General features: G+C 43.0%; 2 protein-coding genes across 2 annotated transcripts; both read right to left on the bottom strand.

Annotated features, from left to right (window-relative positions):
• Nucleotides 1-40,189: 40,189 nt before the first annotated feature.
• LOC128709547 (5-hydroxytryptamine receptor 1-like) lies at nucleotides 40,190-41,821 on the bottom strand. Its single transcript, XM_053804553.1, has one exon. The coding sequence runs from the start codon at nucleotides 41,819-41,821 to the stop codon at nucleotides 40,190-40,192; it is 1,632 nt and encodes a 543-aa protein (XP_053660528.1).
• Nucleotides 41,822-45,296: 3,475 nt separating this feature from the next.
• On the bottom strand, nucleotides 45,297-47,000 carry LOC128708168 (uncharacterized). The gene is made up of 2 exons (XM_053803129.1): nucleotides 45,760-47,000; nucleotides 45,297-45,690 (listed from the first exon to the last, which is right to left on the bottom strand). The coding sequence occupies exons 1-2, from the start codon at nucleotides 46,998-47,000 to the stop codon at nucleotides 45,297-45,299; spliced, it is 1,635 nt and encodes a 544-aa protein (XP_053659104.1).
• Between the last annotated feature and the right edge of the window lie 25,089 nt (nucleotides 47,001-72,089).

The following is a 72,089-nucleotide window of genomic DNA, read 5'->3' as shown; positions in this document are numbered from 1 at the left end:
CACGTCTCATTCATATCCGAAACGTGACATAAGAATGAGATTGAAACGCATGGTCATATTTCGATGAGCCAGTTTCATCGCCAACTTGTTCTCTGTTAACTTCGTGCTTTATCCACTTCTGTCTTCTCAAAGCACCTAAAACTTCCCATTCCGAAGCTTGCCGGCTCCTAATGAGCCATATAATCAGCGCCACTTCGTGGGAAACTACATTCCGGGCTCCGGCTTCTTCCATCCATCCTAATCCACCCATTAAGATCAGATAAAATTTTGCAACAGATAGGCACTCGTTTAGCCCAACCTTCTGCCCGATACGATACGATTGGTGTTCCAGTACCCGGGTCCACGGGCACTACGTGACACGGTCAGATAACCGTGCTGGAAGGACGTGTCAAGTCTCGCTGGTGATCTCCAACCCTGAAAAAAAGGGTAATATTATCGTTGCTTCGGGGTTTCATTTTTTTTTGTTGTTGAACCGGCCAATGTAAATATGCCCTAAAACGGTCACCGTCACCGCCACCGCCTGTTGACCAGTCACTTCGGTGCCTGTCCCGTACCGGGCGCCTTATCTCGTGCCTGTAGTTTTGATGTTAATTAGATTTTTGGGGTTGTTCAGGGGCGTTTTTTTTTGTTGGTGCTGGAGCCGATGTATTTTTTTTTCTTTCGCCCAGAAATACTGGATTCAACCGAATGATTTTGGCCATCTTTCCTCTTGAGACACACAAACACGCTGGCAACTGGCTGTTTGTAGTGCGGAGTGTCATATCTGACATTACAATTGTTCCACCGTGTATCGCCGTTGCGTTACGAGCACATACACAGCGGGTACGTGCGTGTGAACCCGTGGACAAGATAAAAGTGTGTACTATTGGGACAGATTGTAGCGGGAGATGAAGTACATATTGGCAACATTGCTTATCTAGGCAAACATTTGCGATCCGGCGTGGGCATCCGGAGGAAATGGGTACAACAGGGTATGATAGCCGATGACACAATCGTGACTGATTAATCATCCTATCATCGTTCAGTCAATATCGTACGCTTGCCTATCGGGCGGTCATCGACAATCACGCGGACTGATGTGCAGGAAGACCGTAACGTCTTTCAATACACGTTGTTTTTTTCGTTGCTCTCATGCGCCCAGCGTCCGATTAGGATTGTGAAGGGTTCGGTGTGTAAAAATCGTGTACCGAAGGAGATTTGTGACTTGACATCAGCTACACGAGTTTGCTGTCAATCTGTACCGCACCGGTAGTACAAGCTGTCACTGTATCTATATCCCTGTCGAAACGTGGTCGGGTGTCGAAAAGAAGGGGTTTAGCCTTCTGTTTCCCATTTCGATGAACGGTGTGTTCCCCGGTTGAAGGAAGATCTGCAGTTTTATCTTATCTTGGCCTCACGTCAAAATAGCACCGATGTGTTTGGGGGTGGGAGGGGGAGTTCGGGAGGGGTTAGTTACTTCCTTTCCAAGTGGATTGAAAGGCGCTTTAAAAAACTGTCAATCACTGGCATTTGCGGTATTTTCCATTCGCTGCATCATCCGTTTCAAGCCATCTTCATTTTAATGCTAGAAGTTCGATGTGAAAGTTTGCAAAAATATCAGCACATAAACCCCTTCAGGAAGATCTCCGTCTAGACGAATGCCACCGTTCGTAATTTTGTCAACTCATTGCAGTCTGACTCTTAAGGTCAGTCAGGGAGAACCGAACTTTGGCCAATGCTTGGCTCTGTTGACAATATATCTAACACAACCACAAATGCACTACCACACAGGTCACTTTAACATACTATCGACGAATGGCGTCCGATAATCGCTATCAGCAGCTCTCGGAAGATATCTCGGAACACCACTCGGAAGCAAAGCGGGTACCGTGGTGCAGATAAAGGGTGCGCTCGAAATTTCTCGGGATTCTCTTGAAAGCGTTTTCGGCCCCTAAAGCCGGATCAATCTAGTGGGCCCTTTGTACCGCGTGCTGATTAACCGTGTGGCCCAGTTTGTAGCTAATGGCATTTGGCGGAACGGGAATAGTGGCGTTTTGCGTTTTATTCCCTCACTCTATCTCGTTGCTTCTCGCGCTTTTTAATCGCTCAAAATGAGGCACATGGGTAAGGGCTTATTGTCTTCGGTATAAACTGTGGCAGGTTTATCGGCCCCGTGCAGCTACGAGTACGTCCCGCATACCTCGTGCGATAAGATAGGCCACCGGAATCGGGTGGACCACAGAACGGTTGGTACGGTACGGTCACACCACAAACCGGAGCGGTAACACAAGACGCTCAAGTGGCGTCCAATCGGATCAGCTTTAGAAATAACTTGTTGCTGAAGGAAGGATGTGTGACAGGTTGTGATGGTGTCCAAGACCGGTGCAATACCCGTTCCAACACTTTAAACGATCCAAAATGACACAAAAAGGTTAAATTAGTTTTGTTCCCGCCTCTTGTTTGCATCAAAGTAAATATCTTGAAGCGTGCTCAAGCAAGCATAAGTTTTCCTGTCCAGAACGAAAACGGCATGACAAGTAAACATTTGACTTCAAAGAAAATTTAATCTGCACAAATGTAACGAGATTTTCCGCCTTAGCCAAGCTTAAATACTCCCCGCGTCCTGGCAACATCACGACGTTTGCACCGAATTGCCCAGCGAGCTGGAAATTAAATTTACTTTTAATGCCTCTGCTAATGCTTTAACGCCGAACGGACGGGCAGTTGTTGCTTCCTTAGCATGAATCAACGAACTCGTCCCGAGTGGCCAAATGGCCAAGAGAAAACCTCCCACCGGCAAGCCGAGATGCATGGGTAATGTTGGAAATGGTGGAACCCACTCGGAGAGTGGCGAATAACTTACGTAAACAGCTAATTACGTCCACATTGCGCCATTCTACGGTCCTTGCCGTACACCACACCGGTACCATCGTACCGGTGCAGCTAATTTGAATGCCGTGTGCGCCCGTGCCCGGAGAAGTACGTTCTTTTGATTTTTCGGATCAAACCGAATCGACCAGCTATAATTAGATTGAACCGTTCAAGTACTTCACCGAGATACATCGTCTCATCGGCTGAAATACACTTTTAACCATGTGTGTGGCGTGTACCGGGGTTGCGTTCAGGTTTGTTTTTGCCCTGCTTGTCTGGGTTCACTGGTTACAGGTCCCCGTTCCATGTACCTGCCGGCAATGTGTTTGCAAGATACGGTCCAAGACCCGCGACGCAGAACCACCTCATCTGCACCCTTTTTCAACTAGATGGCGCATGATGGCGATGGTTGCGGTGTATGTTTGCCGGTACTTAACACGGTGTTTTTACACCGTAAGCCAAACCGTCGCATCGTCGGACACCTTTAGCTTAATCTTTGCCCTGCTCTGCCCCTGCCTTAAGAGCCCTACCGCCCTCAACAATCCCTCGTCACGCAAGGTGAAGTGTGCGGTGATCGCTTCCGCAGGCGTTCGTGCGATTAGACTGATGAGCTGTAGGCAAACAGTACTCTCAACGCCCAAGTATCACCAGCGGCGGTTCTGAGGTGGTGTTCGTCAAGAAGAAAAAAACAACGAAAAATTGAGGGAATTTGATTCGTTCGAGGGATAGTGCCAACAATCGACAAACTTGTTGGCAATTCGTGTACAAATTTGCAAATCACTACACAGTGTATGCAGAGAACTGATCACTTTTTTCCCCCAACATTTAACGGTTTACCGCCTGTGGAAGATCTATCTCTATCTAATTTTTACTGAAGTTGATTACCTTTTCAATACGGTTTTTGCCCCAGCTTTTGCAGTACGTGTGTGTGTGTGTGTGCAGGGTTGAAACGATGATCATAACCGAACCGCTACATTGACCACCGGCAAAGCGTACGGACGATCTCAAGATGACCTTCGACCATTACCGCCCTAAGTCTGGCGTGCTGGTAATTAAGGGGCTACATTACGAGCTGTCATCGATGGCAGTGGATAAATGTTTCTTTTTTGCTCGATCCACCGTACGCACAACTTGGGGCTAGAACAAGCGATCTGGAGATAGCGAAGATCTCCTGTCCGTTCCATATGGAATGTGTTTCGGAACCGTTTCGGCTGGCAATTGTTACTTCTCTCGCACGGCAGTCAGCTCGGTTGTACTACCAGCACACCCAACGAATGCCTAAGAAATGTACACCACTCTACTAACTTAGCCACGAAACGAATGGAATTCTCCACCTTCGCTTAGCAAATCGGTGCATCTGAGATGCTTTTTTTTAGTGTAGTGCTCAACTAATTGACGTGCTAATGACTTTGCGAGTGTACTGGCCCCACACCGGACCGGCTGCTAATTCTCGATTGGTGGCGAGTGTGCAGGGCCCGTTGGCGAAGTCGTCTCCCTGCCTGCCATGAAGGTGGGATCCGAGGGTGGAAGAGCTTTGTTTTTGCCGAATCGTACCGAGCGCGCTGCTCCCTCTGACAGCCGTACATGGTAAATCATGTGTCGTAAATCAATACTCCCCGGTGCCGCTTCCGCCTTTATCGTGCACCGTCCCGGTGTGCAGTACGGTACGACTGTTTTACTTACGCCTGATTTATTTGACCCACCACAACACTGGTCGACTTTACCGTTGGGCAGTAGCTGGTTTGGAACTTAATTATGACCGGAACATTAGCTGCGAAATGTGGAATATCTGTACCGATCCTGGCCGCGGCCATCTTCACGCACGATCCCATCCCCAGGCCGTTTGGCGATCAATGGTTCGCAGGTAGCGGTGCTACTGTACGTGTGTGTGTGTGTGTGTGTGCTTGGGTCCAAAGCGGCAGTACTTTTTATGGCTTTTAGGTTTCCTTGCTACCCAACAAGCTTGTATTCCGCGTTGTTCACGCAGTTTGCCCTTTTGGTTAACGGTAAGTGCGCGACTCGAGCGAAATAGATGATATGCCATTTTTTCGCTGGCACACTCAGCGGGTAATGAATCAATGTGGCCGTTTCAAACCATTTGCTGCCAAAATCGATCGTCTCCAGTGGTGGATGGGGAAGAAGGGGTTGTAGAACAGGGTTGGTAGGAGGATAAGAGGAGGCTTGTTTGGGAGAACAAAAAAAAAGACAGAACGATCCCTTCGCTGTGATGGCAAACATGTACACTCATGGTGTGTCAGACGTTCGACGCGAGAAAAGATTGACGAATTAACTTTTTGACGGTTTGTTTTTGTTTACACTCGAACGAATTTAATGGGAACGTATAAAAAGCAGAGTCATTTGCGAGTGTGGTTGCGGATAGAGCTCCTTTTTTTTCGTAACACACACATACATAAGATGGAGCTGTAACAAGGAAACACAAGTGCCCAAAAGCTGATCAATTTAATTTCATGGGTTGTGAAATTTCTTAATAAACCAAAACAGTCAAGCAAATTTGCAGTTGGTACTTTTGCTGTAGCTTGTAAACACTTTGTTGCAGCATCTTCTGAAGATGATCAGAAAAAATATTAAATTTTGATTCATTTTCCATACCACTCTGGTTATCATTAACTCATAGCATTACAGCGTTTGAATGTTAAAAAAATTGTACTTTACACAAATACATATTGTTTTAAATTGCGTTAAAAAGATTAAAGACAACTGACAACAATCACACACATTAAAATTTGGTTGTTAATAATTTTACCACGATTGAAGCAAAACTTTTACACACCTAGTCCAAGGCAGAAACCCCAACAAATAAACAATAAAACATTTTCCAATTTGTTGGTATTATTTATAAAGTAAGTACCAATAAAAGAAGCGCTTAATCCTCGCGGTAGTTCTAGTGTTAAATAATTACACTGCTTTTTAAGATTCCGAACGCTTTATTGATATCAACTATAATTGAAAGGGTTTGCATGTATAACCCGTACTGCAAACGACCTCTTGCATTAAACACTTCCGCAAATCAACCCACCGTAGCTACCAGTTCCTGGTAACGTATTGTTTGTGACACAGCGATTCCGGAACGATATCAAACGTTGATACCGGATAAGCATAACGACTGTTCCTGGGAATGGCTTATAAAACCTTGATTCATCTTTCCATCGATGCTGCTATCGCATTTTATGTGCCGCACACATCGCTGATTGGTAAAGTTTTGCACCCCGGGTCACATTTCCGAGACCATTAGCAATGAATAATGGATAGGAAAGTTTATCGGCCAAAAAGCGGATGTGTCGCATGTCGCACTGGCTGGGAGATAAATTCCAATTAACCTCCTCGAACAACAACAACCCGCGATGAATATTTCAAGCACCAAATTTGCACTACCAGACACATCCAGCAAATCACGCAGCGGCGTTTGGGAAAACAGCAAAACTGTAAACTTTATATGTACCTAATTTATGGGAACTTTCGCAAATGGGAACGGGCTTGAAAGGGATTTTTGCTTAATTTTTTGTTTTATTTGGTAGGAAGGCATTCGCACTATTTTTAGCCACTCGTCAAATACCGCAGTACGATAAAGAGGGTAAGTACAATTAACGCATTTATCACTACCTGCCGAAATGGGAAGCGTGTTGATGGTGAACCGCGTTGATAAGAACCTTCTGCTCTGGTACGATGATTCCTCTGCAGTGTCATCCAGTGTCGTGCCGAAAACGTTGCGATGTGTTTGTTGTTGTTTTTGTGTTTATTAGTTGTTGTTTTTTAATTAATTTCAACTCACTACACTTTTATGAACACGAACACTCATTTGAACATGGTAGGACGAAAAGCTTCCCTGGGTACTGCTTTGGAGGGATGGTTTTTTTTTTATTATTAATCACCGTATCTCACTATCACAAAACCACAGACAGCTTCACGTTTTCACTATCAAACAATGCTCAAACGGAGCTTCCTTCCCGTGTTGCGAAGCAATTTCAATCGTACACATTCACTTGTGTTTCAATAGGAAATTGCTAATCTTCACTGATTCACTCGTAAGCTACCCTGTGTCACGAAGCCTGCGAAACATTTCTGTGATGTGGACCGCACAACGGAACAAAAGAGAAAAATATTTGAAGAGAAAAAAAAAAAACAGATATGTTGATAAAAACAAACACACGGCGCACACACACCCACACACTCACACACAAACACTTATGCAAACACCCACAATGTCGCTCGAGCGTGGATCTGGTGACAAGCGTGATACGATTACGGGCTACCGGAGAGCCAAGCACTGGCCTTAACTGGCCGTGAAAGTAGCTGATTTACATAAACTTATCCGTTCGCCGCTATCTATCACACATCACCATCATTTGCCTGCATGCAATCAGCACAGCGAATGCATATCGCCGCACACCACCGCAAAACCATCGTTAGACGATCACGATCTTACCACTCACTCATAATCAGCACCTCTCTACAACATTATTATTACCATGCTCAGCGTCACAGCATCGTTCTCATCACTATTATTTGCTACCCCGTTGCCGCTTCCTACTTGCATGGTGGGTTATTGTCATCGGCCGGAACGGATCGGCAAAACTCGACGACAATCACGCTAGCAGCAGGAAGCAAAGTTGAAATGGGGTACGATTGTGGGAGTAGTGCAGATGAAAGAGCAACAACATAAAGAAAAATCCACAACAACAACACGCACAAATTCTCAAACAGACCCGGCCCGGCATTGCAAGCTACTGTCCACACGGCGGTAAAATCGGAATTTTGCCTTGGTTGTTTGTATTTCATAACTCCTGCTCTAGCTCCCATATCGTCCGGTGCAGCTGTTCGGCTTTCCGTTGCGTATTCTCCGGGTACACCTCCACCGACCCGAGTCGAGCAGTTAGAGTGAGGGTGTAAATTGCTCGTGTAAACCACTTGAACCGTTTGCAACAACAATCGATGATGGTGACGACGATGACGACGACGAGTACGACGATGAAACGCGACTATCACACGGAATAGTTGCACCGTTCACTATCAAAACCAGATGCCGCTGGCTTCCGCTAGCCGAGCGTCGATGTGCGTGTTTGAACAATCCTTAAAGCCCACCGGTCTTCCGGGCATGGCCGCTTGCTTGCTGCTAGCACGTGATTGTTGATTAAAAACCCCGAGAACTGCAAAAACACACCGACCGACTGCAGGCACTTTGCGGCACTTTTCAATTTCAACCACCATCCGGTCACTTCAAACTTGCACCTAGCTGGAGCGTTTGCAGACGGAACCGGTGGAGAGAAACCGGGACGAAAAGTTTTGCTGGTCACCGCACACCGAACTATTCACACCAATACCGTGAGTGTGTGTGTGTGTATGTGTGTGTGTACAAATAAGAAAAACAACAGCCTGGCAGGGGTTTGAAAGTTTATGAAAGGCATTGGGTGACAAAACCGACTTCTCGGCTCGGTCTGCCTGGCAAATCCTACCAAAGCGCTCCAAAACAGCCAGCCGGAGTGCGCCCGGAAGTGGCTCAACTTTTGCACGATATTTCATTAATCTTCGGCAGGCGAATTCGGCCGTGGCTAGCGCGCGACCGTATCCTGCTGGCATCGGGCCGCCGGAAGTGGAGTTTCGCATTCTCGCCACCGTCTGCTTCGGCGCCGGAGCGGGGAGAAGATACGAGCGTGAAAATACTAACTAATCCCACATACAGAGATATAATACACATAAAAATCAGCACGATTGCAGCTGATTGATGATAGTGCTTTTCGGGGTTGTATTATTGTTTTGTATATATTGGTTTGAGGAGAGAAGTATTGAAATTGTTTCACATTTGCAAGCATAATGCAGCATCATAAGGTGAATGAAAAAAAACTTTATATAATTTGCTACTATACTTTTTAATTTCGTAAAACTAAATGTTTTACTAAACGTTTAGATACTAAACAAATTTTCACTCTTCACATATTCCTTATTTCACTTCATGAACGATCAATCTAACAAAGAAAAGCTCTGTAAAGCAAAATTTCAATTTCAACCATTTTTTATTATCTTCATCCTGCTCAAGTAACATCTTCCATTCTCTACTTGGAAGGGTTTTGTGTGATGAAAATGATTAAATATTTATCACAGACAGTCTTTCCCTCGTTTTGCGCACATCAGTACCCTTTCGAGCGAACAAAGAAAGGAAGCAGGTGCATGGCGCACAGCGCTCAACACACGTCCAGCGCGGGCATCCGAGTTCCGAACGATAACCAAAAGCCCGGAAATACGACCAATCTTCTGAGAGGGGGGACCGCTTTATGTTCGTGATGAAAATTGGGTCAAGTCTGCCGAAAACACGTGAACCAGTGCAACAGCGAAGCTTGGACGAATTTGGGTAGGTCTTCCGTTTTCCACGAAAATGCCCGAAATTAAGTATCGATCACATCAAACTGTATGCCTTTTTCCAAACCGCACAGCGTAGACGCCTTATTTGATAGTAATTCGTCCAGCTCCCAACTTTTGACTGTAAGACTATTGATTATTCGATCTACAAACTTGTTAATAAACTCCACTGCACGAAAATTGCTCACTTGCACTTTAGTGCCACACACTGGTTAGAGCACTGCACCACTAAAGGTTTTGTTCATAACTGTCCGTGCCAACCCCGTACCTCCACGCTGAAGCACCGTGGCCACATTATCAGTAAAATTGAAATAATTACCCCGAGAAACAAAACACTACGTCGAGATGAATTTCACGACCGAATCTCAAGTGCGTCGTGACACCGTGTACACCGCAGTGCCGGTGACCAAGGTGAAGAATAAATCCGTGCGACGACGGCTAGCGGCAAATACGTGACGAACGCGCGCGCGACCAATCTGTCGCCGATGGTCCATCTGTCCGTTTTCCGTGAACATATCTTTCCATACTGAGGACGGTACGTTCCGATACGGTGCGCATTCGGCACCAGCCACCTTCGGCTTTCGGGCGTTCTGCTGAGCGCCGGTGAACACAAGCCGCACGAAGCAATCTGAGTGTACAGCCGAACGCACGAGTTCATATTCCACCTGTTTCAACGTTCCTACCACTAGTTCTACACCCTGGTTCCCACCCTGCCCAAGCATTTGTCGTACTTTGAGCTCACGATACACAGTAGGGGGGTTTGTTTCAGTACTGTTTTGTAGCGATAATAAAATGCGTTCTGTTTCCCGAGACGTAAGCGAACAGTGAGAATAGCTCAAAACTCTTCCACCCCTATCGTTGAGTGCTTTGTAGGGTTGCTGCGGTATAAACACTCACGTTACTTAGCACAGCACTCTCGCGTGATAAAACACCCTTCGGTGAGGAGAAGTGAGATGAGAGCATATACGTTGAATGAGCATGAGTTAAACATTTCTCATCAGCAAAGAGAACGAGAGAACTACAGAGAGTACGCATTAATGAGCTTTCAAATAGCGGTGAGACGTTTTTTTATCGTGATGCGAGTTCTGTTGAAAGTTTTTGGTATGTTTTTTCGAAACCTTTGACTAGTTCTAAACTGATTCATTTATTATGGTACAGAATATTGTGGTTAGGTTTATTTTTATTATTTTCATATTATTTTATTTTTCATTTGTCACTATTATGAAAATAGACCAAAGTTGCAATGATGGCATGTATTGACGTTTTCGTCTTGAAAAGATCTAATTCCATTAGTAGTGTGATAAAAATTAAATCAATAAGTCACAATGTTCACAATACGAAAGTCGCACAAGTCAAGAAGTTGAAGATGTGCTTTGTATTCCAATAATAAATCCATTATTTCACTAAATTTGTTATCCATATTTATTGTAATATAAAACTACGATTTAATAGCAGCAATCTAAAGCTTATATGATAGACTAAGTAAAGCTATTACGATGTTTAATACCTTTAGGATCAATTCACCCTGCAACCTTAAATGTGGTTGAAATATACTATCAAACTTCAAAAGTAAATAAGCATTACATTAATCTACTAGTTTTGTACTTTTTATGTTAGACCGCTACAAACAAACTCGTCAAATCGATGGGTTGCCTCCTAAAGTATATTACTCTGCTCGGAACTAGCTGCTCTTGTTGGTCAACCACAAAACGGTCCGTCAACGCATGGTGGCAACGGAAGAAACAAAAACAACGAAGCGGCCATACTTGCAGGTTCGTACACTGAAACTAATCCAACGCAAACGAACCTGTTTTCAAACCATTAAGCTACCGGAGAGCACCATACCGTGATTGATAGAGCAGCACCACTCTGCCTTGTAGCAGTTCATTTCATCGCAACATAATCCTTTTGATAGTTCAATCCGTTCGTTCAGTGTTTGGCTTTTGCTTGGCTTTAGCAGCAAAAACCATTCGGCACCGTGTAAAGGGAAGCAAAAACCTTACCCGTAGCCCCGATACATGAGCATGGCCACGAGGTTATCAATCACTTCCGCTCGAACTGCGTGTAGCCATTATAAATATAGAATGCAAGGGACAAAACAAAAAATAAACTACTCGGAAGGTCAACTAGTGCGATTGATTGTATGTGCTTGTGTATGTGTGAGTCTGTGTGCACTGGCGTGTGCTTTCGCGGTCGTGAACTGTAGGCTAGCGAAAGGATTGATTGATGTCCTGGAAAAATAAACCATTGTAAAAATATCTAAAGTCACACGAAAAAAAAACTCGATCAACAAAAGTTTGTACGAGGTGGTAAAAAATCATGCATACGGCACTGTAACGCCAATATCCCATTGCGCCCGGATGAAGAGTGTGAAACTGGAATGAAATACCATTCGCAATCATACATCGGGCTGCTGCGTATTGCATTTGAGCATTAGCTTAGCTACTCATCACAGCGATTTCGTTTTTGTGGCGAATGTTTGAAAACCATATATATCTGCCAAACCAATAACCGCACACATGAATGGAGGCGCCTGGTGACTGCTATTCACGTTGCACAACATTTCAATTGCATCAGGAACAAAACAATATTATTGACGTTAATAACAATCCTGGGAACCATTTTCGTTACCTCGTTTTTTTTCGTCTATTAAAATATTGTAGTTACTAATTGCTAACAGACAGTAAATATTGTAACAAATTCTAATGGTTTTTATTGCCCATTCTCTGTCTGTAAATTATGACAACATTCTAAAACTGGTAAAACAAGAACTAAATAAAATAATTTACGTTGCTATGCAAAGCCAAAAAACAGAAAAACGATCTTAATACTTCAATGTTGAATACAGTTGTTTTAAACTTCTCCGTTTTTCTACTTCAAAAAGTTCAAATTATTTTAATAGATGAACACAGCTTCCAATCATATTTTTTTTTCATTTCGCAGAATTAATGTAATCAACAATAGCTTATTGCACTAGAAGAAAACATAATCCAAAACGCTCGCTATCGTAGACGATAATTCTACTTCCGAACAGAACCAACGGCAGGACAATGGTTTTTACCTGTTCCACAGAAAAACAGCTGAATTCGCAACAGCTACATCGAAACAAGTACATGACACTCAACTAACGATGAAACAGAGGTGGAACAAGCGCAAAACTTCGACCAAAGACTAAATGCGCGGCCGGTTGGTGGGCGCGCTAGGAGCAGGGAAAAGTTTTGCATAGCAAATTTGTTTTCCCACCGGAGGGACGTATTGCTTGTCCTTTTTTCTATGTTTCTTTGCATCCGAGAAATCAGTCGTGCACAAACACAGAAGCAGTTGGCCCACTGCCCCTGCAACGAACTGTAGCTATGTTGGTGCTGCTACTGCTGCTGCTGCTGATTGCGAACTTGGTCCCGTGTGGCGCCAGCAGCATTACTTTGAACCAGACCATCGCTCGAAGCCACTTGGCAAAAGTCAAACTATCTCAAGGGGAATCGCCCGGTTGACCCCTACCTCCACAGTCCCGTGTGACGGCATTGTTTCACCGGCTCGCCGGCCATTCGTCTAAGCCTTGTGCGCGCTGCTGTGTTGTTGCTTCTCGTTCCTCACATTTGTTATGCAATCTCATCAAATGTTTCATTTACGAAAGCAAATCTTGCCGAACTTTGAAGATCCGCACGAGTTGAAGAAGCTGGATGCCCTGGTGGCATCGCTCCTTGATCTACCAACCTTGAGGCTTTTTGCGGGATCTTTGCCATTGTTTTAGGGTGGTGGGAAATCGATTGGAAATGAAATGATTGGATCGTTCCTGCACGGTACTTGTGATGTTGTTTTGCTCTCCGGAGACATGTGGTAATACAAGCAATAAAGGGTAAGAGCGTGAAGAGGTAAACGACCGCACGTTGTTGGGGCGGGGGAATGTCGGCAACAGATTGGTTGGTAGCATGAATTTATCATACCCTGCGGATGAAGTTGCAAACCGTATTGTGTGATATCTCGGAGGATAAAAACAAGCACGATTGAATTAAAGATTGGGTTAAACCATTTCATTCGTAGTGGTATAAATGTATTGCCATTCGTCAATCTATCCAACGTCCATCTATATGTTGTTTACAAAAACTACTGTTCGACACTGACACTGACACTGTGCAGCCGAAAACTCCTTGTGAATTCACCTGAAGGATAAATTGATACATTTTGAATATCGTCTATCCTTAATCACATTGATGTAAGCTGCCGTGTGTAATAAATCTTCTCTTAGTTCAAACAATACCTTCTAACCTTCCGCTAACCTTAGTAGCAAATTAACAGTAAAGGTATCAGTAGTACTCGTCCCGTATCACCGAATGAAGTCTTCAGTTTCACGCATTAAAAACACATTACGTAGGATAAGGAACGAAATCTATACCAGAACGCACGAAACGTCGATTAAAGGATATCGTCGACGGGAACGAGTGAATTCCCACAGTGCACGTAACAAAAACTCAACTCCCAGCATACCTCAAAGGGGTTTGCGAACTTTTCCTCCTATGAGCAGAAAGATAACCTACCGTTACTGTTAAGAAAGCACATACATACACATATACACACACCTTACGGGTTCAGTTAGCTGTACGTCTGAAACATTTGCCACGGGGATGAGGAAAAACTTCGCTTCATCCCTTCAGCGTTACGCTCCACAAGGAGCGCGTCCCGAAAACCATCAAAACTTCGCCGAAGAAAACAGAACAACTTCCCGCACTAAGCGTTTGTGAAGGTATTTCCTTTTTCTTTCGGTTGCTGCCCTGAACAAAGCTTCCCAACATTAAAGTTGCGCCCATCTTGCTGTTGCTCTGGACCGACCCATTTTCGCGTCCGAAAGCCGGTAAGGACTCTTCAGGTGAAGGAACCCATCGAAAGTTGTTACCTGCAGTGCACAACACACGGGGTCACCCTACCATCAAACCTCTCTAGTACGGTGTGTGAAGTAATTTACACAGAGCGAAGAATTATGACGAATCCCACGTGTTTCTCGGGGCAGAACTTCTCATGACCGTTCCAACCGTCCCTATCTTCGCTCCCCCAACCCTCAGGCACGCTCGGACCGGTGGGCCAACATAATTCATCGAGATAATTGTATTACTTTTTTCCGCTCCGTGTGTTTACTTGTTCTATTCGCTTCTGGTTCGCATGGGTTCGGTGACTGGGCCACCGGGCCTGGGGTTTACCGTCGCTGAAGCATTTGCATTGTACCCCGGGGGTGACATTTCGAATCGTTACCACTTCTTTGTGCTGCACGCTCCGTGGGACATTTCCGGGTACGCCGGGAAAATGCATCATCATCATTGTTTCGCACCAACCCGCCTCGGAAACTCAGTTGGTGGTGGAAAGTTCGTGTGGTAGCAACAAACAAAAAACAAGCTTCAGATTTTCATCATCACCAACGGCTACAAACACAACGGTGTGTTTGTTGGAATTAAAACAAAAGGTGTATGCAACGCTTTTTTTTCAAGACGGTGCACCTTACATTTTTAGTTACCTTTTTAGCTCTGGTCCATGAAAAATTCTTTCTACTCTACTCCTTGAAACTCGATGCTTGGAACGTGGCATTAAAGTATTACCATCACAAACAGATTTTTTTTTTGGAAAAAAGTGCTGTGTGTAGGGTAACATTTCACCACTCTTGTAATATCCTTTAAGAAGGACAAATAACATGGAACCAGAAATCTTGCATCAAACAGTTTTTTTTTGGTTCACCTCTACGGGACTTAAAAGGTGAGCAGCAGTTTTTCAAAACTCCCGAACATTGAAGCTGCCGACATCTGATGGGTTGCTACCAACAGCTACCAACCGGTGTGCCGGGATTTGCGTTGCTTTCAAACGATGTGTGCATACTGGCTGGCAAATGCTAATTCGTTGTAGCTGCTGCCATGCACAGCACCTGCACATTTCCTTCGTGTTCCGTGGTGTTTCCGTTCCATAAAGGCGGCCAGGTGGCGGAAATGCGCCGGTCACCATTCATCATGGGCGTTTGCAGGAAATGTGCCAAACGTTGGTATTTATGTGCCGTGCTGCCTGGTATGTTGGATGGTTTAAGACTTCTGGTAAACGGTGACCACTTCCAGTGCGCATACGATCTATGGTTTGTGGACAAAAGATAAAGTGTATATCCTTGAGCACTTGCATTATTCCGTTAAGGACAGATCTTTCAATGGGAGTGATTATTACACTTTTATGAATTATTTACGCTTATATTAAGGTACCTCAAATCATGACTGAACAGAAGTAGTTTAATGAATTTAAGTTAGAAAAATGAACTGCAAGAGAGTTTCAAAAGAAAAAATGACACTCTTCAACACTTATACTAAAACGGAACAGTTTAAAATGTAGCAAATAATCTAAAATTAAATGCTACAACAGCTGCAGCATCAGTTTAAACGGAGAAAATTAACACATCATGTGTTGATTAGGACCACGCGTAAGGACGGATTCAATTACTGTCTCGTTCGAATGCATTATTAAAGGCAACCGGGAAAGGCACATAATTGCAATAAGTAATGAAATAAAAAGCGAACGCCATAAAGCAGTGGTGAGTTTATCGGCTGTTAACGCTAACGAAATCAATCACTCGTGCAGTACTTAATTAGTCACAAGCCTCTGCCGGGGTAACCGAGACGACACGCACGCTGTACGTTGCTGGATGAGTGTTTTACCATTTTAAAAGATCCTCCAGTGATGTGTTTGCACTTTAGTGTATCGCTATTTGCGAGATCAATATTTATGTTTTCATTTTATTTACAAAATAGCACCTCAGATTCCAGGAACTATAAATTATTCACACTGATGGTGGCTTAATGTTTCGGTAAGCCCTGCAAGCATTGTCAATCATTTTAATGTTTGCTTTTAAATTGAATTTTCCAAAAATTAAATGCGCTATTTTTGCAAAATTTAAGGGTAATCGAAAACTTAATTAAAATTCTATAATTGATCAATAACATCACTTGCTTCATACTATTTACTGTACTTCAGCAAAATCAGATACTTCCAATAATGCTACTGATCAAAAAGAGCCTACTGATCAACTGCTGATAATAACGATAATTAATTTGCCCACCTCTTTATTCCATTACTGGTGCAGCTCGGCTAATTTGTGTGGAATTTTCCAGCCGGATAAAATAGCGGTTGACTACCTTGCGTGAGAAAGTCAACAAACTACAACCGCCATTTGAAAAGCCCTGTATGGAACCGTACATCTCGAATTGCTGTATCAGATTTCAAACGTACCCCGCCACATGGACATTCCCTTCCAATTTACCCCACGGGTAGTGCCCCGTCATGGGGTTGGACATTGTCCAATAGCCGGTGAAAATCTCATCCCGTGCAGCAGGATGCGGGATTTAGGGAAAGTTTTCTAATTAGCCGCATTCCAGCTAAAGTTTTGTCCCATCGTAATGGTGTCATCGTAGGGTTTGTGGTGCTCCAGCTCGGAAAACGCTCGTCTGCCCTGCTTCAACCATGACTCACGGTGGGCTGTGTGGTGACCATTAACGATAGGAAACAATAGTAGCTCAACTTTCACCTCGTTTGTTCGCAAAACCATCGTTTGCACACACTAGGCACAACCCCGTTGCACAATGCCGAGCATTCAAACTGCCCAAAACTTAATCCCATCCGCCAGAGGAGCCGGTTGGGTATACTATTGCACAATGTTGTGTCCATCTATCGGTATTCGCATCTGAATTAGCCCCATAAATCAGTCTACCTTCGTACGGTAATTGTTACTATTTGCTATGCTGCCATGAATCACGGAAGTAAACCAACATAGGTGAGCATCCGAGCAACTATTTGCCAGATTTGATCCATTTGTCGAAACTTGGTCTCGTTTCCTCGCGTTCATTAATTTCGATCCTCTCTCTCCTTCTCTTCCTATTTGTCATGTTGTACACGTAGCTGAACATTAGAACGAATTGTAACTGTCTCATTTAGTTGCCAGATTTACGGATGAGCTAGATAAGATGGAGTGATTGATTCATTTTCATAAATAATAAATAGTCTCTTACAAAACTCTTAACAAACACTTGCAGTTTTTTATTGTTAAAAATTGTATACTGAGGTAATAAGAGCGAGAAATTATAACTTTAAAAGGTAACTGTCCTATGGAAATGAATGCTAGACATACATATTTCCCAAAGAATTTTCTCACAAAGCTATTTTTGAATTAAGAAAAAACACACACACACAATGACCGAGTAAAGGCCAACCTGTTTTAAAACATTGACGCCAATAATCCGGTAAAACAGAAAAGCAACGGCAAAATATTCAACGCTGTCTGCAGTTTTTCGGCGTATTTCCGATGCCGAATGTAATGAATATTTCATACCAAGGCAAACATTCAACCCAGTATAGCAAGTATTTTATATTTCTCCGCTTTAAAGCTCATCGCCACACGCCGCCAATTCCACCGGCAAAGGTAGTCGAATCTTTGGCATAGCGATTGTGGCTGTTAAAAAATTCATAAGCTTCCCATTTTCCGCCCCGTTGGCATATTTACCGTCGGCAATTGGGTTGACAAATAATTTCGTAGTGATGCGTGCTGACATGAAGGAATAAAAGAAACCGGCAGTGAGTGTAGTGTGGGAAATTTGTAGAAATTACAGCAAAATGGTGACAGGGTACGTGTAGCGCGTGTGTATGTGTGTGTGTTTACGCGCATGAAATCACACCATTCTGTTTGTCAGCATTTGCCCGTTAAACCTTTTCCATGTTCTTAACGGTGTACGGTCGTTTGTTCACCTTTACTGTGCATGTGTTCGGTTACGAGCGGCTTAAAGTCATTCAACTTCCCTTCACGTTTGGTGGTATGTTGCTCCATCAAACATCAAACATCCATTTAAGTCGTTCAATGGAACCATCGTAAAGCTCGCTCTTGCTGGCTTTAATTTCGTGATAAAAAATTAAAATACGAGCATAACGGCACTTAAAGCAAATGAAAGGTTATCGCAAAAGGTGAATACCTTGTTTGATCATAATAATTTTCAATCAACCTAATTGCAACCATTCAGCTACTTACGTTCTAGCTTACTCGTAAATTCTAATTGTTATACAACCTTTGCAGAATCAATCATTCTAAATTACTTTTATTTAAATGTTATTTTATATGTTCTTCACAAAACTGACAGTTTTTTTCCTACAGACGTTTGTTTATTTCGTACATTCCTACTTCTCAAACGGTACGCTATCAGCCGTAAATTCATATTTGAAAAGGGGCGGAAGTAAAACACAGGACGATCGAAGGGCAAAAAGGCACACCAAAACTGCACAAGACATTCTTTACCACACCACAGTGCCCAGATCCTTGATCGATCCTTACGATTGTTGGTTTTCCATTTCGGAAGCTATCATTCCAAGGCATTTCCGCGACAGTGACTGCAAAAGCGTTCGGTGAAAAGAAAGTGAAGCGTACGGAACCGATACCGATGGTATACGTATTGCTACAGATTGGTTAGCTCGTAAATCAAACGATATTGACATTCTCAGTACCGTTTGATGGATTGGAAATTTAACCGGGTCAATCAGCGCATCATTGCCACAGGGATGGGGGGTTGTTTCTTGCTTCGTTTTTTTGTTTCATAATTTTTGCCATTGCTGCCTGCGGTATCTAGTACCATCAATCGTTTTGGTTGATTTTACCACCACAAAATGGTATCTGTGCCACATCAAAGACGAAAAATTCTCATTACGCAGAAAGAATTTCCAATCGTGATGATTAACCACAGTAATGAGTGGTTAGGATGGTACTGATTTGCGAACAAAGGTGTACTAAACACAGGATACACAGCAAAAAATAGGACTTTGGAATTTAAAAATGTGATTATTGTTCGATTAATTTGCTAGTAAACATAGAGATGAAGTGGCCACAACTGAAAAGATAGAAATTAAATTAGTTGGTGAAATAAAATATATGCTTGAACAGTTACACAGTACCAGACTAAACCATAAGTTAACAGTAATTTCAAATAAAAATAATAAGTATTTTGAAATTATATAGCATAATGAGAGGGTGGAGCAGGAAGCAGCCCCAAACTTTCCAAAGGTTAGAGTATTTACTCAAAGCTACAAGTGGCCTAATGCATTTAGGTTACAAACTGTAGATGCAATCAGTACGCATACTTATGACGTTGCCATAATACCTTCCAAATGAACAGCCTTTATGGTTGGGGCAAAAAATATCCGTTTAAAAGCAATCGATTTAGTGAAAGTCGCTGAATCACGCCGGAAAATAGTATTCCCGGTTTGTTCCCAAACGCGCCTTTGTTCGCATTCCTTTTTGCGCTCATGTGTCGGAAAATGCGCTATTTGCAAATGGAACCCATCTTACGCACATTCGTACTAGCAGTTTTCCATTTGTTGTCCAAACGAACGCTAACCGACTTTTCAGCAAACCGTAGCGATGGTGTGTGGCGTGCCTAAAAGGATGACGATTTCGATTTACGCCAGGCCGGTACAATGCCATACACTGAGTTGGCGTTTCCGTTCCCGGCCAGCATCGGATATCGGTGGCGAACCGTGCTGGAAACGGTGAGTCGTACGCAAGTGTTCTCAAAGCATCGGCCCACTGGACGTCGTTTTCCATTTCCCGTCCACCATCGTTAGATTGAACCAATACTTTCCATCCCGGTACGAACGAATCGGTAGCTACCAACGACATTGGGTTTCCTTTTTCATTTCCTTCGGTCGCCTCAACCGGGCAACAAAACATGTCAATGAAAAATGATGTTTCCACTATCCGCACTACGGCTTGGTGATGAACAACACCGACAAAGGCAAAAAAAATATACACCTGGTGTACGGTGAGCTGCCCACGGTGTCCGAAAACAATATCAACACCAAAAGGAAGCTTTCTTGCACAATATTTTAAGCGCCCTGTTCACCGACCCTGGCCCCGTCGGAGATGAAAACAAATTGTGATAATCAAATCGATAGCAAGGATAAATGTGCGAGGCACCAAGCAAGCGACCAGGCGCAAGGTTCAGAGGCTCGTTCATATTTTTATTGAACTTTCCAGATAAATGGGATGGGATCTAAATTGCATTTTTCTTGCTCGTTTGCTAAGTCAGATTCGATCAGGTTTTACGAAAATGACAGCAAGCGCACTTGTTTGATAGATTGTGACGGGCGTGATCGATTTAATGCGTTACTGACTACGTCAGGCGAAGGTTTGCAGAAGTACGTCTTTATGTTGATGTGATGGGTTGTATTTACTGATGATTTAAGAGTGTTTTTTTGTCATAATAAAATTTAAAATTGCATGAAACGAGATCTGCAGATGAGAATCCCATTAAGCTTTCGAATTACTATGGTGGTTCTTTGAAGTAGACGTTCTAGATGTTCTACTATTTATTTGTTTAGTCCTCATTTCTTCTTTATTCAGTTATGTATCATTACCCACCGAACTGTTAATAAATCATATTAGTGCAACGTTTGTAGTATATGTGATGTGCAATCTCTCGTTAAGATGCTCCAGTGCTTTTACCGTTCGCAGATTAAACCTGAAGGCTCAATGCAAGCACCTTTCATATGACTACAAGGAAGAGCAGAGAACACTACACAGCACCGGCCAAGTTTTACTTCACAACTCACCAGCTGCACAAACCGGCGAAAACTTTCAGCGCAACCACAGGAACCACTTGGGGGCATAAGCAAGTAACAATCTAATGCAGTAAAGTGCATCTAATTGAGTTTACCGGCACTAGGCAGCAAGTTTCGAATTGAATTCAATTTGACTCACTTAACCTACCGGTTAGCGTCAAATGTCATGGTCCGTAAAGTTTGACCCCGGTCGGAATCGCAACACCGTTTTATGCACCCGGTACGGTATGACCTGTAACATACGATTACCGGACGCATGCATTCCGGGATATTTGTTGCACTGTAACTTTCTGCCCGACATGTTACTTACGACATACGATAACTGCGTTTTTCTCTATTTCTACGAAGTAACAGGAGCTTACGCAATAGGAAAATAAGAGCACCACATATAATTGAATTTAATCTAGACAGCACCCCAAAACACAATTCAAAGAGGTTTTCGGACGAAGTTTATTTTACCAATGTTAATGCATATCAGCAACGTAATTAAAATCATTACTTTTAAAAACCAATGCAAATTTTTCAATTGAATCCCATAAATTTACCGCGTAGCCGGATAATCAATCCTTGCTACGGGGGATTGATCCGAAAGGGATTTTGTATTGGTCCATTCGTGTGAAGACCGGCGCTGCTACCAATACACCATTGGCCGTCCCTAACAGGATAACTACTGGAAACAAAACAATTCACAAACAGTAAGTATGATAAAATGCTTAAATTAATCGTTTTTTAATGCATACTTCTCTGTCACACAAAAACATGTTCAGAGCACCAAAAAGGTTTCTCCTGTTATGCCACTAACAGAGACAACAGGGCTGTAAAGATGAATTTTAATCATTCATGAAACGTAGTCTTCAAAAGATAGACCTACAACGATTCGAGCTAAAAAAAATGTTTGCCTGCAAATAAGGACCTCAGGCAATATCAATCAATGAATAACAATATTCCCTTAACAATAACATTCATCCACAATGCTCTCCCTCCTTCCAACGTAATATTTGAATTTTTAGTAATAGCATCATCCAATCCCATCATGTTTCAGATGTCATTTTCTTCGTTTCCCCAACGTTGTCGTGCTCACCGTGGCACGTTCTGCTTCGCCCTGTTGGCCTTGCAAACCCTTCGCAACGAATGCCGACCGATGGAACGGCCCGTTCAATGTTATGTTTTCACCAAATGAATATGTTCGAAATTGAATTGAAATCTAATTTTAAAATTTCTACCCTTGTTCTCGACCGAGAGGACATTCGTTGTTGCTTGTGCCGTAACCGGGTTTCAAACCCGCCAGCAATGCGCGAGTAATGAACCCTCTCGATTAGGCCCGAGGGGCACACTTTAAACACACACACACAAAGGAAGAACCGAGCGCTGTGAACGATCTCGGCTAGTGGCACAAACAACGTGATATCGTGATATTTTCTGATCAGCACTGCCAGATCGCACCGCCCAACACTGGGATCGCTGTCGAGACTTTACACAGCGCTGTAACTCAATCGCTTTCCATCTCAAATGGGAATGTGGGCTGATCCGACTGATGTCCCGTAGTCAAACAAAACGACGAATGTCATTCGTCGATGGAACGATGGAATTAGATTGACGGTCGATGCTGTACGGGCACAAAGGAAATGACACTCATATGAAATGGGACGATTGGGATGGGAACGCTTTCCCGAGACCTAGCTTCCCATCTAGCAGCCATGGCAAGTGGGACACGGAGGGTAGTTGTTTCTCAGCTACCGTTGGATGCCCTTTTAAGAGAAGACACCATTTGCGCTTCTGGTAACATGGCCTATAATCTACCTTTTTGGCCCTCCTACACAGGTCGTGAAGCTGATGCTGCTAATGAGAAATGACAAGAGGCTTCTCGAAAATTTCATTCCGTGTTGACAGTTCCGACGATGATGAAGAAACCCAGCCTTGCTGTTCATTTTCCAGCCTGAGGATGCGAAGGACGCCATTGTTGACGTTTATCTTTCTCATTCCTTGGCTGTCGCTTAGCGAAAGGTACCGTTTGTGCTTGGTCTTTCTCACTTTGGCACTCGCACTCGCCGATGTCTTTGTTCGTAGTGTTTTTTTTTTCGTTCTTGTTCTATAACATTCACCCATGTAGCAATGTCTTTTTCGGTTATAACACATCTGTTGCTTTACAGTGTTACTTTACGCTGCGAACACCCCGCTGCTCACACCGCGTTTGGCGCTCTGTCTATCAAAACAATACTGGCGTTACAGAAAACGCACGAAAAATGGATTCATCATGGTGCATGCAGGCGTGAGCGTGCCTGGAAGGTTGCACAAATGTTTTGACAGAAGAAAAGAGATGTGCCACCCTGAATGGTATCCGTCTGGTGGTACCGATGTCTTCCCTGTCAGCAGCGCTGTTGTGATATGTACTGTCTTTGAAATTTTCCGCTCCCAGTGTAATAATGGCTGTAAAAAAGAAGCTTTGCAAATTCAGTGCATTTTTGAGCGATACGCTTAACATTCTCCGCTCTTTTTAGTTACATTTCTTTCCGAAACTTGTTCTCGGCTAACGCGACACCTACCGCAGCGTTCCACGTTGACAGCTGATCTATTGCTTTGCATGACATTTTCTGTTTATGCTTTTTCCAGCGCTGTGTCTCACCATCCGTGTCCGGTGTAGGTAGCCGATCACATCCCAACAAACCTGCACAAGAAAAGGAAATCCCTGAACTTTACGACCTTGACGTGACGCTTTTTTGCCGCTTGGTGCCATTCGCTAAGTAACACAAACCCACCACCTGCCTGTAACACATGAATCCTTTATGTAAATCGTGGTCTCTAGCCAGAGAGGCTGGCGAATAATCCGGTGGAATTTTGTTTCTGCGCTCGATTTAAAAAAATTATCGCGGATTAAGTGGGTTTTAAAAGTTACGTTTTGGTTTGCCCTTTTTACACCCATATACCATTCCCGGTAATCACTGGAAGCTGCTAGGTCAACGGATAAAAAGATTAGGCATTGAAAATTAAAAAATAGCTTTCAAAAATAGCGAACGTGTGATTGTACTGTCGTTCATGAAATATTCACCACGCAAGTACCGTGCGTTACCGCTCAGCAATAATTGATGGCACGAGTATAAACTTTCTTGCAGCTTTGGTTGGATTTTGGAGAGATATGGAGGTTTGATAGCTTAGTTTGAGATTATTGATAGCGAAGACTTCTTATCGGGCAACAAAAATCTGTCATCCCACATGACAAATTACGATGTGGACACGTTTAACTGGTGTCATGATTTGCGATGGAGGCGCATGGTTGTTCGTGAAATTTATTTTTAAGGAAAGTTATAATCCGTAAAGCTGAACTGTTTTGTACATAAGCCTCACAATGAGCTGGATAAATAATGTCCTTTTCCATCATTTTCACACTCATAAGCTCCAATCCATTTTTCATAGTCTACGGAACATACATTATTATTAAAGAGGTTATACCATTTTCCTTCCCACGAAAGATCTTTAACGAAGCAAACAACCAAAGTAATATTAAAAGTTTACTAAAACCGCTTTTTCTCGGTTACCTCTGCATATTGTGTGCTATTGCTTTGCCAAACGAATGGATTAAATCTTACGCTATGGTGCAAAAGAAAAACCTTTGTTCGCAATAAAAGCAAACGACCTCGACAATTCTTCCATGTGATTAATGTGTACAAGAAAAAGCAATGAATTCATTACCGACAAAAACTACGCACGCACAAACACCCTCACAAATCAACAAACCTTCGATACCATTAATATGTCCTACGCTTCGGGAATGTTTTCTGTGCCAATGGGAAATTTCATGTTGCTTTTTTTTCGAAAGCTATTGAAACGAACCGGCACGCTTGGACCGGTGAGGAAATAACGCATGAAAGCGTGCATTGTGCTTTTTGCGCTGAAATTTTCCGTACACTGTCTTGCAAGCGCTTGATCCCCGAAACACACCACAGACAAAATGTGTCGGCTGACGCTTGTAATGCCATAAGTAAATGCGAAAATAATCGATACCGGGCCGGCTTTAAGCACAATACCGTAGCGTTGTTTGCAACCGTTTGCCCACCATTAGTACGCTATTACTTGTAGCCTCACACGCTCAGCTTTTCAACATGCCACGTCTTCTTATCATGGATTTATCTCGTAAAGTTTGGAACGATGCGTTCTTACGGTATGATTTATGGATTTCAATTTTCTTGCATCACCCATACGCGGAACGCCACTCATATCGGCACGTTCGCCGTCATTAGACACGCGTCGAGGTGATTGGAAAGGTGCCAAATTCTGCCCACCTCCCGCAAAACGACCCCTTTTCCACGAACACTGTTACACCCGAACCCACACAGAATGAATTGAATTGGACTTCTTAAAGCTTTCCGCCTTCTCCAAACTTTTGACATTAATCTTTTTCGCCTCCCCCCGGACGGATCCCGACTGGTACCGTGTAACGAGCGTATGCCAAGGCATGGGTTTCCACACGGATTGGCACGATACGAAACTCCAACAACACCAAAAGGGCTGAGCGAAAGGCGTCGTGAGACGTCGGGATGAAAGCGAGTCGTCGGGCGCGGGCAGGACGCACAAAAATACCGAGATTCCGTTCCGAAACTCTAAAAACGACGTGTTGTGATTAATGATCAGTGAACCGGAACGAGTCGTACATAAGTGGAAGTGGCCTTCGGTGGCAATCAACGGTGGGGGAGCTTTCCGCTTTATGGATTTCCTTAGCAAACACCGCCGCATTATGCCACAATCGGATTCGCGTAAGCCCAATGGGGCAGTAAAAATAAAGTTTTCCCCATTTTTCTCGCTGCAAATGTGTCGCCATGTGTCGTAAAAGGCTCGATACATCAAGGGAAATGATGGCGTTATATGACAATAGAGTTTACGAACTGTTGAAATAAGCATGGTACGTACGTGAAGGTATCGCTATTAAATACAAAACATGGAGTTTATTGCTATCCCATTTACACTCGTGGCGCAGTTCATCGGGACATAAACTAAAGTATGAAAAAGGAAAGAAATCATAAGTTGAAAGGTACAAACAAATAAGGTAATTTTATTCAAATTGATTCATAACTTGTAATGTGATATGACATTATTATTAGTACAATCCCCGAATTGAATTTGGATTTGATTATTGATTTTGAAGTTTATTGGCCTTTAATGACCCTATATTCATGTTATAATAAAACACAAAGACTCTGACCTACCACACATAATTCTTTATACATGAACAATTTCTGATGTCCTTATTATACACCTAGCGCGCTTAACCGGCCTGGGTAAAGTCGTAATGAGCACGAATTAATGGCGTTACAATGTATGTACTTACCAATCTATTCATTAAGCCAGCCATAACACTACAAGCAAAGCTTTGTAATTTAAAATTCAAGCATGCGTCGTAGCCATTTAAAACATACTTTTTACAACAAACAAGTTTAAAAAGAACTTAAAAGTTCCTGAAAGAAATACTTCTGCAAAAATGCTTGACTATAATCCCCTTAACACTTCACATCCCGTAAAACCCTTTTTGCTCTTACAGAAAAGTCCTTCCAAGGCCTACCACGAATCATAGAAGTGGAATGATTATTGTGCGGTTGTCATGAGTTCTTCCAGACGACGAATTCTTAAACCACCAACCTTGAACTCTTTGCAACAAAACGTAACCACTCATATTGATGTTTACATGGCCACAGTCAAGTGGTAAAAATTAGCACACGTCTTGTGCCGGTACGGCCGCACACGAAGCGTCTGGCCGTGTGTGTATATCTGGGTCTACCTCGCCGAATGTGTAAGGATAATGTTTACCAGCAAGTCGTAAAACAAACAATCACCATGTCCGAAGCGCAAGCCAAGTGTGCTGTTATTGTTCTTTGTGGCCATTCTTGCCATTGCTGCTGGTATGCTGGCCGACGACGGCTGCAAACCTGCTACACCGGTTTCGTGCTATTTTATGTTTTAACAAGCTTAACAACCTTCGAAGGATCTCTGGGAGTTGGTTTGGGGTGGATTTGAGGACTCGAAAAGGCTCTTGCTGTCTTGCGATACCACCGATGGATGCGCAGGAACGCAGTAAGTCGAAATGTGATGTGTATACAGGATTCGTTTATTTGAATACTATTAAGTGATTTTATCGTATTGTTTGTTTTTTTATCTCTCTGCAGGGTTTTACATGGAGTTAATAGCTGCATACCTTTACATACTACACAAAAGAACACGAACTTCGTTTTTATTACATCGATCGAATCAAACATCTTTTTTCCGTATTGTACGATTCAAATCGACACAAGATTCAATCAGCATAAATCATGAACAAATTTTATGGTTAACATTTAATGCTTTTGAATTTACTTACTTATTCGGCTTTAAGGTTTGGTCTACTGCTAAAGTCCTCAAAATCGCAGGTTACAGCGCGGTCAATATCCAGTCTCTTATGTCATTGTAGCGATAAGAATAACCTACTAGAGATGATACATCATCTAAGCGTAGCTAGAAGTGGGATTTTCTGCAGTGCCGCTGGTAATGTCACCTTTATTTTGGTTCTTATCTCCTCGAACTATCTCGATGATCGATTCCTTCGTAGATCGATCCTCTAGTCGAAGACATGCTGAATCCTCAGAGAATGCTTATTCGCTACGTGTTAGTACCGTAAACCACTGATGTCTATGTCATTAGCCTACGTAAAGGTTAATCTTGAAAATAAAATCGCTCATTTTTACAGCTCCGAATTCCAGTTCCAGAAACGTCTCCAAAAGTTTCCAACTGATCTACGAATGGGATCTGGTTTGCGCCATGCATTGTGAACTAATATACATAACCCAACTCAACTGATTACTAATCAAACTTACCAGGGAAGTGCTCATTATCACTTCTCCACATACGAGAGTAGTAAATAATACACGGATGTGATCTCTTTCCGCCATGTTGGTTGGTCACTTTGTGCTACTCGTCCTACTGAGACCATCGTCAGCATGCAAAGTCTTGAAAATTCATTAGTGTGCAATGCAGCATACTTCCGCCCCCAATAGACAGAATCGACAACCGAACCGCAAACGATCTCGCTTGATAGTAAGGCTGAGATGTGTACATTGGTTACAGTTCGCCCCACACTTGCAAAAGCAAGTGTAACGTTCTTCCTACAAGATACAAACCCACGCGCACACACGTACATACATAATTGCACAAGGACCTTGCCATGAATGTGGCCAGCGTGGCCGATACGGGTGTTAGGAAACGGATACAAAATGGTAACACTTCCGGCCGGCAACGATACTTCCCGCTACGGTGTGGAGGATCTTCTCATCGAGAAGGGCAGATAAATTATTTGTACGTGCGGGGAATTACTATTTGTCAAACCATCATCCTAAAACGTACTAAGCGGTTGAACAGTCGACCAGCATAAGCAATATTTATCCGGGCCAAAATATTCCCTCACTCACACACACACACACCCGTACCATTATTGGCCGGAGGTAGATTAGCGCCCCTATTGTTATTCAGTGCATCCCCGGCAGCATAATGGGAGCCGGGGAAAACCGATATGAAACCTATCATTTTCGCTCTTCCGGTCAGCATCGTTTAGGAGTGGCCAGGCTCCGCAACGGTGAAATGGTTCCCAGGCACAGCAAAATGGCTCTTGATAGCGTTATCAATTTGTAGCGTAGCGAGCACAGCGAACCCCAAACTACACGTCACGCACGATCAACCTTCCGGTGGATGATGGTGTAATATTTAGCTTCCGTTTGGAACGGGTTGGGATACTCTTTCTTTGCACCCCTCCCGTGATGGAATGTAGGAAAAAGAAAACCATGAGGGCAATTATGGTAATGATATGGTGGTGGAGTGATTGCCAACATTCGCTTACAAATACGGCACCCAAACGTTTAGATGGCCCTCGTGTACGTTTAGAGTATCGTAATGAGAGTGGAACAAAACCGTGTACAAATTGATTTTAATCGGTTTTTCAAAATCAATGCAAATCGTGCGCATCATATGCGTTGTGTTTTTTAAAGTGTTTTTAAAGTGTTTGCTATCGATTTATCACCCACACTTTAGCACTTGAACCGGACAGTAAACTTTTAAGATTAAAAAGCCCTTGAAAAGCGAGAATGTCGAGCGCACTTGAAGCTCTGTATCGGATAATTCAACGAGAGCCATCTCACAGAGTCCTTTCAACGAAAATGACCCCATGACAGTACGACCCCTCACCGCCTTCAGTAGCCATGGGGCGCCCGTCTGTCATCGAACTTTTCACTACACCTTCCCATGCTTATCAGCTCGAGCCAACGGATTGTTTTAACATCGATAACGGGTAGGCTAAACCGAGCATGATTCCCCCTGTGAGGAGACATAAACTTCTGCCAGTACAGTTCCCTTATTGGCTTGTTCGTCCTGGAGGCACGCACACACACACACACACAACCCATCCGAGGCTCTTGCTAAGCCACTACAGAATGCAAGACAACGTAATGCTATTGCGGCATTACGGGAAGAGATAGTTGTTTGTGTTGCGTTAAACATACTCGACGGACGGACGGAGTTTTGCAACATAAACCAAGGTGCCTGTACACAGGCCAGGCAGCCACACACACACACGTCGTCTGTTTACACCATCACACTTCGCAAGCCCGGATCGGTACGTGCGCAAGTGCCGGTAAACATTATCAGAAACACTGCAATTAGGTTGTCCATCCTGCGTCAACCCGAACCGGCACGATTATCTACGTACGTAGTTCAAGCAATACAAACACCATCATCACCACGGTTGGTTGCCTGACCTTTTACGGTTGGTCGGTGCCAGTGTCCAAGGTTGGGCTCACGAACCGATGGGATGAGCGTGTAGGGTGAAGTGCTAAGGTAAATTTGAGAAGTGTTGATGGAGTGGAAATTTCGTCCAAAAACCGAACCATCAACCTCTTGTGTGGTGCAACCACGACTACCTACTACGGCTGCTAACTGGTCGACTGCTTTGGTTTTTAGTGGAGAAAACCGAGCGCTTGCCAAAAAGGTGAAGCAAATGGAAGGGAAAGGAATGGAAACGTATTGATTCCACTCTCGAAATGATGAACTCATGATGGCGATGCAGTACATGCTGCTAGCCAAGATACCGTATCGAAAGGTACATCATTGCTGCGAATTGAAGCAATGAACTATTCCTTTGCTTGATGCAAAACTTAAAGCATATTGAGTTAATGAGATAATATTTGAACAAGAAAATCTAATTGTTTAATCATTTAATGTACAACAGGCCTTTCAGATGGGCTTTTTCGCCAAAATTTACAGCTTCCCTGAACCGAGTTAATTTCCATTGTGGATAGCAAACATCGATATTTTCATTGGAATTTCTACGCACAAATAGTTGCTTATAATCTATTGTTCGTTTAACTACAAAATATTGACCATGGTCCTTATTTTTTATGGCTACTCAAGGCTGCGAACATTGAATATTTGAGTAAAAAGATCGTCTTCTGAATATACAATATACTAACAACATGGTCCTATATTTTGATTCCAATTTTTGTTACTAACATGACAAGCTAATTGAGTAGGAAAATTTTGTAGGAAGTACGTAGAAAGGAACGATACAGTTCAAATAATATTACTCTCACCTTATATTTGTTTGGAAACCGCATCATCTACATTGCTGGAAACAAAAATACTGTATCGAAGAAGGAATGTTACAGAAACTCCTTCTTTGTTATTTGTATGCTCTGTGTTTATCCTTGTTCCAAAGTGAATCTCTCACATTTGAACTGATGTTTTACTTTGATGGATTCTGCGGCAGACAAATTGACAAATCTTATTCGCACGCTACATTTACAGCCTCCGCTTTTATTCGATATGTTTGTTTCAATCAAGCGAGCATCATCGTTTCAACCCAAAGCATTTCTACCACCGGTAAACATAAATTCCTATATGCCACCAAATCAAATCTACCTTTCAGCTTTTTATCGCTTCGTGACACACCAATAAATATACCATCGAACGTTACGTACCTGAACGTTACATGGCCACCCCGGCCACCGTGTGACCGTGTTTTCCACAATGAATATTTTATTATTCAGTTCCGCGAACGTAACTCTATCCGAAATATGAACCAGTTTTCCCCGTCCGGGTTGCGTTGTTTGCATGCGAAATATAACGCACACGACTCATAAATAAAACAGCACCTTGATCGACATTGGGCTCAGCGGGTGTTGCTCAGCACGACAGGATGCTTTCAGGAAGCTAAAAGCTTTGATACGTTTTGTAGCGTTGAAACATCCATTGGTACGGGAAGCATTCCAGCTTAAGTCACTATTGGTAAGCGCGTTCATTGTTTTTTTTTTGTCAGAAACACCAAAATTAGATTCCACACAATCACCCCAATCAACCATATTGCTAATTATTTAAATTTTCCCACTAGAACCGATGCACTATGCTTGGCCAAAGTAATCAATGATCGTTTGTTTACCCTACCAAACCGCTCCGGTGCTCGCCGTCCTAAACACAAACAAAAGTTTATACTCCCCGAGCGGCCATCGTTCGTTTGTTGAATTCATAACAATTAGCGAATGGATTAGAGTGGGCATCAAAACCTGCCCCAATTGAACGATTCTACGAAAGCGGACTGATTATTCCCCAACGCTACGCTAACTGTGGCGTATTCAATTTACATACATTGAAGCTGTGTGTGTGTGTTTGATGGCCGCGGGCTCTAGCTCAAAACGCACCATCCAGCGCCGGCAATCGGATACGTGCTGTAATTAGCCATTATATCTGATAATCATTATAATCAATATCAGCTTTCGGCTGGTCGTGTCGGTACTGTTACGAGCTGTTGTTTGTTCGCAAAATCAATCCACTTCCGATGTGCAGAATCAGTTAGCTGACAGGGATCGATAATGGCCACACATCATTAGTGCTTCCCGGTCATTCGAACAATCAATTCAACGTGACACTGGGCTAGAGGTACCATGATGTGATTCCATTAAACTTTACGCAACGTTAGGCTACAGACAGTGGCAAGGGATTTAGTGCATAATTTTATCACGGCTGCATATTCAAATGACTTACCATGGGCTGTCTTGAGCGAGTGGGCATTCTCTTAATTCTAGGAAGGCCAAAACCTAATTGCATGATGCATCGGGTAGCAATTATTACTCTTCAAAATCAAACATATCGCAGGAACTGAATGTACCAAGCATCGATTAATCGATCGAAAGTCTCACGAGATGAGCGGATAGGCTCGGTTTTGCACGAACCACCATGGTTTGCCGTTTCCATTAAAATTCATTTACAAGCATTAGCTTACGCCCATGTCCCTCCGGGATGCAAAGTCCCCACCCCGCATGGCATGGTGGGAATGCATTATAGCATCGCTTGCCGAGAGTGCATCGGTGGGAACATGTTTGTGCAACCACTATTTGCCAGTCACAGCCGGCAGAAGTGTTAGACCAACAAACGACAAATCGAACGTACGATATTTGCTAAACATCCGAACGGAATCGGCTCACCCGTGGCGTACGAAAACGTGGTGCTGTTCCCGTACCGTGGAGATGTTGTTACGATGGGCGATGTTTTATGCATAAGTCGATGTACGGCCCAGCACTTACTGTCAGCCAGGATGCAGGGCAATACTTGTCAAGTGCCTGCGAGTAACGCTGGCTACAATTCGGCTTCACAGCTATCCCGAAACGGTGGCACAGTCAGGAACAGAGTGTGTGTGTGTGTTTGGGAAATAAATGAGTGTTTTCCACTAATTCTCACGTGAGGCATCGCAACTGGCAATGTGATCCGATTATGCCTATTAAGATTACAAACATCGTTATTGCCAGGAAGGCACGTACTTCAGCGTGAATGCAACTACATGCAGGCTAAATGAAAGGGCATAAAACAGAATTAGGCTACTATTAGACCTCCATTTTACGTTTGTTTCTGAACAAGATAATTTGTTTTACCAAGCTTTAATTCGAATATGTTTCACAAATGCTGTGTTGGGCACAAACCTCATTTAAAATCTCCATGTACAACGCCCAACGCAACAAACTTGGTCTGTTTTACGCTTAGCCTGCAGTACAACCCATAAAAAAATTTCCATATATACAATTCGAAAGCAAATTCCTGGTCTTCTGTCTGGATTCTTTCAGTCGAAAATTGCACCTCAAAACCAGCTCGCAGGACCAAATACGAAGTGCTGGTAAACATTTTTAAACTAGGCAACAGGACATAGAACCAGTACGGATTTTTTTTGCTTAATATTCTACAATCTATGCATGCATGCATTGTATAATTGTTTGTAAATTTGTCAATGTTAAGATATATGAAATTTCTTTACCAGCAGGATAACAACTAAACTATGGATAGCAATTTTTTAACATTACTTAAGCTTTGTTTATACTGCGATGGTAATATATAATGCAACAGTTTCAAAATATGTATAAAATAATATAAATATTATGTTGTATATAATGTCTGTAACTTGGAAAACGTGGCATCACTTGGGCTTTAGATAGAGTTTAACATTAAGTCCACAATATAACAACTTTGAAGATATCGAAAAGTTTTATGATCTTTTAGGTATGTACTAAGAAATTGTACTGTATTGTATTGAAATTGAAATTGTACGTATTGTAGAAATTCTATATGTACTAAGAAAATATGTACTATGAAACATAACAATCACGCATAGTTGTATGATAGAATTGTTTATCCTCCAGAATTAGTGACATTTTTAGAAAGCGCAAAGGTAAATTGTATTATCCTTGTTGTACCAGAGCTTAAGGAGGCTATAGTTTTCATTAGTTCACGCAATATTAAAATGTGAATGAATACTACTCTTTATATAGCCATACAAGATGATCGTTGTATCTGGAATCAGTACTCACTATTCTTGCAAACTCATTAAACGAAAAAATCCTAATAGTACAGTAATAGTAATAGTAACTAATAGTATGTAGAGCAATTTAATTTGAATACATTACAAATATAGTTTCAGTTATATTTCAGCCTTGCTTCCTAAGGTGCGCCGACATGAAAATAATACATTTCAACCATATTCAATCAAGTAACCATACCCATTAAATAAAATCCGAAACTGCAAAACCATTTGCTTCAAAAACGGTCCCTCTGATCTTTTCATAGCCGCACATACCATCTCATCTCAGACCCAGTTACAAGACAACTTCGAAAGCGCTACACAATATTTTTCTATTCTATCACCTTTTCCTACTCCCGTCTCATGCTGCAACGAACCACGGTAATCCAATTACAGGCACAAAGAAAATTATCACCAAAGCATTACCGTCTGCTTTAGGGCAACCATCACTTTGAAGCAGGTAGTCTGACTGCATACCCACATCGGAAGGACTGCGGATAAGGTAACTCCGATAACAAAGGGAAAGTATTCTGTTCCCTTCAATATTCTCTCATGGAGCTGCTCCGAAAGGGTAGAAAAACGCGTCACCTTTACGGCGAATATAATTTTCCACAGCGAAACTACGAAGGCTCAAAAATCCATTTAATCCATTTCGTAACGCTTCACTCCAGGTACTACAAATACCGTTGACGATCGATGCCTTTTGTTTGGTGCTGCACCAATCGATAGCTTTCTCCGCTGTCCACTTTAATTGTCCTTGCTTTAACACGTTTGCTTTTACGAGTTTCTGCCAACGTCACAGCATGGCGGATGCGTTGTGTTGTGTATTTATATCGACGATTTGTAGGGTCCCCGTCCCTACGAATGTCCCTTACATTTCTAGAAGCACAAGCGAAACGCCATTAAGCAAACGACCCAAAATTTGACGAAGGCAAAACAATCCATCTATTCATTGGAGCTTTTGTTGCTGCGACTTCATTACTCAAAAAGGTCTCAAAAGGCTGCACACCAGGTACTGCAAAAGGGCACGGTACCCTTTCTGGTACCGGCCTTGTACTGTCATTATGTCACTGCTATGTACCGTGTTATCACCATTGTTGTTGATAATGTTGGCAGTAAGGATGAAATAAACTGACGCGTCTAATCATGCTCATGGACGACCAACGGAACACAACAAAAAATGAGAAACGGTCGCTAAAAACAAACGGATCGTCTCAACTCCAGAGAGAAAGCGAGTCAGTAACGGCGGTAGAAAAAAAGGACAAACTTCTGCCAAAACATCATTAAATATTCGCCCATTTTCATTTTAAAGTCCAACTTTCATTCAAGACCAAGGTGTTTCGAAAGGTTCCCAATTCGCTTTCTTGTTTGTTATGCCGCCGTTATGCCTTTTTGTAATGCTTTTTCGTCATTTTTGCGATGCTGCTAAAATTGTGGTGTCATTCACTATTGTTTCGAATTTTAGTCTTGATAGAAAAATGGTCAGTAAAAAAGAAACAACTCGAACAAAATGTCATCTATTTTTTATACAAAAAAAAACATCGCGTAACGATTAATTATTACAATTCGATTCGATACTCATGTTATTTTGCTCTTTATTTTCATAAAACCTGGCTGCTTTATACAATTTTTTTTTGATAAAATAAAAATCTATCAATTTCTTTTAAGTGAGTACTTACTGCGTTCAAAAGTGTATGCTTTTACCAAGTTTTCCATTCGTTATTTAGCGTCTGAGCTCTGTTTTTCGTAAAAAATGATTATTATTTCCTAGAACTCATCTAATCCATCCCCGCCAACATGATTTGCACATGGACGCATGCAAACAAGCAAGCCTCAAAGGACGTAAATACGCTACAGTTTGTCCCCTATTTTGGCTATACGATGTAATTGCTTACACAAGCTTACGAAGTGGACGTCATCTTCAGGTGTATAATCTTGCCACGGATGAGGATCATACCGGCGTACATTACCGTGAACGAGCACCGGCAGTAGACAGCTTGCGGGTGTAAATCAAGCTCTGCGCATCACCCAAAAACGACACCCAGAAGACCATCAATTCTCCGTCAGCGGTACACGGCAGGATTTCGCCGAAATCCATCATCAGCTCGAGCCTAGTACAGCATAATCTTGATGAGCAGCCCAAGATGACCCTTGAGCGGGGACAAAATTTATGCGTCCCTTACCGGCGTACCGTTGGGCCGGACAGCTCCACTTCCTACTTACGGTTGACGGTTCGCTTCAGTAGAATCTGAATGGTTCTCCATTCATCATAAACGTACGCTTCGGCTAGTTAAAAAGAACGGTGCCGAGTGTTGTACCACCGGTGATTGAGACAGATTAAAAGCATCTGCTTTCGACCTAGGACATTTACTACCCATGCAGTTGATATGAGAGAGAGAAAAAAAAAACAACAATAAATTAGTTTATGAGGTATCATGGGAGATGCATGTGCCGGGCTTATTACCAACAAGAAAGAACTTTTCCTATTACAAAGCAAGCATGGAAATGGTAAGACACATCATGGCATGATTATACTAATTGAGTTTTGGTAGCTATTTTCCAAACCGTTTTTAACATTTAGGAATTGTTTTGTAACAAAGCGTTATTTTTTTAAAAATTGTAAATCTGTAACATTCTATTTTACAAGCTAACACACACTTTAAATGTTATTTATTATAAAGCTCAATACTTAAAGCATTGAATTTATTTTTTTTTAATATAAACCTGCTCATAAACACAATTTTACGATTCTCTAACAAAACACCATGCGCCTCCTTTCACGAACAGGTCACCAGGCGCCTCCTTTCATGAACAAATCACCGGGCATCTCCTTTGTACGAACCATCCACCATGCGTCTCCATCAAATGAACGGAAATTTCTAGAAGGAATCATCTAGGAGAAACTTAGAACGCCCAATGTGTTGTGATAGAAAACAATTGTTTGGTTTTGTAAATGTTTTCATAAAAATAGAATATGCTCTTCTAATTTTAAATGCGATTTTCGATAAGAATTCGATAAGGTATTTTACAAAGTACAGCTAGTAAAGGTCGAACTTTTCTATCATACAACAAACACAAAATACCTAAAAACATAAAATATTGATCGGAAGCCATGTTTATACACCGTTCATTAACTTTAATGTGAACTGGATAATCATGACCGTGATTTATGGTGACTCAGTTGACTTTGCACGATATCCCCCTGCGATTGAACATCCGTAATGGTATAGATCGTCTAACATTATTGTATGCTTCATTCTTTTAACAGCACCACCATCAGCAGGACCAGAAGCATTTCTTTCGGTAGTGATGATTGATTAGTTGGACCGCGCTCCACCTGGTACTTCCCTTCCTTTTGGGGTGGCCAAGAAATAGCACCTGATGCCATTCTCGCATTAAAACACGAACCATGCTTAAACAGTAACGTTAATCGAACCAAACATTCTCTCTCTCTCTCTTTCGATTTTTTTTGTTTTTTTCTCTGTCACTCTCACACTTCACTTCCTTCCTGCCATTAAATGTGCCTACCGATAACGATCACAATCGATGGTTTGGTCGGCTGGTTGGCAAACAGACCGCTTTTTCCCACGCACATACGTCTTCCCACGGTAACACAAACAGCTTTTTTAAACAACTTTCACTTATCGACCAATACCACTCGAGAACTCAAAATGGCCGCCCAGAAGCCAGTATGATATATTAATTTCCATTTAAGCATCCAATTTCATACCGTGCTCAAAGGTCCCCCTGGTAAATGTGTCTGCTGCTCTCACACAATGACAGTGCAGTGTATGAAAAATTCATACCAGTTCATGCAATATGGATTAGTGCTCGGTTTTGTCAGACGGTGTCATCAGACGACGCTACGCTAGCTCCGTCACTGGCAAGGTGATGGAAATGGTGCCGGAAAATGATGAAATGCTAGAAATATCTTACCCATATCGAAACGGTTCATTCTTTCAACGGAGCATACACCAACACACCAAGAATTGAGTTTATTTTTCAGCTACAAATCTGTTTTTATTTATTTTTAGTTTCTCCCATTCATCCCCTTACGGCAGGAGTATTTTAGCGCGTGTGTGAAGAATCCATATCTTTTTCCTACCTTTTATGGATTTGTTTTAAAGGTAACCATTTAAATATTCCTCTAGTTGATATTTATTTACCACTGCGCGTACGTCACCGCTTAGCAATAGGAGCAATTATAGATTTCAGTATAAAATCAACCAGACTTTTGTTTCAAATGTACGCATCTCGGCGACCCGGCGCAACGGATCCGTTACCGAATGGACTTTTAAGTATCCCTTTCAGCTGCCACGTCGTCGCGCACGGTTTGCCCGTACCGCGAGCATGGTTTACATGGTTTACTGTACGCCTTATACCATAACATCGTTCACCCTACTGAAGCATACATCTATCGAGAGAATTGATGATTTCTGAGAATGATTCAGTTTGAGCCTCAGGTCTTTCTTTGTTAAAAATATTTAGTATTCCGGTAACATATTCCAAAAAAGCTCAGTTAAGGTATACGAGTAGCGTTCGAAACGGTTCGCACCACGCATCTTAAGTGTAAGTCTAGGTTCAGATTTTGCTATAAATACGATCTGTAGAAGAGATTCAATCATCAATAGAAAACAATGAAAAACAGTCGAAAAACAACGCAACAACTCATCTGCACATCTGCTTGTAAATAATCGATTGCGTGCATCACACACCCGGGTTTGCCCGCCACGCCTTAAGTGGTAGTATTGGAGAGCAGAATTGTAAATAGTACATGCATCGAATGTGTTTGTTTTTCCTTCCTCTTACATACACAGATGGTGCAGCATTTGACTCTAGCGGTTTTTGCGCCTGTGCCTTGGTTTGCACCTGCTTGTTTGTTCCTGTAGCTTCACGAGTGTGCTCACCATTTTTAACTCTAGTATACACGTCCAAAAGCCGAAAAACATCTACTCGCTCGGAGACGCTTACACCCGTCGACGTGAATCTTCATACTTAATGGCGTCTGCCGCCAAAACATTCATCGCTTTTGATTTAGAGCCTACGGAAAATATATGCCTAGCAGTATAATACTAGACACCTTGCCCACTAACGCCCTTCCCAGCCATGCCACATACAGATACACACTCAGCCCGATCGTATATCACTTACAACACTACGTTTACATGCTAAAAGAGTTCGGTTTTCGTTTTACGAGTAAATTCTTCAAATATACCTCCCATAACCTTCTATTACTGCTTCAGAGCGCTTACGACATAGTAATTGTTCGCATTTAAAGTCTTATGTTCTGTTCACTGGTTGCAATACACTTGTGTCTCTTAATGGAAACCAATACCTAACGTACATTACTCCACTCTATGTGATTAGCTAAGAAGAACAACCTACCCCATGCTTAAGGAAACCCATTGTCGCAACCAATATATCTATCCGAAATGAATCAGTTAAACAGATTCTTAATACCTGAAAGCACTTGTAACGTAAATCCTAGACATCCATTACTAACGAAGAAACAAACACTTCTACTCATTCGATACTTCTGAGATCTAGAACAACTGTCCAGTTGCTTGGACAGCATCAGTACCCGCTCGTTCAGTGGATAGTCGGCCGGTTACACACATTTGCTACCAAACAAAACTAGTCCAATATGTTTTGCTACGTGCTAGTATATGCATACATTCTAAACTAAACATTACCTTGCACTATCTTCAGCGGTGTCCTAAAATGAAACTCACTACCGTTTGCGTGTTTAGGTTTAGGTTTACTTTTTAATGACAAAGCCTCACTACTGCTTGTGCCAAACGGTTATACAAATGGGTTGGATTGTTGTGTTTCCCTTTACCTTCTAATTAGACAGCGTGATTGTATCGGCTTTGTTGTGGGGTTTTTATTTGTTGTGCATTGTGTTATGTTTTGCATTTGTTAAATCATTAGTTCACTGCTTTCGCTGCTTCCATGCTTGCCTTCCGTTAGACGATCTACATATCGTACGGGCGGTGGTGAATAATTATTAATTTAATAATTACTATACAGCTCCACCAATATTTGTCTCATGGAAACCTAACGACGCCTCGACTAACCTGCCGCTGACAGCGGTCATCGGTTCAGCTGTAAAGTAGCATGCTACTTTTACGCTACTGTAGCTTATCTATGTAGATTCGTCGAGTTTACTACCTGCTTTACGTTCATCATCAGCTACAGTTAGTGTTTGAAACATTTAATACTACTATGGCTGCACGAAGCACAGTACTACACCATCGCACAGACCGAGCACAACCGGCTCGGGTATGGCGTAATACAAGGATTAGGACAGACAAAACGGAATATCAAACTACCAACGAGCAAGCTACCCGTACGGCACGGGAAAGCATTTTCAGTTCGTGTGAAAGCACTTTTACGAGGAACAATCCCACGTCCTTCGGTCGGACAACGTTCGTGCCTTTACCCTACGAGCACCCACCTCATTACCTTGCTGCCGGCCTGCCTCGTAGCCACCCGCCACACTGCGCCGAGTTAAAGAAAGCTTTCCCGTGCAGTGTGTTGTCCTTCGTTTTCCAGCACGAACCGCTGCGACCCGGGCTCACCGTACTGGCTGTGGTAGAAGTCCTCCCGCATCAGGATGTTTAGGTTCGAGCAGCGGAAGTACAGGATCTCCTGGAACGGTTTCCGGAAGTCGCGATTCAGCGTCGCATAAATGATGGGATTGAGCAGCGAGTTGGCGTACCCGAGCCACAGGAAGAACGACGACAGCGTCGGATAGTCATCGTCCATGAGCGGTCGCACTAGGGCCAGTATGAAGAACGGCAACCAGCAGATCGTAAACGCCGACATGATGATGCCGAGCGTGGTCGATGCCTTCCGCTCCTTGGCCAGCTGAAAGCGAAGCTTTTTCTGGTGGGGTGATCCACCGCCAGCGCCCAACGCAGTACCGGCACCCATCGCCGGTACGATCGAGTCCGGCGGCTTCAAGCTCATGGCCGTCGTCGTCGTCGCATTCGTGGTGGCGCTCAGCTTATCCACCGCCAGGCTGTTCTCGAGCCGTGTCTGTGCCCGCTTTTCATCCTTCACTATTCGCCGAGCTGCACGAAAGATTTGATAGTACACGAACAACATCACGGCGAGCGGAATGTAGAACGAACCGAGCGTCGCATAGATCTGGTACCCGACATCTTCGCACACCGCACAGAACGGACGCTGTTCCGGCCCATCGCCGATCGTGTGCTTGTTGCCGAGAATGAGCAACGGTGGCAGGGAGATGCATGCGGCCGCTAACCACACCAGCGCCACGCACAGCATCATGCGGCGCGGTGTACGCTTCACACCATACTCGAGCGGTTTCGTGATCGCCCAGTACCGGTCCACCGAGATGGCGCACAGGTTCAGGATGGAAGCGGTACAGGACAGCACATCGAACGACACCCAAATATCACAGAACACGCGCCCGAAGTTCCACTCGCCCAACACCTCGTACATCAGGGCGGGTGGCATCACCAGGCAGGCAACGCACAGGTCCGACACGGCGAGGGACACCAGCAGATAGTTGCAGGGTCGGCGCAGCTTCCGCACTAGACACACGGCCACACACACCAGTATGTTGCCGACGATCGTGCCGAATATCACAGCTAACAGTACGATGCAAATGATCACCTTGCGGATCGTGTCCAGGTCCAGCTCGTGCTCGGACAGTGTGGCGTTCGCCAGCGTGGAGGACACGATCGTGGCTACCGTCGTACCGCCGGTAACGGACACACCGAGCGCACCACCGAACCCGATCGACGCGGCCGGTCCAACGATGGCCTCGCCGCTCCCACTGCCACCCGCTTCCCCGGCATCGGACCCACCACCTCCGGTGAAACCCTGGCCGAAGCCATGGTCACCGGTAGTCTGATTGTGCGCCAGCAACACTGCGAACGGGGTCGGAATGCTGCCCTGACCGAGGCTCGTACCGCCGCTCACCACCGTGGCCCAGATAGTCGAAGGCGTCGAATACGGAGCTCGACTGTTGGTAGAACGTTCGGTCACGGTTGCAGCTGGCAACACTGCAGCGGACGAGAGATCCTGCAGATGCTGTGAGTTGTGTTCTTGCTGTCGCTTTCGCGTTACACCAGTATCGTCCACTAGCATGGAGAGAATTAGCTCATCCATGTACCTACACGAACAGCGTGTCCCAAAGACGCAACCGTCACTTCCAACCGGGGTTCGTTCACTCACACTTTCACCGACAAAGTTGAATTCCAACAAGTAGTAGCACTTCCGCCTGTCGACTTCACGGTACGATGTAAATGTTCATCGTTCATTCGTTTCATCATTTTCATCGGTAACAGTTTTTTGCACGCTCACGTATACCATCGTTGTAACTCACACGTACAAATGACCTTGCATGTTTCCATCCTTCTGCTGCCTTCCTACACGACTCCTGATATGTATGTTGACTTTCGTTTACACTCCGCAATGCTTCTTGTGTTCCCACTCTCACTCTCGCCCTTTCGCTCTCTCTCTCAAAGATGCTTTTCGACTAAATCTCTAAGCTAATTACTGCCCCAGCCACAAACCACCGGCACGGGACGCTACAGAAAAACCACTCCACCGATGACATTCACCGACCAGTGTCACCAGTGTAGCCACAACTTTGACGCAGGTTCTGTCACCGACAGGCATGGCTGGACATTTATTGCCGTCAATCGTTTCAGCTTCAAGTTGTGCCAGTCAACCCGAAACCATACCGTTGTGATGTTGTTTCCTCCATCTACCGGATTTCTTTTCGGGCCAGGAACGGATTTTTTACGACCTCTGTTTTGTAGAACTTGATTACCAAAAAGGGACCATCTCACATCGGATCACACACAAGCACACAGCTGTAATGATTTAATCCGGCACGCTACATACTCGGAACTTCAATCGGCAGGATACGGTGTTTCGGGTCGCAGGTTTTAAAATGATTGATTGCCACATCAGCTGTAGGTACCGCAGTGGAATTGTGTGGGCCGCCGTGGACGATGCGTGACCTGACAACTTCAGATTGAAATGGGTCGTTGCATCCTTCTCGTCCGTGTCCGTCCGACGCCTGTGCTGGGACGTTGCGTCAGATTGATTGGTGCCATCTGAAATGAAATGGTGGAAAAGCACACAGGGAAAAAATTAAACACATGTAAGCGAAAGATTTAGAAAATGCTCACGCCCCGACCTAGACAACGCATTACACTCGAACAAGATTAAACATTACCCAAAACGTTCGACCTAAATCAACCGGAGCTGATGTTAAACTACCGATGAATTAACCATTTTACTGTGCCTTTCAACACATGGCCAACTTTGAGCTGCGGAAAACTCTAAGTACCCTTCAGCGACGATCGAGCATACTTAAACCCCGGGTGGAAAACTTTTACACACCTTCACAGTCGGTGAGCTGTGAACCGGACATACCCGGTTTGCAGCGGTAACATACTTAAAAGCCTCATCGATCCAATAAAGGGTAAACAGAAAACTTGCCCATCGATACATGTAATCCGATTCCCGCTTATCCGTTCCCTTCCCCGGTTGCACTTTCAATCAATCACGGTAACACCGGGTAAAGTGGCTGCGAAGTTGCGTGCAAAGTTCCCTACTTCCAATCAAAACTGCACATGCGGTGGAGTCGCCTAGCACCCGAACCCCCATTAAAGTTTGCGCTTGTTTACCCATTAATGGCTGTACCGTGTGCAGTAAATATCAAGTTCCGATGGGTTCCTATGGGTTCCTAACGTAATGTTTAGAGCGCGAAGCAACAGTTATTGTTTTGGGTGAATTTGGAAACCTTCAAGTGCGAGCCTCTCGACCGCCAAGTAATTGAAACACATTCGATAATGATGCTGAAGTGGAGTTCAAGTTTAAGCAACCCTTACACGGATTGTTTACTGCCTTGTATAACAATCGGTGTGAAGGGCATGAAATCCATCCAGCCTTTCTGTTTCGACATTCTAATAACGAAGAGGGCGCAAAAGGTTCTGTTGGGCGATCAAGCGTACTTAAAATTGTATCGCCAAACGGATTCAGATATCAGCGAATTTTATTCGACCCATTGCTCATCCCTGCCTGACATGGTAATGATCGTAACTGACGCTTTTATCAATATATTTCCACTCGCCTGCCACCGATAGCCATAAATCAGTGATGGTGAACCGTTTTGCGAAAAACAACCCTCATCGCATAAATCATCACCGGAGTGCGGGTATGCGTATAAATTTCGCTCATTACACTAACGCCTCCGCCCGAAGAAACCTTTCACGTGCCGATTGATGAGACACTGGTTCCTGTTCCCGTCGTCTAAGCTGTTAGCACTGTTTTGCAAATCCTATTTCCATAATCGCCAATCAACCGCCCATGAACGGTTGATGCCCATTAAAACCCTCCGGTTCGACAGACCCCGGCATCATAAATCAAAATGTCGTCATTAAAGTACGCTAAACAATAAGGAAAGGTATTTATGGTGAAAAATATCGAAGCAATAATACAGATTCATACAATTATATCGCACAATAGTTTGGAGTGTAGGACAAACGCAACACTGCTACAATTTATGCACAGCTTCCCTGCTGAATAGCTCACATGCCACCACCGGAACTCGGCTACGGAGTTCAAAACATGCCACAAATGGAACAAAATGACCATTGTCTCAAGCGCATAAAGCGCGGTGGGTTTTATTTGTTCCATTTTTGTTTTGTTATTTACTTTAGAAATGCTATGAATTTCCCCCATTTTCACAACAATTCTGCATGTTTCCACCTGCCTAGTCGCTTCTAGGAATAACTCCCTGGTACATACTCATCCTGTGTCCGGAAACCAGGCGGAATCCAAAAAGCCCCTAGACCACCAAGACCGGGAAACCATCATAACTGCTCACCTGGTGCTGGTTGCTTTCCATTTCCTGGGTGGTATGGGTTTTGTGTACAGAATTTAAAATTATTTTTCGCTTACTTCCCTATTTCGTTGCTCCTTTTTCCATTTCCCATTCCCTGTTGCTAATCGCTGAGTTCCTGTTTTTTCGTTGTTTAATTTTCTCACCTTTTCGTAAAACATGGACACAACACTACGCCTCTGTTCGTGCCACCGTATAGCTCTCTGCTCAGGCCGGCAGTAAGCAAAACTTTTACCGTACAAAACTGTGACGCCCGTAACGCGAAACCATGTTTTTTTTTTTCTTCCGCTCACATAGCGCTTATTAACAAATCCTTTTGAATTGATAGCACTCTAGGTAGAAAGAGCAACAGAATTTATTCACCGATACAGCTGAATTTTGTAACTGCAGTGAGAGTCGCGGGAATTGGAGAAATAAAAGTCGAAATTAACTATGATAAATGACCGCTGCTCGAACTATTCCGTAACAGTTCATTTACACCAAGCTAAAGGGTGTAATGCTAGTGTGTTTGTTCAACCTTTTAATGCATTACAACAAGGCGTTGGGGCATTGAAATCAACGAAAGGAATCCGAAAAACCCAACCCCCCCCACCTCTCTCTCTCTCTCTTTCTCTCTCTCTCTCTCTATCTCTCTGTAATGGCAAAGTTTTTGCACCAACCAAAACACCACCGTATACAACCGTATTTCACATGGAACTCCAACCAGCAACGACACAAAAAAGGCTACTAAACCAGCAGCGTACGTTCCAACACGAGCGATTGGCCTTGCTTTTTCATTAGCAAATCCCAGTTGAGCTTCTGCGATACTTCAATGAAAAATGCAATCCGCTCGTCCGGCAGACGGGCCTGCACGGTTTTGGCCGCTGCCCGTAACTGCACGGCCAGCTGCTCGAGATTATGCTGAGCACACAAGGCTTTGGCGATGGTAAGCTGTCCGATGAGTTGCCACAAGTGGCTACCGCAACCGATCGCTTCGTCGATCATCCGATTACCCATCACCTTAACGTCGTCCAGCCAACCGTTCAGCAGATGCTGCATTGCCATCTGGTAGTCGATAAGGCAACGCTCGATCGAAAACTGAACACGCTGATAACGGCGCTCCAGTTCCGCAATCTTGCCCCTGTGGAACGAAAGCATACACCATCAGAATTAACCTCCGTTGGTTGCGCTAGGACTACAAAGCACCTACTTGTAGCGTAAATAATCGTGATCCGGTTCGGTAGGGTCTCGGTAAGTGGAAATGTCACCAAACACGGGCACTATAATCTTCGCTTCCTTGGCCGGCGGCACAGCAAACAGCAGTAGTAAGCGATGTTCCGGTAGCACATCCATTAGACCCGGAGGAATACGCAACCCATCCAACACGGACAATCCAATCAAATTGCACAGTTCGCGCACCACTTTACCCTTCTCGGGCAGTACCCGGACGGTTGTGGTTTTGTAGAATTCGTTCAAAATATCTCCACCGTAGCGAAGCAGTTCGGTTGTCTTGCCCTGCTCGCGTAACGCGTACATACGATCGAACTGATTGTACACGGCACGGTACGCACGGTACCGGAACTTAAGAAGCTCGTCAATTTCACCGAGCTCACGCCGGTGGTTTGATTGTGGTCCAAAACGACCATGCCGCTGGCTGTACATCGGAAAGCAGGCCTGCGAAAGCCGAACCTGCGCCGACACTTTCGTGTAGCATTCGTCCACCAGCTGGTGCATAGCTTGGGAGCTAGGCTTCGCTTGTGGCAATCGAACAACCGACCCGTACCGTCCCGTGGGTAACAACTCCTCGATAAACATCCAATCTTCCCATCCACGTCCCAGGTGGATTTGGCCGAGAATTCGCTTGTTTTTCTTGCGTCGCACTTGTTCCCGTAGCGGTGGCTCCTTACGGACCGTCTCAAGCACACTGATCACATCGCACTCGCCGGCCTCAGCCAGTACCTTCCAGCGGGGTCGATCTACCGACCGTTTGCGCAGTTCCTGCCGCTCAGCGGCAATCTCCGGAAAGCGATGCCGGTACTCGAGCAGTGATGTCCCCGCTCGCTCACCCAACGCACAATCGAATGTGGACAGGCCGAGATCCACTTCGGCCGTAAAGTTTTGCTGACGGTGTCCTCCTGCTGGGCGCTGGCCACGCTGCCCGTTTGCGGACGCGACCAGATGCCCCTCGAGATCGCCAGTGTCGTACAATGCCCGGCAGTGCAGCAAATTTCCGGGATATTTTCGGGCTCTTCGAATCGTTTCCAGTGCTGGGTTGGGTTCGGAGTACGCTAGCTGTGCTTTTGCCTTCAACACCAGCACCGACTCATCGTCTTCACTGAGCCTTGGTGCCGCTTCGGTGAAACTGTCAATGGCACCGCCCACATGACCGAACCGAAACCGGTGCACTCCAATGTCCCGGACCACTTGCCACGACAGTTCCGGAGCGGACATTTTTGATCAAATTTATCCTTCTGCCTACTCTTCTGCCGGCTGGATCGAGTGCACGAGAACACTTGAAACGTGAACGGATGAGTGACATTTCGAAAAGCAAGGCCTACTGCTCAAGCAATCCAGGTTTTATGTCACACGATTGCTTGAGCAAAGCCAACACGGTGCCTGCAATGTCGACAGCAGTAAACTTTTCATGCGTTATACGAACCTTAGGAGTTTCGTTCCACTTTAAATTTCATCAAGCGTGTGCAGCTTTAAATTCCTTCGGAAGATATCTAAAATCCGGACGGCATGCCCCCTAGTATCTGCAGCCAATGAAGGCAGCATTCCTTTCAGCTCTAAAAAAACACGATAAACCCTCAAATTGCATTCTCATTCCATTCTTTAAGCTACCGCTCGCAACCTACGGCACAACGCATTTCTCGACCGGGTTGCCGGCTCGTCAGCCAATGCAGCGCACCATTAATGCTTGCCACAAGAAACCACAAACTTCACTCCCACGATCACAAAGCGTACCGTCATCCGGCTAACGGCAGTGGAAGTTTTACTCGCAGCCATTGGCCACACCTAAAACAAAACTTTACCCCTACGCTTTCCAGCACATTTGAAACAAAGGAATGAAAAATAAAAGATTCTTTCCCTAAACAATGCACGGAGGAAATTCTTTCGGAGCACATTTCAACGTTCCTGCGTTAGGTAGATTGATTGTTTCTGGATGCATTATATCTACTTGCGGTACGCAATCGGATACATGCAGGCCGCAGCGTAAAGCAGCAACGGAAAATTGTACTATCGCGTGTAACGCTCGCTCGGTCGATCATACTCCGGTGCCATTAAAATGCGATTGCCAATGATTCGATGATGATCGAACACGTGCACCGCCATGTGCCATGTCTACTAGGGCTAATGGATTGTTTCGATGGGAAAACCATTCGCATCGATAAATGGTTTCCTGCAAAAATAAAAAAAATGCTATAAATAGCCACCGCACTCGTTCTGAAAAATGCTTAAACGAAAGTCATCTACCCAACAGATGGATACGTTATTAATGATGTTAAAGCTGACTATGATGATGAGGGAAGAATTATCGATTAACTCCAAATTATATCACTACATCGTATCAACAACCACGCGCACTCCCTTCTAAAGCCCACGCACGCTGGGAAGGTTTCAGTGCCATTCGATGCGAAGGGCCCAACAGTTCGTTCCAGCTCAGCGCTGGCACGCACGAGCGTACGCACGCGTTCTTCATTACGCACCGTACACACTGTGTAATTAAAAACGAATTACCTGCGGCTCAAACACACCACGCCCAAAAGGTGTTCTCACCACGATTTTCGCATCGGCTTCAGCTTGGCTGGTACAGTGTATACGACCGAGAAATTAAGTATTTCGATACTATCGCCCACGGTAGATAATGTGATTATCTGCGGTATGGCTACCTTTTGGGATAATGGGATGCCAGGCAAGGGCGCACAAATGCTGCTGGAAGGCCCACGGTCGCCTAGCGCATAATGAGCTGATAATCATTTGCCGAACTGTCGACAATCTTCGCGGAAGCAATCAATTCTTCGAACAGGTGCAGGAAAAAATGAAACATGAGTCTGCCACTCTGGAAGATGGTTCGTGGAAATGCGAACTTATACTCATTCAATTGTGTGTCATTAGATGAACTCGTACGAATGGCATTGTATTTAGATGAACTCTTACCAATTGCTTATGGACTGTTGAACTGTCTGAAACGATCAAGTTGATATGTTTAAATACATCGATAGTATGATAATTTGTTTTTTTATTCCTCCCTTCCAAGATTCCCTTAAAGTTTAAGTTTAACAAAACACGTTAAAATAATGAACAATCCGGTAGATTTATCTCTTTTTCCCTAAGATAAATTATTATCTAGCAAATCTTCAAATTAATTCCAGTTAACCTCATAGATTTATTTAACCTGCCATAAATTCTTTATAGAATTTCACATAGTTTAAAAATCTAAATAAAACAAAACAAAACAACTCATTTCAACGAACAAAATAACGCCTTACGAGCGTTTGGATTCCCGAGACCCTTTTTCTATTCCCAGCCGAAGTGGAAAAATGGAAGAATATTTGGACTAACCGTTAATGAACTTGTGTCGTGACCCAAATTATTCCAGGTTAGGGAACTTTTGAATACAATAACATTCAACAACTGCCAACATTGTGCAATATGAAAAACTCATCAACCAAAGAGTTTATTGTGCAGTTGCCAAAAAAACATCCAAATCAAGTTGTGGTGATCAAGGGAGAAACTTTCTGCAACAGAGGATAAAACAAATCCTCAAACGTCCGAAGGAGTTCTGAAGGATTTGAAAGTATGAGATAATGTTTCCTTGTAGCTTAGTAAACGTCATCCTGACAGTGCTGTGGCTGGAATGATTTACTCATTTTCGGTCTACTAATTGATGAGGAATAACGATCTCTCTCGTAACGATTTTTTCCTATAGCGAAGAGAAAACAGTGATCGATTAAACTTATTACAAGAGGGTTTATTGTGTTTCAGGATATATTTATCGCACATCAAATAACTTGAGCCATGACCGGGCATGATTAGAGTATTCTGGAATAATTTGTTGAAAGGTACCCAATTTTATTTTATTGTCCTGATTGTACAATCAATCGAGTTTTCATAATTCTCTCACATAAGGCACTTGATCATTTCACAGCACGGCATGTTTGTACGTGCAATCAAGGTCGTTGGTCGCTATTCTAGATTTTTTTCACAGCTTGCCACTTTTTTCTAACCTTATTACGCTGTGCTGAAAATAGCGCATGATTAGTTTGGGCGCTGTTTTGTACATTTTTCCAGCTTCTTCATTCGCCATACACGCGAAACACGCTGCACTAGTATAAAACATATCGCATGCGGTGCTGTATGCCTGTCGATGACGGTCGAGACATGAGTTATTTTTCACCAGCACACCGAGATTCCAAAATCCCTTTCCGGCGGGTCAATTTGGAGTTTTTGCTTTCGTTCATTTTCCACCATTGCATTACCTTTCAAAACCCTCGTATCTTCACGGGCATTCTGGACATTGTTTAAGAAGGGTAGAAGCGCAAGTGAAGAGTATAAAAAAAATAATACCAATCGTAAAGTTTTTGGCACGGATTCTGTTTTCCACCATCGGGGCTCACGAAAACCCAAGTGCCTTTCTTCGGTAACGATCGATGCTGGAGTGCAGCGGCAACAGCAAAAAAAAAGGAAAACCTGCAATCTAGGTCAAGAGCTTTAGTGTGCTTTCTTCTGCTGCTTGGCACTGTAGTCAATTCATTTCCCGATGCCTCGAAATGCCAAGGTTCACGGTCCTTGAAAAGTTTTATGATTATTTTCGGCTAAAATAACACCATTTTGACGTTGCACCATTTTCCGCAAGGTCAAATAGCTCACCACGCCGAGGTACGATGAAGTTTATGATTTAATCTCACAGCCCGGTAAGGTACCCACTTACGGATACAGGAACGTACCCGGTGTGATAGTGTGGCGTGATGGTAGAAAAAAGTCACTTAATCAATGATAAATTTCACATTCGTTTTTTTGTTTTACTACTCCATCATCGCCATCACTTCTTAAAACATCTTTTCGAAACATACAAATTACACTACTTTAAATACGTGCGGATAAAAACACAGCAGCAAAATAGTACTGTTTCTCATTACTTGCTGGACCCGATCCATCATTCTGGTGACGGCATTATGCGACGAATCTTTTGCTTCGATTGAGGTCCAAATAAAACAGTCTAGCAAGTAAAAGCTCACTGAAATGGCATTAATTTTGTCCGCATGGCCATCAATTTAAAGCCGAAACGAACGATCGTTAGTTTTTTTCCCACTTTTCCCGGATAGGAATGTCGTTTATCGTTGGTCCAGCTGAAAGAAGGAAACGCTACTTACGCGTCAAGTTTCCCGTGAGTTTTCTTCTCCAAAATAGTAACGCTTTCCTTCTTTTGCCCTAGCTTGGAACGTATGTATGTGGGTTTTTACTTCTCTCCGTCCGCAGTAACCAAAAGAGTAACACACCACGAAGAAACGATTTTACGCCTGGCAGACATTTCCGTTTATTTCTTCCGGATAATCGGTCCCGCTCGGAACCAATTTTTTGCGCTCGTTTTGTCGATTCCATTCCGACGAAAATTTTCCTTTTCCTCCGTTTCGCACGATATGCTACGAACAGGATACCCGGGGAAAGATTTGTTAGTGCGAACGGAAACGGAACATTCGAATAAGTAAATGTTCCACCGAACGGATAGTTCCTCCCTTGCGGAAGAACACAAACAAGGCAGGCGCTTTGATATCGCTACCCCTTAGCAGCAAGAAAAAAGGAAAACAAATTGAATCAGACGAAGAAGCAAGACACAGTCGAAATGCATCGAAACGATAACTCTATTTCTTTGGTTGGATCCGTATGTTTTTCTTTTCGTTCGTTCGTTAGTGACGGGATGTCGAAACGATTTACAATCACCAGAACTTACTACAACTCCTCCTAATGGGACAACACAGCTGGGCTTTCAGAAATGCAGTTCGCTTCTCTTCTTGGACCACCAATACAAGACATGTTCCTGGTATCTTTCGGAACATCAATTTTATATCCTTTGAAGTGCAATCGTTCGTACTTGAAACGGAAACGATTACTCGCAAAAAGAATTACATTTAGATAACTTTATTCTGAGACCTTCCCTCTCTCTCTCTCTCTCTCTCTCTCTCTCTTTCTCTCTCTCTCTCTCTCTTTCTCGCTCTCTCGCTCTCTTTCTTTAGCATAATAAGCATTTTACGATTGAAGTCGAACGATGCAATGTATTTAAATGATGTGGACGTATTTAAATCCATCTATCACTTTGTTTCCCCTTAAACTTCCCTTTATGCTTTAATAGACACTAAATGTTGGTTCGATTACTAAAATTAAACGAAAATAAATGGTAAAAACGCCTGAACCGATTGTTCGAGTTTAGATTCTTTGCGGCTCCTATGGCTCCCCGCCCCGCCCGTACGCCAAAACGTGAAACATTTTCATCCCCGTGGCCAAGAAGGTAATCGACAAAACCAAAATTGACATGTTGGCTAAGACGACTTTTCCGCTTGACAACCGACCAACCGACCGAAATTCAGCTCCGTAACGTTCGAGTTTCCGTTTCCAGTCAACTTGCGCTACCTTGCGACTCCACGTGCGTACGTGCCCACCCACGTCGCTCACCTGAAAGTGGCCAGATTGGATCGCAAAGCACACCAGACAGAGCACAGTCCACCGTGCGGTACACGACGGTTTGATCAAAACAGATGGATTGCGAAGCGGTAGGAAAGAAAATACAATTATCTTCTCTGACGTACGATGGAAGGCACCGGCGAAGCGGCATCGAAAATCAATTGATTTTCTATTTTTACTTCCAATCTTTGGCCTCTCGCTGCTACTGCTGCCCTTGAGCCATTGCCTACGATGGGCTTAGCTTTTCTACCGCACACACCCCCGTATTCAACTATGATTGCAAAGCGGTGGAGGCCGTAGACTGCCTGGGAGTTGGAGTGGAAGCGAGAGTCAAAATGCGCATTATCCACTTACACCGGACCCACTCTAGATCAGTTTTATTGGCCGAAGTTATATATACGGTTGACGTTGCGGCTTAGATTTTCATGTCGTACCAGAATGGTTTGATGTTGAAGCGGGAAATAAAACAAAAAAAAAACATCACTCCATAACGCGACGGACCATCGACGAGACTTTTTCACTGGAAGCAAATCGTTCTGTTTTCACTATTCTGCCTGCTTTCCAATAATCCATCTAGAAGGAGCAGAAATATCAAACCTACCACTTTACTGTCTGTACTGGACATATATCTTTCTCTCACTGCACGCCACACATTATTGAAATGCTTCCGGAATATGATGCAGACAGCTGAAAGGTAATAGAATGTACGAACAATGGCTGGATTCTAATCGTATGTTTGTGTGCCTCGATCGATACACGACAAAATCAATGACGACAACTGTTCGTCATTGAGAAGAAACATCCAAAACAAACAACAAATGGTTGTTCAGCAAACAATCGTATGAGCCAACAGTTGCAGCCAAATAAATCAATTTGTAAATAAAAAATATCAAACGCCGTTGTACATTTCATCCATCACAGGCAACATGCAGATTCAACGCTACAAACATCGTTATGATCATTATCCTTATCATTCAGCTACCATCACAATCATCGACTATCTCGATTGGCCATTTGGTCAGCAAACAGGCGGCAAAGATGAGGCGACGAATCTTTTGTCCCGCACTATTGACATGTTGTCCCATGATACAGCGCTGACCGACAACCGGTCCGTTGGTACGGAACGATCGACCACATCGTCCATGGAAACAGATGAACGAGACGCATTTTTGACGTCCATTCAACCATTGAAAGGTTCTTTCCCGGTAAGTTCATTACGAAGCCTGCTGATGTGTGAAATTCGCCCATTGTGAAGAATGTATAGCATATGCCCGGAGCGACAAATCCCCTGTCCTACCGCTCTGTTGCACAGGACACTTTGCACACATTCACCCACAGCTACGCTAAGTTGCCATGGCCATCGTGATGGCTGAACCACCATGCATCCTTTTTAAAGACACACTGAAGTTATCCCTAGAACTTTTACGGCTTCACAAAGGCACTTTTCGCAAGTGGAAACGTAAGTCCCGACCCCACTACCAGCTTGTGTGGGATGTCTTCTTACGCTTTTTTCGATTGCCGGATGAAGAATCGTTTTTTTTGCTTCCTTCCTTTAACGTTGAACAAAACTGCAAGCTTCACACATCATGAAGCGTTACGTGAGTGTTGGCTCCGAATACGGTACGGTTTCCTTTTATTCTGGTTGCGAGTCCGAGTTAACTCGTAGGAATGTTCATTCCGTATGGCGCTGGGAAACATATTTGTAGTAAGAGATAAATTAAGTTCCTTCTTCTTTTGTGGTTCTGCAACCTCAAGAGGTCTGCCACTGGTGGCTTTCTTTAAGTTAATTAAGATTCAGGGTGTTTTATATTTTGTCAGTCAACTCATTCCCCAAAACAAGTAAAATCATTACTCTCGGGCGTCGAAATAGTAATTAAATTTTCCAAAGATACACAAAAGAGACATTTCATCATATAACAAGCATACCATAAGGAGGCGGACCTTCACCAATGGAAGGTTTCACTATCCTCGGGACTTTAATCCCTTTAATTTATTTTTTTCTTCGCTTGTACAAATTCTAGTCAAATCAGAATTTAATCACTTCCGTTTTTTAGCCCATATCACCATAATTGGCATTAAAAATATTAACAATATATGGCATTAGACGCTCTTTCCACCATTAAACAACACTTTAAAAAGTCGGATAAAAATAAAGAAAATTTCTAGATATACTAAGTCAACTGTCTAATGAACTCCGCAAAAGGGCTAAGTACTTGGCACTACTGTTGAATTCGATCTATTTTAGACTACGCGAGCGTTATTTTCGGTGAATGATTAACATCTTTTTATTGCACATTGGTTAAATCACCGCTGATTTATTGTTCAGTTTATCTGATGTAATTCGCGTATGATCCATATTGATCGTAACGTTCATGAGCCCTCCTTTCACCAGGTATTCCAATCTAAAAATAGTATCTTTTGGTGTTACCTTTCCTACATTTGCTTGTTCAAACAAAAGGTGCTGCATGTTTGACCAACTATCATTAGAATTCAGAGCTTTTGTGCAATCTTCCTCCGGTGTAATGATGTCCCCAAAATGTTTACTTCCATTCCCATTAAACTTACATCCATTTCCATTACTTACTTAAGCATCTCATCTCTTTAGCCTCCATTCACTTCCATAGCCACATAGAGTACAACCTTATCAATTATAAATGAGCAGACAATTAATGTATAACCACAATCTAGAACTCCAAAAATCGATCATCCTCTTTGCACCCGTTGAAGCATGAATAATCCTAAATCGGAATGCATAATGTCCGTCTCAACTGTACCAGCTTGCAAACCCTCAAAATACCCAATTACGCTCCAGCATTCCAGAATTCAATTAGTGTTATAATTATCACAAAGTTCAACAATCAATAACTGATCGAATATTTCAGAAAATTGAAACTTTAAATTATTACCTTGTGCTAAACACACCCATTCACAACAATATTTTTGGTACGCTTTGCCAAAAATGACATCATCATTATCATCGTCATTACCATCATCGATGGTTTCGTCGGCACCTCCTGACGATTAACAGCCTTGCACACTGGAGCCCGATGCCCGCGTTCGGCTGACTGGCGCTGATTAATTACGCGCAACGACCTCCCAAAACGATGGGTCATTAATTTTTCGCTTTTCACTCCAACCCAAATGACAGTGTTTCAGCTAGCGAGCGGAACTCGCCAGCCTGCCTTAGTGGAGCAAAACTACTACCGGCCACTCAGGCGTAGCATGAAAAATGCCCCCGGCTTTTACCGAAACTCATCGTAGCGTGAAATATGTCTTAACTTGTAAACATGAGCTGCCGGCAGCTGTCATACGTGTCCCGTCGGGGAAATGCGGTGGGAGTGGTTCGCAATAGCCGCGAGAAAATTCTGCATCGAGACGTGTGCAGTCCAGCTTCTTGCCGGTGGACACACACACACTAGGACGGCGACATGAATGAGGACATGAATAGTTTACAAATATATCGTCACCTTTCCCCGCGAGCCGGATTCCCATGTCTGTCCGCTCGCATCGCAACCGGTTACCAAGCAACAGGAAATTCATTTCGGTTCGACCAATTAAACTGACATAATTTAATTAAAAGAGATTATGAATAAATTAAAATAAATTCCATCCGTCGTCAAGGCATCCGAACCCGTCGTGTACCCATTGAAGGGTACAGCAGCAACCTGCCAGCACCCTCGACCACCACACCCGGTTCACACGAGGAATGCGTAACATCTTGGAAAGTCCGTGCCGGTTTTGCGTGTCAATCTTCAATCGTTAGCAGAAACGAAACTCTCAGACACAAGCACACGCGTGCTCACACTAAGGACAGTAGTGGATGAAGGCAAATGCTCATTACTGGCATGCTGAAAACGAATGCTAGCACGGGCAGCGATTTAAGCAAAAGATTTGTTTTTCCTTTATATTTTTATCGTGCTCATCTTCCGAATGCATCCATTAAATCGCGCTTGGCACATTAGTTTGCCAAATAAGCGTCATCGGGTTTACGGTGACATTAATCAGTGTCGGTGGTACGGTAGTTGCTAACTGCCCACGAGTTAATACTTGACGACACACTTTATCACTGGTACTAATACACAGTGGATTTCATTTAAATTAGTGTGAAATTAATCAAACGACAACATGAACGCCATATGAGTTTGCTATAATACAACGTTAATGTTTCATTAACCTTCCATAAATATTTCTTACAGCATGCAACCCAAGCCACTAATTCAGTGAAGATTATGTTACACTGCATACAAAAACACACCTATAAAAGCATTCCTTCAAATGTTTATTTTTCAAGTGCTTCTTGAACAACATCACACTCGACTATTGCTGTCCACCTGCTCGGAATCGGTTCTAGTTTGCATAAGGCAGACGTAAACTAGTTATCTATCATTTTTCATAACAAACTCATAAATTATAAACATACCAAAAAAAAACACATACACATCACTCTTCCTGCCTGACGGTTTCGTAGTTAAACGAAGACACTTTCCCTAACACTATATTGGGGAAGGTATCATTTGACAGCATCAGGACAGCTTGATGGTGGCGAAATATTGATGCTGCTGAGACTCTGAAAATTTTGTCTGGTTTCCCTTGAAGTATGACCGTCAGTCGCACCCAGAACATCAGCCTCACAACCCTACCCATCCTTATCCTCGACGCCGCTGTGGTGCCATTGAAATATTAATGCACTTCTAAAAATACTCTAACGTTCCCATTCTCTTGTTCGCTTTCGTTCTGCCAGCAAACAAGAACCAAAGCGCGAAAGAAGACACTAAAGTGCAGTTGGCAAGCGTGTCGCTGCACCGGGGAATTCTGCAAACTGAAGATTGATAAGTCTGGGTAATAGGAAATCCCGCATCGATATGAAATTCTAGGTAGCAGGTTGGATTAGTGCTTCGTCCCCGTTTTATAATGGATGCCTCAATTAAAAAAGTTACGCCGTCCTGATGGATTACGCTTCACGATGCCATAGCCCACATTCGGCTGCAATGATTGAACATCCAGCGCTGCAGCTAGCAAAAATCCATATTTTTTTTACAAAATTAAAACGTATCAAAAATAAATCTACACCTCACACACATTTCTACAAACTACCGATCGGCTGTCGGAAAATAAACTTCCTCTTTATCACATACACCGGCACGGTCGAATGCACAACAGGAAATAGGCATGATGATGATGCCCTGCATTGCACACAAATAAACAGGAACTACAAGAAATCAACCACGTCCGGCGAAGCGTTTATGAGAAACAGCTGCCCGTACGGCAAATGCCAACTGTTCGTTACATTTTAATTAAATTGTACCACAAAATCCTCCGCAACGCAATGCAAAATTCCATAAGTCATCTGAACAGCATGCGGTTCTTCATTTAGCGCTTCGCGTAAGGCCACTTGTCTTTAAATAGTCCTGCTCCTTGTTTAATGAATGCACGCTAAATAAATAGCTACTTTCCCAACTGCACCGAAATGATGCTCCGCACCGGGCACCGAGTATCTAATGTATTCAAAAAAAAAGACCACCTATTGCTTGCATCTGCAGCTTCATTAGGATACACACCGCCGTACTCTAATTTTAACGCACACGCAAGCAAAACATGTCTGGTGGCCTTTCGCATTTTTCTTGCGCTCATGATCTTGGAGGTAGAAAACCAAATTGCGATAGACGTGCATTCCACTATGAGACCCCTCTTGTCGCAAACTATTTTAACCGTACACACCTGGCCATTTGGTCGACCGAATTGTTACGATGCTTGTTTCGTCACTTGGTGTATCGCTGGCATTACGGAGCACGTGGATTGCATCCCTGCCCCGTAAACCAAATTCGGGCCATTGACCTTTACCGTACCATTCATGTGATGAACGTAAGGACCGCTTAACCGCTGGAACAACTCGACTGCGCATCGTTGACGATACAAATAAATCTTTTTAAATCCTAAGAGCATCGTACCTTTCCCATGCCATCACCATTTGCATCCTACTGCCGTCAGCGAAACTGCACCTGATGCACTCAGGTGTGCAAATTTAATTAGTCACAAATTGGTACTTTCAGCAAAGCCAAGCCATTCAACGGGTGGGTTGTAATGGATGCAAATCCTTACAGCGGCTAGGAAAATCATGGGTTCCTAATGGTGACAGAGTGCCTGTATGCTTAAACGTTGCCGCACACTGACACAGGTCACCTATTTTAATGGACTGCAAATGGACCGTAAACTTATTAATCGTCACCACAAATTCATCCACGAAGCCGTTACGTTATTTCACGCTTTACTTTCAGAATCGCCTAAGGTCGACAAGAGTTTTCATTCAACAGGCAACATATAAACAAGATGATTTAATCGCTAGTCGTTGGAAGGGTAAACAAGGTTTTTTTATGTGTCTAATTGAAATTCTAATAAGGTTTTATACATATATACTCTCATATTTATATAAACTCTTCAAATTTACTTCCTTTTGCATCAACGTAAATTTGTACTCATTATTGTCTCATTGCTTGCATCAGGTAACTTTAGTTAAAACAATCAGCTAAAGGTGTTCTATCACTTGAAATGGAATTATTTTCAATATAAAAGAAAACCCAAAATATGTGAGAAATATGACGTTCTCTTAATATGACGTTATTAGTACAATACGCCTTAAAATTATCGAATCATCTAATATAAGTTTTTAAATAATTTAAACAATGCCTGAGAACAGCAACAACATTGAGAAGATTGGAAATTTGTCTGAAAAATAACAAGGTAGAATAGTAGGCATCGGCGAGGGAAAGACATTATACCATGATAAAATGTTACCGCATACCACACCGTGTGTAGAGTGGCACAAAATATTTTTTAATATTTATTTACTAACTTTTGCAACAGATATATATCCCATTCCAACTAAATGTAATTTCGCCGGATAAACTAATATGATATCTAGGTGGTTCTGATGGGTGTACAGGTTCATCGGTTAGTTCCTCACAAAGAACATTTACCATTTTTCTTTTCTTTCCCAGAAAAGGGTGATATAGTGTGGAGGTCGAAATGTTCCATACTTTTCCGACCTGGATATTTTATTCAAATGTCACACACTAAACCTGTTGTTTTGTTTAAATTTGGCTCATTCCACGACCAAGCTATACATATTCATTGCTAAAAATACGAATTTCGACGAAGCAAACGTTTCTTCATAAACAACAACAATCGACAAAAAAAGGTTACAGAATAAACAAACACACCTGGATCGGGTATGAACGGAAAAAAACGGGGCGTATAATATAATTTGTACCGGTAGCTTCCGCTTCCAAAACCGAAATCAAAGCACCTTTTTTACTACTCTTTTTCTACGCCAGTGGTGTGAGATTTCTGTTGTCGTTGTGTCTCTGTTTGGGCTTTTCACTGGCGTTCCCACCACCAGCTGTAAAAGTCATTATCAAAAAGCAATCCATCGTACGGGCCCTATTGCCGGCCGCAGGTAATTTAGGAAAAGTTAAGTAATGAACCAAATTGGCAATAACAAAAAGCACCTAGACACGACCGTCGGTGATAACGGTGTGCTTCATCAAGTGGGACCGGTGCCCAAAAACACAAACAACAACAAGACATACGGTTCGGGGATCGGTTCGTCTTTTCAGGAGGAAAACTTTTCGTCACGGATTTTCAAACACGCTTCGGCTATAGTTTTATTTCGTGTTTTGAAAGTCATCAAACCGTGTTTTTCAGCGGAAATGGACCCGGGAATGCGTTTCGTACACCGGGAAAACCGATGCCACCACACCTCTCGACCTGCGAATGCGGCCATGCAGCGGCCGCAAATGGCTTCGAAATCAAGCGATGAACGAACGCGACCTGGTTGGTGAAAATGTAATTTATCGCTCGGGAAAACGATTTCGAGGCAAAATTGTTCATTTACGAAGCGGATCGATAAGACTGTCTCTTGCAAGGATTTGCCTTTTTTCCCGCAAGGTGTACTGATTAATGATGGTCTACCGTGCTGTTGAGGGCCATGCAGTTTGAATATAATCGTAACACCAACCAATGCCATTCAGGAAGTTGTTTTATTCGAAACAATTATAAGAAGTTCGCTCATTTTGGGCTTCGATTTTGCTCATAAAGCATTTTATTTGTTTTACCTTTCGGTAGGTGCTGTATAATATCACTTTTGTTATTATGTCATTATAACTTCTTTAATTTTTTGTTGGCAGAAGAATACACAAATACACAAAAAAATAAACAAATCACAAAATGAAACTCTTCCCAAGACTCAAGTTTGTAGTAACATATATAAATCAATCATTTTCAGGGGCGACATTATTGCGCCTTTGGCGAAGATTGTACATAATGAACAATAATTGTGGATATTAAATCTCATTTTCAATCAATTCGGTTGCTAAACCATAACAATCTTACCAGATTAACTTTGGCTCAACGATGATTGATGTATGTGTATCCTTCTGATGCGGTCATTATTTTGACATTTATTTCCACCCACTTTCATCATCGCTCATCACACGTCAAGTTATTTCTTCCAATTACTTGTTTTAACATAGCAATGGAACTCAAAAACAACACACAATGGTTCTGCGGCATGTTTGCTGGAGTTCCCATGCACTGAAGTCATGTTCACAAAATCGTATAACACAACCGGTTTTTTTTTTAACAATGACTCTGTTCATGTAAGACATCCTAGCGGTGGATAGGCTTAACAACAACTCGAACAACTAGAGCGAGATGCGGTAACCGTACCAGCCCTACCAGATATACCGAAAGAAAAATCAATCATTTTCCAATTTCATTTCATTAAATCCTGTGTCCCAGTGTGTGGTAGCTAAAATGACCCGGAGACCTGTTCCTCCTAACGATGCTTGTTTCATGTGTTCCTGTTATGTGGGTGGGATGTCGAGATATGTGGTTTATCATTGCATCGTTCGCTGTGTCTGGTGGACTCGGTTATAGAACGAAATGGTCACACAGGCACGTCCATGGTAGCAAAGCCAACTGCTTCAGGGAAGGAAACATTTTCCACCATCAATATCGATGATATTGAATTTGCAACCCTCGAGCGCAGTGTTTGGTCAGTTGGGAAGAAAAGAAGAGAGTACAACCTTTATCATGCAAGTACTTTTGCCGATGGTTGTGCGCCATTTTCTTACATAACATACACTGTTTGACAATTTTTACAGAAGATAAGAGCAGACCGCATTGACGAGCTACGGGCATAGATAAGATTATGGATAAATTTAGGATGAATTGTATAACATAACATGGAACATAACAAAACAAATGGCCACATAATCAAAACACGATCCAAGTAATACATATAAAAACATTACTACTAGCTAAAACATATTTAACAATCCAATGTAAAATGAAATTAGCGCTAATATTCTCAAATGAACAAAAAAAAATTGATACTCAAAGAAGAAACAAAATAATACAGAAGTATTAAATAAAATGAAACTGCTGTACCACAAAAGTACACACCAAAAAACACAAAAGAAATGGATAAAAAACAAAGCAAGCTATTTCAATTTATTATTTACCTACTTTACGTGAACATTTCAGTAAATTACATAGGCAATCATCGTCATATGGCGGAATGATCATAAAAAAATATTTAAAATGGGAAAAGCTTTCAAAGCATTCTAATTTCATTTTCACAACAAAAACATATCGATACCCATTTGTATGTTAATCTATGTTTCGGCTGCATTCAAAGCCACAAATCTTTCTAACTATCGTATTATTGAGTATGGAAAATGGTATATCGACAGATATCGATTTACTTAACCAGAGCAACTCTAACGTTCGTTTATGAAAAAATATTGCTTTCCAGGGAAATTTCCTCGTTAAAGATAACCATCATCAACCTGGCCTCCTTGCAAACCGTCCCCATTGTCCGCGTCAGAAAAATCTCCCAAGCTGCAAACAGCAATCAGTGCATGAAATTATGCTAGGCAACCGGCCACCCAAATACTATCCCAGGCCTCCCCGTACTATTCGTACCTACCGCCGTAGTACACTAATGGAATAATCAACAGTGGATTAAGCGAGTTTTCTATACACTCTCGATACTCGCACTCGGCGAAATGAGAAACGAGCTCTCCGTTTCAAGAAGCCAACCAACACTAGCATTTAACTCCAACCGCCAGCCAGAATGAAGCCGACCAGCGGGGAATAAAATGAAGAACAGTCAGCAATTGCGTTCAACCTAGGGAATTTAGCGATAATCTTTGTGCCAGGACATCACGCTCGCCCCGATTCGGCACGGCAAAAACGGCTGTGGCGTGTAGCTTTTTGCCCAGCCACGTGGACAGTCGTTAATAACTTGTAATGAATTTTCTTACGAAATTAATTAAGAGCGCAAAACGAAGAACCCAGGCCCAGCTTGTCCGTGGCAGCTGCTAGAGTCAAGCGAAACCAATCTAAGCAGCCATGGTGTGTGCGTGTGTACTGGAAGTAAAGCAGAAGAATCCCAGGAACCAGTTCATCATCGTTTCTCCATCTTGAGCAATAATGAAGCGAAATCAACCTCCACTTGGGAGCAAATCTAAACCCGCATTTGTAACTGGTGGGACAAGGAAAACTAAGCAAACAGTTTAACTATTCGCAAGCACGGTTTAATTGGGTGTGGTTTTAAATGGTATTCAAATATAAAGCGTGTAATAATTGCCGAACCCTATTCTGCGCTTCAGACCCGAGTTCTTTATATCAAGGAGAAAACTATACATTTTTCTTTCTTTGTTTCAAAACGGTAATAATAATCACTTCCTTGGTAAGGTAATTTCTTCCTTTGTAATGCCCTACCTTGAGCGTACTGACGATACAGCAGTCAGCAGTCAGTATATCGACCGGTAGATAAGAAAAAACAAATCCAAAAGTCAGTTCTGTTTGTAGATAAGACAACCAAACACTTAAAGCAATGTGAAAGAGAAGGCTCTATATAGTGCATCTGAAACAACAACAATTTCCAGCTTTTGCCAATCTTTTAAAAAGGGCAATCCATTTGTAGAAAAGCTTTTACGTGTTAGTACATCTTCCCACGCATTAAGAACCAGATTTTGAGCCATTTTTTTCCAAACAGTTCCGAATGGTTTGAACATCTTAAAATAATGGACACCATTTTCCACAAAGGCCATTTTCCACCAAGCTAACCTCTCGCCACCATCCGTGCTGTGGCATGCTGCTAAACTGGCGATTATGCGATTGCCGTAAACGCGATGTTGTGCCCATCGCAATCGGCATGGCAAACAAACCGGCTGAGCATTCTTTGTTAATTACTTCGCACTTCACAACGGAACGGTGATTGCGGCAACCGGAATGGCGTGCTGACCTTCGTTGTTTGGCTGCCAACTACCCTTACCCGTCGCCCGTTTAGCCCGTTGCTTTTGCCTTTGCGCTAAATTCGACCAAACCAGCTGACCTTTATGTACTAGCCGGTGGTTTCTGTGAATGGGACGGCAGCAAAAAAAAATCGCAACCCTTTGGCCGCTATTAGCATTAATTATCCCGGTCAAGTAATATGGGTTTTTCAATAACAATTTCTACGCCCAATTTCAGCGAGCCGAAAAATTGTTAAAGGTTCTATCATTCCCCGTACCTTCTAGCCTAGTACCTCTAGCCATTTTAAAAGGTATACTGCGTAATTTTACCACTGTACACGTGTTTGGCTGAAGAAATGAAATTCAAACATCACCATTAAATTCAAAACAACACCGAAGCTAATGTTTCTTGCCACAAATTAAACCCCATTTGTCCTGCGTACCTTCTTGCCTTTCATTTCTCTCCGTTACAGACAGCCCGTTAGGTTCAAAGCGATGCACTAAAATAATATATCCACAATTAGACTAGCCATAAGTTTGGCAGTATCGGCCCCCAACAAGTTCGACATCCCCATTTCTCGCTACAAAACCCACATGCGAATTGCACGGTCTTTACGTAATGCCAGTGTAACGTACTCGGGGGGCGGAACTGACCTAACCGCCCGGACCACAACACGCGATTCGGCAGTAGCGAACCGTGTTGACCAGGTCCAGTGGTTGACCCGATATGGCCAGGAGATGGAAAGTTACAACACTAACATCTAATCTAATTCATCCCCCAAATGCCGCGACCCGAACCCCACCGAATGATCCACCGGCTGGATCGACGCACCACGACGCTTTCCAATTCGGTTCGTCCGACGGTAAAATGCAATTGTAAATTGCTAGCATGCAACGGTAATGATTTGCATACACCCCAACCCCGGAACAGGGGAACTGTTCTAGTCGCGAACGAAAGCGAACGCCAACACACGCGAAGGTTGCCGGTCTCGAGGTTTTGTAGCGCATTTCAGGTTGAATCATTTCGCCGGTTCGTTCCGGAGCACTGATTTCATTAACCGACCGGCGACTGCACTGCATCTTAATTTGCCACGGGGCAATTTATCGGTGAATAATTAGTTTTCTTCCTCTGTGTTTTCTTTCCGTCATTTCCTTCCCCCTGTGCAGTGGTTGTTACGTTTTCCGTTTTTTTTCATTGCGTTTCGTCTACATTTCTAAAGTGGCCTAGTTACCGGCACTGGTTCGTATTTGCAAAACTTTAAAGATTGAATCCCACTCCACCTGCTCGCTAACTTTTATGCGCTGTTTAATCGATAATGGATCACTGACATGTAGACAAAGCGACGAAGACATATCCTAAACGCAAAGCAGGCGGTGTCTTTTTTTTTGCTGCTGGAAAGCTCAATCTCAAACCTCGAGCGTCGAGTTGGTGCGATCGTTGCGTGAGATAGTGCAGTACATGTTCTGGTACTGTTGTGCTCCAATCACACGGGTTTTTGCCCAGAGGGAACGCAATGGTATGGAAACGGTGCCAGCCCTTCGCATGCCATGTTTTGCATTCCTTTAAGGAAACATTGTCCCGGTTTGGACGAGATTGAAGCGACAAGCGTTGCATTCCGAACGAGCCAACGCCAGTGCATGTCATACCGATGATAGCTGCAGCAAATCGGATGAATTGTACAAATTCTTTGCATCCTCAAAATGTTGTATAATGGTTATATGTAGTGAAGTGGAAACTGAACACTTGACGCCATATAAATGATTTGATAGTGATGAATCAAATTCCATAACTTTAGTGTCATTTATGGCCAAAATTGATAACACATATATATTGCGACACCCTTTTACAACGTAATGTTATTATTCCCATTAGCCAATCACATCCAACTATTTCTCTAATAACAAATGTTATGCGTTCATAGTGGAATTAACCTGCCATTAATTCGCTTATTTACCCTGCAACCTGAATGCTACCTAATCTCTTCCAGTTCTACAGTGTGTTCCAAAATGATAGCTTCTCGTAGCTTTTATAGGTAAAGGTAATATTGTACCAACACGCACAAATAGTGAATACCTACTCCGATATATTGGACAACCATTTAAAACCATATTTAGAACTTTACAACCAACAACCGTTCATTTAGGAGCAGTGAATCGCTTATGCACCAAAACTCCCCAGTACTTAGATGAGGAATCAATGTAATGACTTCTCCAGCCATTGCAGTAGATACAGATAATGTCATACAAAAAGTTTGGTGCATTGTTTGAAACATAACAGCTCAAGAAGAAGAAAGAAGGGTAACGATACGAGACTGTAGCATGTAGCATGTAGAAGTAGCATTCAGGAAGCCTAACAATACAGGGAAGGTAACAATTCAGGAAGCCTTGCAGGTCCCTGTCTCAGTACAAACATCGGTGAAAGTAATTTATGTGTCTGCGTATTTGAAAATACTAATCTTGGACTCAATTAGAAAATAAACTAGATGAGGCTATCATTTTGAAACACAGTGTAAAGTGTTGGCTAAAAATAGACAATCGTTCCCAGCCGCGGACTAACATATCGCTCGACTCGACTGGCACATATCCTTTCGTTTTCTGCTTCTCCTGCTACCCATTGACCCATTTCTCCGTGCCCACCAGGAAATCGGTCACGATGCGCTAGGGTTGTTTTATCAAACTTTCATCACTCGCTGCACCGCTCGTTCGGAGCGGTAAGCAATTTCACCGCAAATCTCCTCAACTTTTTGTATTTCCACTGCCAGGCAACCAGCAGCGCGATGCACAAGCGCCACCAAACGAAAGCATCGGAAACAGAATTAAATAAATAATCTGACACACGAAATCGCGCCGCACCGCATTTTCCCGCACAGCGCGTTAACGGGCGCTCGCGGGATATGTACTCGTGCTCTCGTGTTTATTTATCGATTTTATTGCACCCTTCAGCGGAACTTTGTTCAGCACACCCTGCACCACCACTAGTGACAGGTTACATGCGAAATCCGGATCCGATGGACCGTGGGGCTATATTGAGCGGTCGCTTTGACTAATGTTTTCATTGGCCGGCGATTATTGGCGGATTCCAGTCCAGGAGACGAAACAAAAAAGAACGAACACTACGCTACAATCTCTTCTAGTGCAATGATTTCGTGGCATGCCCATCGCCTACCGCATCGCACAATGTGTCACGTGGGTTGCGAGCGTTGGCGATAGGCAGCGGCACACACTTTTTGCGAAGTTTACATTACTTGATGTTTGTTTATAATGGAGCGAATGTGCTCGGGCACGAAGCATCACTGTCTAAAACAATGAAGTAAAGGTATAGCAAAACATGAGGAATGGTTTGTAGCAAATCTCTGTGTTGAGTTATTCTGGTTTCATTGATTTAGTATGTAGTTCATCGACAATGTTATTCGCCGTATGGTCTCACCGTTTTAGTTGCTGGTGTTGTAGAAAAACGGGACGAAAAAATAGAAAAAAAAAATTTCGATGGAATGCTTTTTGCGATTTTTTACATGAGCTCCTAGACAACCAGTGGTGAAATTTTGTTATGGACTGTCTATTATAGCTGCACATAGGCAAAATTTGATAAAATTATCAGTTAATCTGTAATATCCATTAAGACAACACTCAACCAACTGCCAAAGAGCTTATTTCCGGTCCCCAGACCCCAGACAGGATCATGGTCCTAAAGTAATACAGAATGATGACAGAGATAAGATAAAAATTGCACAGGCAATGTGACGTCATAATATTCTCCGGATTCCGTTGGAGTTATTGGCCAAACGAGGAAAAAGTAACCGGTCAAAATAGATATTGCAATATGAAAGCGTCATTCGCCGCCAGCCACAATTGAGTCTTGATTACCACCCAGAATGTGTAATATCACACGAAGGAATACTTGAACTATTGGCCTTATCTTATTACATCTTAAAAACATAAAAACGTCTTGAAACCACCACAATGTTACATTAATGTTTGCATCCTCCATTTTGCTATATTGCATAAAATTATCCCGCAACAGGTAGATATGGTAAATCGATAAAACGATAATCAATCTTCATGGATTCAAGAATACGTTTCATCAGATTGTCTCTTATAGTTTTCATCGCCATTCCAAACTGGTTCATTTTTTAACGCACACGTCATTCAAATTCTTTCCATGCTTTCCACATAATCTAACCTTTGTTATGGCATAGTTTCAACGGCGATTTTAAAACTAATAAATATAATCAATAAAAATGACTATTAAATAAAATCCCAACCCAGAAGAAAATCCAAAACACACTCACAACACGCTCTCGCCATCACAAAATAACGAGGCACGAAGTGTCCTTTGCGCATGGCGTACCCATCTCACCACTCGATTGCTACCGACAGATATTCCGATCATCATAATTCATCAATCCATCATCCCGATGCCCGATCAGCAAACATCATAAGCCGTTTATCTCAATTATTTCCTCATCGACGTCCGTTTCGCGAATGTGTGTGTGCCGTGTTTCGGGTGTTTCCCATCCCCAACCTACGCAATAATGATGATCACGTTCGACGATCGGGTCTGCGTTCGCGCGGCAACCGATACTAATTGAATTTATCACCAGTTTGTTTCATCTGTTTGATGATAAAAACAAAATAGAGCGCACGGGTGCTCTGTTCATCATTCATGTTACGCTCCCGTGCCCCGTGCTGGATTATCGCGCATCGTGCAGTTTGTTTTCGTGCCTTCCTTTCAACGCCACCGTGAGCCGTGTTGGAAAATCGGTGTGCATGTTTTGGGGCATAATTTATGCGAATTCAATTACTGGTACAGCGTGACACAGCCGGGCGCGACACAGCTGGGAGCTTACACCAGCCCAGGTTTCAATGAACCGATGGAAAAAGACATTTCCACGACGACTCGAACACTAGATGAACGATGTTTTCTATCGATAAGTACGTTATTACCATCCGAGAGAACCGATTTGTCACTTAACTCCCGACACTTTTCGATTCGGCACTACAAATCGACAGCAACAAAACGGTAGGGAAATGTTTGCGGCGATCCATCATCGATCAATCATCAATCGAGGATGAGCTGAAAAGAATATAACAAACCATGGTTCAATTGTTCACGTCGTTACAAACCTTTTTCTCGGAACGAACCATCCATTTTTCTTCCCCCTGAAGGAACGAGCTTTCCTTTCACCAGCAGCATTTCTTTGTATGTTTGGCGGACCAGTAGCGCAGGGCCGGGTGAAAAGGTGGCGAAAGATGAACGAATACAACCGAAATCGCAACTCGAAACGAATCACGACAGCATGAAAAGTATGCCGCTTTGTTTGTGGGGCCACAAAAGAGAAATTCAATTATGAACTTGTTTTCATGATGTTTTCAGAATATTTTTCCGATCTTTTTTTTTTGCTGGCATTCTGTTCTCAGCAAACACAGCGAAGAACCGTTGCACCAAATGCCGGCCCCCGTGAGCCCTGAATGTGTGCCGCCATAAACGCTTTATGCAAATGTACATCAGCCCAGCCTGGGCCGTAGAAAGCGAACAGGACGATACATAACTTAAGCAGCTAAGCAGCAGTACACAGTGCCGATCGAACGAGTTGTGCAATGCGATCGGAGGAATTATTTTCAGAATAACAATATTTAAATGTTCGTTGCTTGTTCGATCGAGTTTTTAAGAGTTTTTAACAAAGTGTTGTTAAAATATGTCGCTTGAGTATGAGCAGTATATATTCCCACTTACTTCAAATAGCTCTACACTTCATATGGTAATCCTTTAGTCAACGTCGTTAAAACATTTGTTAATTTCTCACCCGTCTTGTACGCCACTGTTCTCGGGGGTCACGTTTTCGCTGCAGAACATGCTCAGTAGCGATGCGTGTACCAGATACCGGAGAGTCGATGAATAGGCAATTTGTTGGTTTATGAGAATTTTACCACCTTGTAATGTCATGCAAATCAGAGTTTGAATACATTAGCCGGTGCCAATGGCAACAGCCTCGTCGGTGCCATTTTATTCAACTTGCGCTACTACCTGGGAGGTTTTTGGAAAATATGAACACGAGCCCAAACCCCGGGTCGTCGAGTCGTCCCCATACCGATGCTGTCCCTGGTGGCATGATATTCTACACACACGGGGCAGAGATTGTGATCGGGTTGACGGTAGTAGGTCGGCAAACCCCCTTTCGCCGTTGATTCGATGATGTATGTGACCGTATCGGTACGAAGGCTTTTATGAGGCTCAACAGTGAAGTTTATATTATTCAGCAGTACCACCGTATCAACCGTGCTTTCTTAAAGTTCAATATATGCTGGAAGATGAGGCACGTAGGCAAAAAAAAGCAAGTAGATAGCTGTGTACATTTTACTAGAGTAGACATTCGAATTTAATTGAAAAGCAGAATTATGAGTTTTAACGATATTTTTCCATTGTGTAAGGTGAAGGTGAAACTTCTTTTTGTGTGATGAATCTTGAGTAATCCTGAAGCCCACAATATGTGATTGATGACATTTTAAGCTGTTAAGTTTACATGTAAGTTTCCAGCATAATTTCTAAATAAATTGCTTTATTGTAAAAACTATGACAAGCAAGTTCTAAATGAAAATTTATTCAACCCGTAACAAATTCTCGTCTATTAAACTCAAAGTAAGGACGTTCTGCATTGATCGAAACAAGAGGTAATCGAGTTGTGCTATGAAGCAACCGAGGATTTATTATCCTCTATTCAGCAAATAGCTATAAACCGAAACACCACCATGAGATTGACCGTAGTCGTGGTGGAAAATTTCTAACCAATGGCTAGTCTTATATTCGGAACATTTTTTTGCATCACAGCTCGGCTCACACGAATTATGTAAGTTCTACACCGTTATCTAGTGATGGTTTATCCTGTAGATTGGGATTTTCCTACATAGAGCAACCACTTTCCTACTTTCTATTTTTCCTTTTCCATTTTTCTATTAGGATTCCTACTAATTAAGAGGGCAATCAGTACTTTCAGCGAATTACGCTTATTTAACTTAAAATTCAATTATAATTACCTATTCCCCAACATTTAAAACGGACTTTTAAGTGTAATAATATATTTTACATAAGGTCAAACGTTTAACAAACACTCACGTGGAGAGCTGTATGATGAAAGAAACTCTGCAAAAAATAGAGAAAAATATTCAAAAGGTTAAATGGTAATCTCGATGTACAAATACGCCAAATATTAGGTAGAAATGATTATGTCGCACATTTATAAAAACATTAATTAAGTGCATCCCAGCATTCCTCTGGCGAATAAGAAAAATGCTCGTAAATGTCTTCCCACTGGTTATTACTTTGTTCACCACTTTCCTCTCATTTTACTAATACATCAATAGCTCATAAACTATCACTAGTTCGCTGTGCATCATTTACACATTTTTCAATTCCTTTTACAACTTCCGTTTAGCACCTCGTTACAGCGGTCACCGCAAAGCACCTTTAACTTTAACCAACATTGTTCGCTTTTATTGCCCATAATATCTCACCCACGCCCGGCCAATCGCATCGTAAAACTTTCCACAACAAATTTACAGCATCGTTCGCTTTCAATCGGTCTCATTAAAATTAAATCAAAGCCAATCCGTTCGAGCCGGATTAATAACCGACGTAACAAGGGAAAAAATTGCATCTACTCCTCATCCTCTCAGCTGATCTGATGTTACGCCAGCAACACGAAGGGACTTGCAATATTAATACTGCAAAACCATCGTTACAATTTTATTAAAAAGGAAGAATTTTAAATACCCACAAAAAACAAACTTGCCTTATGGATACCGCAATCATAAAGTTATACTTGGTATTACAAGCTGCCAGCACTGAACTTTACTTATTTTCTCTTTTGACACACCGAATCCTGCCGAACGATACGCCATGGGCTAGAAAATGTGTCAACAGTGAATTCATCACCTTATCATCGACATCCCGGCCGACTCTAAGCTATTTCGTCCCAAACGCGGAACTGCCGAAAGAAAATAGCACGACGATAGAGACTTCTCGCCGAACCTGGAGAATGGGCAGAGAACTAATGTACTTTACCCACACAATACCACCGACCCAGCCGGTGTTGATGTTGAGCACGATTATAAAAATTAATAATCGGAGTAAGCTCACAAGCGACTGGAAGGCAACAAAAAAAGAGATGTGCAAAAATGTAAGTCAGAAAGCTTCGCTAGCAACTCGATCCAGCGACGAAAGAATGAGAACATCGTAAAAATATGAAATAGACACGAGTTAGCGATGGGGCAACACAAGAAAAAAAAAACAAACCAGTTCCAACCGATGGTACTGTAAAGGATGGGATGAGACAAAACGCAAAAGCTCAAGGTATGCCTTCCGGTAATAAATTGAAAAACTTTTTCCCCCACCGTGGCGACTTCCTGCGGTAAGGGCAAGTACGTGTAGCGAAAGCTAATCTCTTTTTTCCCCCGTTGCTCGTACTCGCGTTAGATTGGTTGAAAGCAGGTTGGAGGCCTACATACGGATCGTGCACCTGGTCAGTCAAGGCCGCAGCAGGGACACCGTGAAGGGAAGACC

This window comes from Anopheles marshallii, chromosome 2, assembly GCF_943734725.1.
Source record: "Anopheles marshallii chromosome 2, idAnoMarsDA_429_01, whole genome shotgun sequence".
NCBI classification, from domain to species: Eukaryota; Metazoa; Arthropoda; class Insecta; order Diptera; family Culicidae; genus Anopheles; species Anopheles marshallii.
The sequence above is the reverse complement of the archived record's forward strand: the minus strand, read 5'-3'. Positions and strand labels throughout refer to the sequence as shown.

Excerpts from the sequence above, each read along its gene's own strand:
- LOC128708168 (XM_053803129.1), bottom strand. The coding sequence starts at position 47,000 with ATGTCCGCTCCGGAACTGTCGTGGCAAGTGGTCCGGGACATTGGAGTG. Across the intron at positions 45,691-45,759 it reads CACGATTATTTACGCTACAA|GGGCAAGATTGCGGAACTGG; the intron begins GTAGGTGCTTTG and ends TTCGTTCCACAG.
- LOC128709547 (XM_053804553.1), bottom strand. The coding sequence starts at position 41,821 with ATGGATGAGCTAATTCTCTCCATGCTAGTGGACGATACTGGTGTAACG.